This window comes from Ambystoma mexicanum, chromosome 1p (genome assembly GCF_040938575.1).
Source record: "Ambystoma mexicanum isolate Mex_15411 chromosome 1p, UKY_AmexF1_1, whole genome shotgun sequence".
Classification (NCBI taxonomy): domain Eukaryota; kingdom Metazoa; phylum Chordata; class Amphibia; order Caudata; family Ambystomatidae; genus Ambystoma; species Ambystoma mexicanum.
The window spans coordinates 1,080,152,837-1,080,224,925 of record NC_090921.1 but is presented as its reverse complement, the minus strand read 5'-3'; positions in this window follow the sequence as shown (position 1 = coordinate 1,080,224,925).

Here is a 72,089-nt window from a genome sequence, read left to right as displayed (position 1 = left end):
TGCCGTAGACCTGGTGGTCGTCAGGCATCCCAAAAAGGCTGGTCCTAGGGTGAAAGATCTGGGCCCTGCCCATCCTCCTCCTGCGGTGTCCCAGGATGACTGCTGCAACAAATGGTGCATTCATCGTGGCTGTATCCGTGTGTTTGTTGATCGCGCATGCTTTTTATGCATTTGTTAGTGTGCGCATTGACGTGTACGCCTGCTATCGCGTGGCATCGGTGTATCTGGATTTGCACATGCTTTTTCGCGTGCCAGCATTTTCTGTTCGATTCCATGAATACGTTTGTTTTGCACACATATGGGCGGTGTGACTGTTTGGCAGTGGAACGTCCCTTATAACGCCAACGTTTTTGCTTGTTCTTCCTCATTCCACATGTTCCGCCTCCTTTTTAGGCAGGCCCGGTCGGCCCTTCTCTTGGAGTCTTGCGCAAGGCGTTTGTCGGTTCGCAATGACGTGGTGGACTGGTGTGGATTGCTCGCTAGTCCCGGCTAAGCCCTGTGCATTGTGTTCCATGAATCGACGAACGGCGTGCATGTGCTGTTTTTTCTGTGCAGATTATTCCATGAATCGGGCCCATGGTATTCTTTCTCTTACAGTTGTATACCAACCTACTCTCCCTCAGCCTTAGTGGGGTATGTTCAAGCACATCCTATCTTCCCTCTCCCCATTATCCCTCTGAAACCCCTTCTTCAGCGTTCATGGGACACTTAGAATCCCATTCCATATCCCCCTCCCCATTTCCAACTAATACTGGGAAGAAGAAGAGGCAACCAGGAGTAGTGAGGATTATCTGCTGGAAACACCTTAAGAAACGGGTGGAAGTCTGCCACCCACTAACATCAAGTTGTCCTACTAATAGAGTCAGGCAGCATCAGGCATTTACCAATGACTATTCACACCTGACTCCACTTGACTCTGTTTAAGGCTGAAGGACAGGCAGGTCTTGCTAAGAGGAAGATTGGAGGACAGGCAGACCCAGCCCTGACCACCCACCTGCAGCCAATTGACACACCTCCCCAGTATAAAAGGAGGCTGCTGAGAGAGCGCAGTCAGAAGCAGTTGGGAGGCTACATGGCTGAGTCCAGTAGGGGAATCCCTTCTCAGTCCCAAGCCAATTTGCCAGGAGCAGAGTGGACCAGGAGAGCCAGAGAGCAGGAAGAAGAAGCAGAAGCGGGCTGGAGAATCTGGAAGAGAGCAAAGTGCCAAGACGCTATCCCAGTGTTTGTAAGGAGTTGCAGCGTGGATAGGGAGTTGTGTCTCCATAGAGCTGGAGAAATGCATACTGCAACCAGCTGGCCGTGTCCCATGGAATGCTTGTTCCCTTGGGACCTGTGCCAGTACCCAGGTTGTCAGTGGCTGGTGGGGAGGCCCTGACCTCGACCCAAGAATCTCGAAGACCGCTTACCAGCGCTGTGACCTGTGAGTTTCAAGGAAGAGAGAGAAAGAGAAACTCAGTAGCATGCAGTGGCTGGAGGGAGGGAAACATTGTTTCAAGTGGCACGAAAGCAAAAAGGCAGAAGAGTCCATTATTGTCCATAGAAAGAGGGGCATTGTGGGACTTGCAGTGCAGAGACAAATCATATGGAAAAGCCAAAGGGGTCTAGGACCCACGCATAAGAAAAAGCCAAAGAGATCTGGGGCCCATGTTACAGAAGAAGTTCTTGAAACACCAGCATTGCCTCAGCCAACAGGGAGACAAGAGTGTTTCAAGGGAGGACAGACAAGAGGGTAAGAGCAACCCGAATAAGGAGGGTAAGAGCAACCCGAACCAAGAGGGTGAGAGTGTCCCGAACAGGCAGAAACAAAGCGTGCAAGAGGCATCAAACTAAGAAAGGAAAAGAAAGAAACAGAACGTGCAAGCCAAACATAAAATTACATACAGAAGTGAAGGACAGATCACAGTAGTCGCGCAGAGGAGAAAGTCAAAAACCTTGCGTTCTCGAAGGTCTCTGATCTGCAACAACACAGAGGGACAGATATAAGGAAAAAGTGTGGGGGGGTGGAATTACACTCGGAAAAGAAGTGGGTGGGAAAACCCCCAATATGTTTGTGAAAGACTGTCTTGAATTGGATAAAGAAAGTCAATTTGTGAAACCCATTTGAAGGTGACATTTGTGGAACTATTGAAGAGAGAACTTTGTGTAAATCAGTTAAAATCAAACTGATGAAGTTGAATCTTGAAGAACCAAAAAGGCTATGACTCTGGGATGGAGGGAACCCCCAGCAAAGCCTAAAGAAAGATATTGTGAACTGGCTATTGTGAAAGTTTTAAGCCCCGCTGAACTTTACTTTGAACTTTGCTAAACTTTAATTTGAACTCTACAGAACTTTGGTTGAACTTTTGCAGAACTGTGAACAGCCGGAGTGTCTTCATCTTGGCGAAGGGAACCGCCAAAAGATTCCACTACCATCCCAACTTTACTTCCATGCACCCTTTTTGTTTTTGAACATTATCCTGAGCACATGGTTGTATTTAGAGTAGATGAGACCTTTCTTTCATTTTGACTGACAGAGTGTGGACTAGTTTTCTTTTCTTTTCATGGTCGAGGTTACTCCCATGTAGCATAGGGCAAGTTAGGAATTATTCCAACTCCTATCTTGAAATAAAGGTTTTCAAAGTATATCTTTGTGTCTGTGTCTACCTCTTGTCACCATGCCAATCTCACAACACCCATAGGTCTCAAACTGTTAAACTAACAAAAGGCATTATTATCCCAGTGGTACTCAATTTATCGACCTCAGAAGGATGAAGGGCTGAGTTGACCCTGCCGGGATTCGAGCGCTTAGCTCGCTGTGCTATCTAACTAGATCTTGGGAGGATGAGTGACAGAGAATGGGACCATTTCAGAATGTCTGCTAGTTAGGAAGTCCTGCCTGCCTCAGAGTAAAGTCAAGGGGCCCGATTTATGAAATCTTTTGCGTGGAAAATAGGGAACTTGGGGGGCAAACTGCATGCAAAACCCTGTTAATTGATTCATGGAACAACTGTACAGGACTTTTCTGGGGTTTGTGTGGATTTTGCGAGGGCTCGCAATGTCTCTGTGAGCGCCTGAGTGTCTTGCGCGAGACACCACACAGAGCGTGGGCGAGGCCTGCATGGAGGGCGGAGTAGGGGGCTTAACTTGGAAAATGAGGACGAACAAGGGGAAAAGTGGGCGTTACGGGGGATGGGCCACAGGCAGCCCATAGCACACCCACAAATGCGCACGACAATGTGTATTCATGGATGTGACCGCGCAACCTCTCACTTGCGAAATGTCCACGCAAATCGCTCTACCTCTCCTCCACCTGAAAGCAGGCGTAAAGACACTTGGGCATGGGAAACGCAGCGCGCAGGTGAGTTTGCATGTCGGATTCAGGGGTGTGTATACGCAGACGGGGTTCCAATTGGACGCAGGGATGTGTGTACACTGCGTAATGGGGTGCTGGGCTGGTTTATGGGGTTTGCACACAGTTTTCCCGAGCGTTAGCCGAGTTATGAAAAATCATACGCATGCTGTCGGGGTGCAGTTGACAGTTGCGGGGGACCCTGCGCAGAGTCCCCTAGGTGCAGGCCTTCTTGCGGGGGACCCCAGGCACTACGCGGTTGCATGTCTGGGGCGTTCCAGGCATGACTAGCGAATACGGTTGATTTGCACAAATAATGCCATGAATATGCGTGGCGCGCAGAAAAACGTCTGCGCGCAGGCTCACACAGAGTCGGCCTCGGCTCGCAGGCTTTGCGGGATAAATGCACCCTTTCCCATGAATCGGGCCCAAGATCTTTAGACTAAGGGCCTCATCACGAGTTTGGTGGTAATGCAGCATTTTTCCCATCGAATGCAAATAGCGCTAACGCCAAGCCCCCCGGCAGATAATCTGTCAGATCACGAGTTTTCGTGCACATGCACAGGGACATGGCGGTAGCGCAAAATGGGTAGAACTCGTAAATCCGGAGCACCGTGCGCTACCGCCAAATTGTGCTAATAGCACCCGCCATGAGCGCTATTAGTGCGCGGGAAACGCGTCACCGCTGGAATGGGAAACAAAGCGGCAGCCATCTTGGAAATCACAATCCATCTGATATCACAGCCCCTGGAAGCCATCCACCCCATTGAACACCAAATCATGTCACAGAAGCGCACTAGGGGCAAGTCTGCCCTGGACAGGGTGAGAAACCCCAAATTTAGCGACCAGGAGCTGGCTGTAATGGTGGAGAAGGCTGAGATCCCTCATGACGAGCTGCAGCAGCGCAAAACCAGTGGCCAGCGCAGAGCACAGATTTGGCGCAACATCAGCCAAAGGGTCACTGCAGTGGGGCGCGTGCCCCGGGATAGGGAGGATTGCTGCAAGTGCCTCAACGACCTGCGCGTGAGAGTCTGCGGCATCCTCTCACAGCACAGGAGTGCAAGCAGGGGCACTGGAGGAGGGCCACCACCACCCCCACCCGAACTCACACCAAACTCACACCTTGGGAGGAGAAGATGAGTGCCCTGATTGACATTGGCACCATCGAGGGAATTGGTGGAGCGGAGGCAGGCACTGGCACTGATCCAACTGCAGGTGAGTCCCACCCCAAATGCATGCAGCTGAAAGTACCACACATGCAGACCCTGAGTGAATGAATGTGAAGAAATGCGTGTGAGGCACTGCAGACACCCATAAGTGACCCCTTGATCCATTGAACCGTATTGCTGCCTAGACTACCCTGCACGTGCAGTGCATTAATAGAAGGGGCAGGGGATAGACATCATAGCCATGGGACAGCTACCTGTGAGTGTGCAAGAATACACCCCCAGGACCCTGAGCGCAGTGCACCCCAACTCCGCATGTAATCTTGTCACACAAACATTCCCATGCAGTGTACCTCCACACTCACACAAAGCACCACATTGTGACTGAACAAAATGCAAGTTGAATGCATGATTGATACTGTCACCAATCCCACTTGATGGCTTGAACTGCTTGATACTAATGTAGGTTGCCTTGAACTCAAACCACACCCTATGTACCCCACAGGCACACAGCAAACCCCACGGGATGAAGATGATGGGGAGGAGGCCACACCATCATGGCGCCCGATGCAGCGAGCCTCCACCAGCACCACCACCCCACAAAGGGGCCGCAAGGAAGGGAACCGACGCAGGCCACCTCCCACTTCACCACAACGGAGCCCTACCAGACCGCTGCAAAACCCACATGCCCGCAGGGAGTCCACAGCCAGCTCGCCCCGAGCCACCACACATAGCCCCGATGCAGAGGGACTCACCTGTGGATCGAAACCCAACGTGGGAGTGACACCTCCACGTGCGCATCAGGCAGGACGTCTGCATTCACCCAGAAGCAGTGACGCAGGGGACCCCGGGGCCAGGCACAAAGCTAGCACAAACCCCACCCATGCATGTGCGTCGTGTCCGCACACCACAGCCAGACCAAGACACACCATCATATGGCAGCCCTGAAGACCGGCACTCAGAGCCCGGCAGCCCAATCCCAGCCGGCAACATGTCCCCATTCAGCCCCCCCAACTGCGTGGCAGGCCAGCACCTGCCACACCAGGGGTACCCTTTATCACGGGGGCAGCAGTGATGGGCCAACTAGACGTGATCAAGGCCAAACATGCCAAAGTTGAATCTCTGGCGAAGGTGCACAGCCGGCACATCAAGGCCATCAGTGCATCCATACGCCATGGATGCAAGTACATAGCGCGTGACAATGCACGCACACGCAGAGTGGTACAGCAATGCACCGCAGCCCTGACAGGGTTTGGACAAAGGGTGAGGGAGTTGTGCGAGGCAGTGTCAGCACTTGCCGAGCAGGCATGAGAGGGGAACAACCTTCTCCGACAGCACATGCAGGCCACCTGAGGTCACACACACACCAGAGGGGCCTGGACAAGGAAAGCGCCTACGACCATCCTAGTCAGACATGGCATCGCTGTGGGTGCCCTGATAACAAACATGCACCTACCTGCACTGTTGTGGGGAGTTCACTGGGGGAGGGGGGACTGTGTGCTGGGTGTTCACTGGGGGGAGGGGGGATTGTTACACTGAAAATAAATCACGTTTCAAAAATCACAAAGCATGGACAGTGATTGTGAAAAAGTGTTATTTAATGTTGAAGTGACATTTGATAAATGTAGCCGTCACCCGTTTAAAAAAAAACATCAATCAATCCCTGTCTGTCCAACCTCCCCTCCCTCAGCCCAACCCTTTGTGCACATGCAACACCTTCAGACACGTCATCAACTTCACTCCTATCCTCAGGTGGCTGTACATGAGCATCAGGGGGCAGTGGCACATTCCTGCGACAGCAGATGTTGTGCAGCATGGCACATGTCAGTACAATTTTTCCAACTTTTTCTGGTGCATACATCAATCCCCATCCCGTACGGTCTAGGCACCAGAAGCGTGCCTTCAGCAGTCCAAACGCCCTCTCTACGCAGATCTATGTACGAGCATGGGCATGGCTGTATGCCCGCTCCGCTGCAGTGTGTGGATGACGCACAGGGGTCATGAGCCTTATGTACTGGGGTTATCCAAAATCACCTGCAGAGGAGAGAAAGCAGGTTTGGGGACAAGGTAAGTTCAGTGGGCGTACAGAGCTCAGTCATCAGTGTCATTTTTCCATACTTGTCATTTGGTCAATAACATTGTGGAGTGTGCTGTGCTACAAGCAGCATAGAATCAATGAGGTACTCACAACTTGGCAGCCTCTGTTTCAGTATGTAACAGTACTCATTCACTTGTCACTGGGTAAGGGGGCCCATCCATCTGCTTGTGCATGCGAGAAGTGACTACCTCATGTGTCATTGGCATTCCCTTTGGCTGCAGTTGCATTTGCTGGTTGTCACTATTCTTTACTGTGCTCCATGCATTTCCTTGGCCATTCAGAGGACAGGGTTTGTGGGATGTACATTGCCATTACTCAGGCTACTTATGTGTGGTCTATACTATATTTCTAGATGTGGTGACTTTTGTGTTACATTTGCATGACTGTCTTTGTCTGTACTGTGTCAGTGTGGGAAGCCATAATGTTACTCACACAGGAGGCTTTGTGGTGGTAGGCCGTCCATATGTCACTGTGCTGCCACATGTCTTTTACAACCTGAGCGGGTGTCTTCTGCTGTGTTGGACATGTCCAAGGTTTCTCGTGCAAGGTGCTTGATTGGAAATGCTGCACTAATGGTGCTGCCTATTGACATTCAGGGATTTCATTGTGTGTGACCAGCCCCATCAGTTATGGATTAACATGCATTATGGTATACATTTGTACTCACCCAGCAGCCATGTGTTTTGCCCTCGGTGCCTTTCCATGTACGCTGGCAGGGAACTGTTGCGCAGGACCATGGAGTCGTGGGTGGATCCTGGGTAGAGGGCACAGCAGTGGCTGAAGGTGAGGTCAGGGCCACATGTCATCTGCACATTCAGGGAATGATAATTGTTCTGGTTTCTGTAGGCTGCCTCATGTGCCTGGGGTGGTATGAGTGCTACATGTATGCAGTCCAGGGCTGCTATTACATTCGGGACTTGGGCAATGGCATGGAATTGACCCTTCAGCTGGTTCACCTGTGCCTGTGTGGCAGGCAATGTGATGTGCTCATTCACATGATTCAACAGTGCATCCAGCACCTGTCCCAGCATGGCACTGAATGTGGACTGGGCCATGCCATGCATCATGGCAACGGTGTGGTGGTAGCTGCCAGTCCCGAGGAATTGTAGCGCAGACACGAGCTTCACTAGCAGAGGTACTGCTGTGGTGATGGCTATGCGGCTGCCGATGTCAGCCTGGATGTGTCCAGCAACTGGGTGATGGTTGCCCTGTCCAGCCAATATTCAGTCATCAACTGGCCATCAGTCAGGGCCCAGGGTGTTGGCCTGACCCTGTTGACCCTGGGGATGGCTGGCCGCCTTGCTGGTGCTGCTCTCCTCCTCCTTCTCCTCATCCCCACCACCCCCTGCACTCCCAGGGCCATAGCCTGGTTGGCTGGCCTCTGTAGCTCCAGGCGCAGCAGGTAGAAGTCCACATCAAGGCTCCCAGCTCCAAATGGCAGCATGGTGTTTGGAAGTGTGTGTTGTGCATGGGTGGGTCCTTTGTAGGCCTCTGATTTGCATTGGTTTCACCTGGGCCCTTATTGCTGTCTCCTCCCTGCTCCTCCTGGTGGAATGGTGTTGGGGAGGGTGTGTTGTGCATGGTTGGGTCCTTTGTAGGCCTCTGATTTGCATTGGTTTCACCTGGGCCCTTATTACTGTCTCCTCCATGCTCCTGCTAGTGTAATGGTGTTGGGGAGGGTGTGTTGGGCATGGGTGGGTCCTTTGTAGGCCTCTGATTTGCATTGGTTTCACCTGGGCCCTTATTGCTGTCTCCTCCCTGCTCCTCCTGGTGTAGTGGTGTTGGGGAGGGTGTGTTGTGCATGGGTGGGTCCTTTGTAGGCTTCTGATTTGCATTGGTTTCACATGGGCCCTTAATGCTGTCTCCTCCCTGGTCCTGCTGGTGAAATGGTGTTGAGGAGGGTGTGTTGTGCAGGGGTGGGTCCTTTGTAGGCCTCTGATTTGCATTGGTTTCACCTGAGCCCGAAATGGTGTTGGGGAGGGTGTGTTGTGCATGGGTGGATCCTTTGTAGGCCTCTGATTTGCATTGGTTTCACCTGGGCCCTTATTGCTATCTCCTCCCTGCTCCTGCTGGTGTAATGGCGTTGGGGAGGGTGTTTTGTGCATGGGTGGGTCCTTTGTAGGCCTCTGATTTGCATTGGTTTCACCTGGGCCCTTATTGCTGTGGCCTGTGTTCTTTTACCTCCAGCTTTCTGCTGGGGGTATTTTCGGTGGATTATCCGCCGCTTTTCTGGCGCTAATTGCGCCTACGCCGGACTCGTGATTGCAATGTTTTAGCGCAAATGGTTACTGGCGCTTTTACAGCCGACACTTGTACAGCCGGCTGTACTTGCGCCGGCTATAATGGCGCCGGCGGTATTTGGACACGTGATCCGACGGACCCTTAAAATCGGCGCTGATAGCGTTACCGCCGATTTTAAGGGTTACCGCCGAACTCGTGATGAAGCCCTAAGTATAAACATATGACTTGTGAATTGATGCGTGGACCCCTAGTAAAGCTAATTAAACATGCTACAATGAAGCATTGGAGTATTTGGCGCTGATTATCCAAGTAATGCCTTTAAGACAATGATAAATTTGCGATCTGACACTATTTCACATATTAAGACTCAGTTATTTCCGATGACACAAAAAAAAGGATACATTTTCATGTTCGAGTTGTATAAATATCACCAAAGGTTAATATGTGACACATCTCAGATCAGGAGTTAAGATAGTCTTCAAGGATTGTTGTACACGTCCTACGGATCACGTCATTTATTGTTCGAGGTGCATCAGTTCATGGTTCATGATGGGCAAACAAGTAGGCAATTTAAAGAGCGATTAATTGAACACAAATGCGTCATTCGGAACAAGAAAGTACACAATGATAGCCAATTGGAGACACTTGCCTTAGACGCAGAGGAAGAACATCCACGTAGACATGATAGATTAAACGCTTTGAATACCGTGACGTATACTGGAGCTATTTTTCACAGAGTAACAAATATGGAATGAATGAATGTGCTGACTGGATGGCTGGTTTTTGCATTGATTGTCATCGTTGCATTGCTCTTTTTGTTTGTTTGTCTTTGTTGAAATGCGTATATATTATGTTTTCTATGCGCACAAACTCAGCCTTAGGTAGGAGAGACAGGGTCAGTCAGTTCATCAGGTGACCCACACAGCGGTAGTCCATTAACTCATGCAAGGGGGGATCTTTCAGTAGCTGGCTTTTAGACAGTGGAAAGCGGCCTTACTCTAGCCACAGTGCAGGGGAACGTCATCGTTAAAATCTAGGAGTTGTTTTTGTTTGCTATCAGGTAAGGTACAATTTATTTGGAGCAATCTTTGTCGTTTTTGAGTGTGTTGTACTTAGATGACACATATTCGTTGCCTTTTGTGCATCATTTCTTTTGTTTTTTCTAGTGCTTGATGAAGAGACACGAGGGAGCCTTGAAAAATGTTGCACATTTATTAAGCAGCTGTTTGTTCCAGTGATGATTAAAAGATGAAAAGCTGTTAGAATAAAAGATTACACATATAATTGTTTCAGTCATCTGGACAGCCTATTCGTCCTTCCGAGTGGATTGTGCACGCCTTGCCCATTGTCTCCGTGCGGAATTCACCTGGTCTCGAGGTGTAGTAGACACAGCACTAGGGCCTTCGAGAGCAGCGCATTTCATATTCATAGCCATAGCGGGCCCTGAGGCTGAAAGCATTTAGCATTTGACCTAATCGCAGGCAATGAACACTCATGCCAGCATGGCCCTGGACACATGTTCTAGGATATTGTGTAGCTGGAAGAGGTTTGGTGGATCACTTTAGCTCCTCTCAAATCATTGCTTACATTGGGGAACAGTACCCGAATGAGGAGCTACTGGGTGGCTTTCTTCTGCTTGCCTTTACTTCAGAGCATGGTCATTATCCATGAAGCAGCCGCTGGGCCAGGCAGATCCCCTCACACTCTCCTGCAACAGAGTGACGTGAAGAGACCTTATGCCTTCCAGCCCCCCATAATGATCCACGGAAGATGGGGTTGCACAAGCAGAGACGTTGCAGTCCCTACGAAAACAGGAAGCAAAACAGTGAGGCTTCTTGGAATAGGTGGGCTGCTGAAGATCATGACCCCCCCTTCGAATGTAAGTTCCACTCTCAACATTTAAACACGGGAGACCACCCTCCCTACAAAATGATCAATCATTAGCCTTGGGATAAAGGGCCCCCTATTCCCTTACCCAGGTTTCTTAGGACTTTTGGCCATGTAGACTGGGTAGCTATGGTCCAGGGCTTTGTGAGTGCTGCATTGGAGCTAGACATAAATCTTTACATGCAAGAGTGCCCGGTCATGCTTGAGAAGTTTATTATTGTATAACGCTGTAAGGGAGCTGGGACCAAAGTCAGCCAGTTTCCTGATAAGAGATTGTCAAACTCTAGGAATTAGAGAGCGATTCTTTGATGAGTTATTTTTGCTAGAGATTTGTGTTTGGCTAGTTTTGCAGGGGTCTGCGGCCTTGGGCTCTTCCAAGGTTTTGGACCACATCTCCCATCAGTGCCAGCCAGTATAGTCAATGGTGAGGGGTCATAGGAATAGTAGTCCAAAACATCTGGAGAACTACAGGTTACTACAGGTTGAATAACCCTGAAGTATTGGGTCCTTAAATACTTACTTATCAAGCAGTAATACACGGTTTGCTTCCATGTTAGGTTTTTGTTTAAAGATGTTTGATTTAGCCCAAAGCTGCATGGTGTCTTCTTATTGGTGGACAGAGATGCTGGGCTTTACCAGAAGCTAGCCCAAGGGCTTTACCTGCAGGCTCAAGAGGAAATGGCAAGAGGTCAGAATCATGAGGAGGCTGCAGAAATGGCAGGCGTATAGTAGATCGCCCATCCCTTTTGCACATGTTGGCTTCCATCGCATAAGGAGTTCAGCAAGTCTGGGACCAGTCCACTGGTTACAAGACCCCTGATTTTTCATTCTTGCATCAAGATACACACGAACACATTGGGGCTAACGGTATCAAAACGTGCTCCTGCGCAGAGGACTATACCGAGGAAGTAAAACTAAGCTGTGCACATCCCGTTCCGTAGAGATTAAATGCTGCTGCAGTTTACTAGGAAGTGGTGCTGGCCCATGTGCCTTTGCGACTGGGTGCCGGGCTACTATATTTTGCCCCCTGCCCCTCTCAATAAATTCTGTCACATCTCTCACCTCCCGTCACTGCAACCGTTACACATTATGGAAGCCAGAATTCATTTTAGAAGACATGACCCCCAAGCTGCGGCATCTTCTCCATCTGCCGATCGAATTTGAATCTGTTCTCAAGTTATTTTGCTCTATCCACCAAACACAGTATAAAGGGCAACCCTCGCTAGTTTGTACATTTCACTGTATTATGCACAGTCTAACATGACTGATTATCCGCCCGCGGTTTTCCAGGGCCTTTATGAGCAATGTGACCATATTTAGGTTGATCAGCAAAATACGTCGCCATGCTTCGTAGCAATCATGAGGAGGGTGTAGCCCTGCTTTCCCCGTATTATAAAGGGCTGTACCAGCCACTTGATGGATGGCACACACAGCTCTGAACTGTGACTGATTCACCCCTGAACCCGGCCTGCCCATCAAGCTGTGGGGGGCTGTGTGACAAGACCCTATTCAACTCGCCAGGACCCTGTCTCCTGCCATTACTCACTGGCCCCTCGGAAGGGGAGGGGGGGCAATGACCATCGTTCTTTTTCTCTCCTTTGCGAATTGTCATAGAACTTAAGCAAAACTTCCTACAAAGGGAAACCAGGTCTGAGAGAAAGGAGAGAAACAGAGAAAGGACAACAAAGGAAAGAAAAGGAAGGGAAATGCTGGAAACAATGACTGAAGTTGTTTGGCCTTTCATGGGTTGCCTAATATGAAGCCACCGCTGCCACACCACCGCACACCGAGAAAATACTATCCGAGCTAATGTGATGCAAAGCTGTTCAAACATTGCAATTGCATTTAATTTCACAGTTCAAAATCTTGGATGACCCATCACTAGCAACATCTTCAGACTGTCATGCAGCTGTGCTTTTATGAACCACAGGTTCTCAATTTCCTCTCACTCCCATCTGAAAGAGCAGCCCCAGCCATCATCATGTGATCAGCCATTTTGTCCATCAGACTGAGTCTATTTTAAGGCTGGCCAGAAGAGGAGATGGCTTATTCAAGTTTTGCTCACCAATTTACGTATGTACAACAGCATTTCTGATTGCATTATTAAAGGTTTTACTGAGTAGGTACTTTGCACCATTTTATGATCTTTCCTGTGTTTTTAAAGTGAAGCCCTCTGTTTTGCCAGAAGGTCTTGCATGTGCAATATGTCATTTGCCATGCCATGTTTGTGTAATGCATGCAACACCATTGTTATGACCTCACAGCTCTGTCCATAGTGAATATCGCCCATTGGTATGGCATTTTAGCTGTCTAGGTTTGCCTGGGCTGCATTGCTCCTCAGTTGTGGAGAGCCAACATAAATGTGTGGAATGGTGTGTGGTTGTAGTTTGTTCTATGAGGTCCAGATAATGTCATGAGTGAGGTTGTGATTTTGCATTCTTGCTGCAGGTCTTACGTGCATACGTGCTGCAGCAAAATGTAGAAAGCACCGAAACAGGACAAGCAGGCTTTATTGAAGTCATGCAGATGGGTAGGCATTGCCAGTATGTGCATGGGTGTAATGTTTTTTATATTCTGTAAATATTACTTATATAGTGGTAAGGAAGGACCAACCAAGAACCAGTCGAAGTGGGATACAGGCTCACATGAAGACATGAAACTGACATGATGAGGTTCTGGTCGCTTAATAGCTAGGGGTATTTTTCAGATGAAAGCTCCTTGTACCGAGAAATCTTTACCACCCCCAGCTGCACTGAGATCAAACTTGGAGTAATGCAAAAGATTTTTTCGAAGGATTTTAGCTTTCTAGAGGTCTGAAAACTAGCCAAGCCAGACCTTAATTGACATTGAGACTTACAGCCCATGGTTTTATGGGTGAAAGCATATGTCTTAAAAGAAATGGGGAGGTTGACTTGTAACCAGTGAAGGGGGCGATGGATGTGGGTAGCTCTCATAAAACTCTGGGAATTTGTACCAGAGTGCGCAACATTGTTCTGACTGGCTTGCAGAAGAAATGGTCTGCTTAGGGGTGCCCGGATATGATCCGTTGCAACAGTCGGGTTTGCATCCCACTGTGGCTCTAGCATTTGAGGCCAAGCTTGGTTGTTGTGCGAATGTGTAGATTCTCTTTGACAGTCGATCTAACAGGTGGTTGAGGTGTGAGCTGCCATATGGAGATGTTACTGTTGAGATGTTACTTTTGGTGAGATTAGAAGTACAGATGCCTGTGATAGAAAGGATGCAGTGACTGATAACTAACTCAGACTAGGAGATGCTTCCACCCAGCCAGTGGTCATCCATCCAAGCTTTTATGTGCTCTATAGTGGAATGAAGTTTGGTATTGCCAAGCTACTTATTGTCGATCAATTTGAAGCATAAAGGGGTATCGTCAGCTTGACAACGATCACCAACGGCATCCAGTGTTTGAAGGAGATCGTGCAGTGCTTTGGTGTAGATTTTAAAAACGTGGGGTCACATGGCTGAGCCCTGAATTACCCCACAGGCCACTTGAGAAAAGTCAGTATTAAAAACATTTTAACGCAGACAGCTATGTCTCTTGGCTGATAAAGATACAAACCATTTTAGTGTTTTCATTGGCCCTCTGGCCACCAAAGCCAACCTTTCCAAAATGGTTGGGTTGCCCAGGATTCAGACATATCAAGAATACTCAGCAAAGTAGCTTCATGACCATCCATCCTCCAAAGCAGCTCCTTGCAAATCTTTAGTAGAGTCATCTCTCTACCCAGATCAAGAAGAAAGCTAGACTGCCTATCATCCAGACATGCCTACACTTCCACACACTCCTGAGGCTGTTGGCTGACAAGTTTAAGTATGAACTTAATAAGAAAAGGGGAGTTGTGTGGTTGAAGTACGTCCAAGGAAGTCGGATAGCATGAGGTGTAACTTGGGAGGATCAGAGAGGTGCCCCCTCCATGGTGCTGAGTTCATGTCACTGCATCTTATGTGTGCATGAGTAGAGGAACAGAATGGCAAACACTAATTCTTTGCAAAGTAGAGGGCATGCGAAGATAGTCAGTGATTACCAGTAACAATGATTTTTCTCCTGTTTTCGGTTTGTTTGAGATAGTGCTTTGTACTTTACAGGGGTGTGAAGTTGACAGGAATTGGTACCAAAAGAAGGCATTTTAGGCTTACTCATGGGCTACGGAAGGGGACTATCCATTATTCTTGGAAGTAGAGTCAATAAAAGGAATTTGCCATTATAATCTCTAGAACTACACCTTGCCCCCTCAATGTCAGCATGGTGAGACACCAAACCCCTGTTGCTCTGATGGAAAATGTGCCCCATAGGGTGCAGTGCACTTAGGCAGTGTGGGAACTCTATGGGCTGGAGGCCAAGGAATCCAGGTTCCTGGATGACATAGCGGCATGTTGACAGCTTCTGGTGGTGATGGAAGTCGCCAGAGAACCATGGGTGTGGCTTCGGGGGTGATTGGCAGCCAAGGACATGTAGGCTTTAAGTAACACCAGCAGCAGGAGCTCAATAATTTGTGTCCAAGGAACCCTGCCACTAAGTGTCTTCTGATTTTACCCCACTTTCCTCAACGTTTTATACTTGACAATAGTTTGTTCATGCAGCACCGGCCCAGAAATGGGACCAACAAGTCTGATTTGCATCAGGTCTTTCCCCTTTCTGCAATGACCTGCAGTGCTGAAGAACGATGGTCATGAATAGAGCCAGAGGTCAAGATTAATTCTAAACCTTTCAGCCATCACCTCTTTTGTTACACTGGTGGTACCCAAGGAGGCTGAAACATGTCTTGTGTTGCTTGTCGTCTCTTGCAGAAGGATTGTGACCAAGCAGTTCAGATTGGATTGCCCCTTTTTGGGGTGGGAACAAGCCTGATTTGCATCTGGTCTTTCGCCTTTCTGTAATGGCTTGACAGGCTCAAGAATAATGGTCTGGAGGGTTGACCAGAGCAATCCCAGAGGTTAAGGCTAATTCTAAACCTTACAGCCATCACCTCTTTTGTTTCACAAGTTAAGTTTCACCAGGAATGTCACTGTGATCAAAATCATTTCATATCAAACTTTGATGAGGAAAATTCTTAGAACGCCAACAGTTCATAGGCAAACATCCAATTCGTGGTCCACGTTGAATCCAAATGTCATATTGGTATGAAAAATGTATTTGGCATCCTTTTATCTTAATAAAAGTTCTCTGTTGCCTCCTCTCATGTGTGGATGTAGTTTCTAAATCCCCCAAAAATGTGTATCATTTATGTTCTGTGGTGAACCAGAAGAAGGACTCGGGCTACATCTGCTCATAGTAAATAATGTTTATTTAAATAAAAACACCTAACTCGCCCTATCGGTATAAGGAAAGTTCCCTACCTAGCAACACTAAAGGTAAGGGTGCATATCAAGTCCAAAATAAAAAAGCCTTCCATCCGAATTCTAAGCAACTTACTGGCCCTACCACTTTAGAATACACCTAACTAAAAGGGAAAAGGGAGGCTTGCACAATAGTCTCGGTATGGGCTTCTTTCTGGCCCAACATTTAATTGACTTGCTCTCAGTCTCAAAGTTACTTTTGAACATTATGGTATAGTCTTCACAATCTTCGTATCGAGTCCTTTGGTGAAAATTATAATTATCCCCTGAATGGGTTTCTCTCTCCCCTTGATAAAGAAAACTGTTTCTTATTTTACTTTTCTCAGGATTTATTTCAAATATTCAAATACCTTAACTATTACTTGGAAAGACATTTCCTTCTTTCCCACCTTCATGTGCTGGGACTACCCTAAATCCTGCGGCTCTGTGGTGAATATCTTGTTTCTCAATCACAAAATGTTATCTTCGGGTTTCTGTCTGCTCAGGTAATATACTTTCCTGTGGCCTCACGTACTTTGCTAGCCTTGCTGCAGATCATTCACCTTCCTTTCACTCTGTATTACTTATGACTTGTGTCTGTCCTTCTTTATTGGTTTTTTCAGCTATTCCAGCCTTGATATTCACTGTTTGTATCTCTTTCACTGTGTTTCAGCAGGCTGTGTGCTCGTTAGCATCTCTTACATTCTTGTGCCTTTGACGGCTATTCCAGCCTTGATTTACAGTGTTCGTTTCTCTTTCACTCTGTTTTAGCGAGGCGCGTGCATGTAAGCTTTTCTTACCTTCTTATATCTGCATCGGTTTCAGTACTCCTGGAACCCAGCAGTCACAGGCCTCCTTCACTTCCTTAAGTCGGTAGCGCCTGTTTCGCCGTCGATACCTATCTCGGCTGAAAAGGTGCTTGCCAGGTGGAGCTCGGAAACCCAGAATCCTTTCCTTTCTCTGTTCTCGACCCTGGTTGCTGGGCACCAGGCCCACCACTGCTCTTCTATGGTCATACCACCAGGGAAGATGGTTGTCTTCCCATCATCTCTGTGCCCTTGACCGGAGTCTCTTGCTCAATCAAGGCACCCAGTGTCCAGCCTCGAGCTAGCAAGTATTGCTTCCTTCATGCTAGCGCTGGCTCTGTGGCTTCACATGGCTCTGCTCCACCAGGATGTCGATGCTGCAAAGGCTCGCCTCTGCATAGCAGTAGCTCTCCTCCATCCGTAGGAGTCTCTCCTCCATTCATAGTCTGCTCTCTCCTTATACATGTCATTGGAACAAAAGGAATAACTTTGTCTTCCTTGATCATGGCATTCAGATGAAATTCAGCATTTCCTGAAGCCAATACAAAGAACGATCTTTGGTGAATATAGTTATAACTGGAGATGCCAAAGTCTTTCCAACATACAGGGTGGGTTGACTGGGAGTTCTGTATTGGAATGGGAGTCCTTGTCCCCAAGAGGGGAGTCACTCCCAGTGTGAGGACCCACATGCCCAGACCCCTAGTGAGGGTCTTGCTTAGCAGGCGCACCTCCCTGGCCTCAAAGGGGGTGGCTCGTCTCTGGGGAGAAGGGAAGAATTGTCCAGATTCATCACTGTTCGCAAATGGATGCTCTTTATGTACTGCCAATGGATATTTGCTTTCAATGCTCCTAATTGCACTTTGATGTTCAGTAATCTGCAATGTCAGCTCTCTTTTTGTACTGCCTAAATAATATTTTTCACAAATGCATCTCTATGCTCTTATCTCACCATCTCTATGCTGACAATACTCAGCTCTTTCTATCCTTCTCTGCTTTCTCCCCTTCTATTCATACCACTCTGACCTCTTGCCTTCTGGCTATCCAAGCTTGCATGTAAAACCACTACTTTTTCCTTAGCTCTTCGAAAACTGAGGTAATATTCTTTCTGCCTCATCACCCCCCTCCAATGCCCCTTACCTTTGTTTCTTTTCCACCTTCCTTCCTTACTTCCTATTTCTCTATGTGCACGCCACCTTGGCATGTACCTTGACTCCTCTCTCGCCTTCTTGCCCCATATTTAACCTGTTTTTCATTCCTGTAGGTTTAATATTCACAAAGTCGACCTTTTCTCACCTTCCTTGCCTCTAAATAGTTAATCTCGTCTCTTATCTTTTCCTATGCTTTCTATTTCGCTTGCCTCCTTTTTGGACTTCCTAATTCTCTCATGAGCCATCTCAGATCTATTTATAACGCTTCTATTCATCTTCTTCTCTCACTTGCCCCATATGACTCTATCGCTTTAGCTCTTTCTTTCCTTTATTGGCTTCCATTCATTCTCGCCTTAAGTTCAACTTCCTCTTTCTTGTCTTTAAGTCTCTTCACAATCTTGCTCCGCCATATCTTTCGTTTCTTCTATCATGGTACTCCACTGCTCGGTCTTTTCTTTCCCAGTCTCGATTCCTTCTATTAGTTCCACGTCCTCCTTGTGTCCAATTCACTTTCGTTCCTTCTCTCTTCTGTTCCCTCTTCACTGAAACACACTTTCTCTATATGCACTCTTTTCTCCTATTCTCTCTTTTGCTCTGACCTTATGGCCCATTTACTTTCACAGTAACATTTTGGTTCCCTAGTTGTTTTATAATTATTATTGTACTGCTCTGTGACCTCGTTGTTAATCTGTAACTCTCACCTGGTATCCATGGGGAAGTCACTCAGCCTATTCTGACCTCTTACGACCTCAAACCCTTCCCTGGAGTCTACTCGACTGGAGACTGGGCCTGAAACACAGGATTGGTAGAGTTTAACTCCCTATTGTCTCTGTGTGCTTGAACCCCTTCTTCCCCGGGGTCCAACCCTTCCCTTTGATCCACAGCTCACCTTGTTTACTTGGAAAGTGTGCTCTCCATCCTGCTTTCAGCGCAGGGGCGCGTTGATTGATGTGGGCTCGTTGCTGCCTAGTTACTTCACTGGCAAGAGTCCGACAGGTAAGTATAATGAGTCTTTTGAACAGTTCTCTAACTTTGTTCCTTTCCTTCCTTAGATGATGGCTGGCGTCCGGGGATGGCGACGTGGTGCTGAGATGAGTAGCGCTGAAGGTGATTGAGAGCGCGATGCGCGATGCGACCCTTTCGTATTTGTATTGAACAGAGTTATTTTTCTGTGTCTTTTAGGTGCTGAGACGTTTTCAGCGTGGATGCCAGTTATGAAGAAGAAATGCAGTGAGTAAGCGCAGTATGCGGTGCCTCTAGATGTTTCCACGCTAACCTGGAGTGTCTTTTCCCTCTTGCAGATGGATGAGAAGTTCCGGAGACAGAGTTCCCTCAAAGCGGCTGGGATTCAGGTAAGCATTTGAAGCATATTAAAAATAAGCGAATATTTGCTGAATGCTTACTAATGCCTTTTTTGTGTTCTTTTCCCTTTTCCTTAGGAAGCGGCGTGCCGGGAAGGGATTGACACCGCCGAAGATGCCCGCAGAACAGAAGAAGCGATGAATGATGGGCAGAAGCGCCGTAAGGTAAGGCTGTTCCTAACGGTGTTCTTGTTCTTGCAGGAGCTGAGCGCAGAAGAAAGATGCAGGCCTACTGGAGACCGATCCGAACACGGTGAGTGTCACGCTGCAGGTGCAGAAAACACAAAGCATGTTTCTCAGCCTGGACGTGGCTTAAATAGTCTCTGGGTATCCCAGGTGTCTCTGGGCTGAACCACACCCAAAAGACTGGACTGCACATGCAGTTCTGGGAACTGAAATATGTGGGGGCATCCATCTTGTCCCCATCAATGCACTACAAGTCCAATCCCTAATGTTATCCTATGGGAGTGAGTGAGTCTGGTGCCACAAGCACCAAGTCTGACTCCAAGTGGGTCTTTGGAGGGATGGAGAGACCCTTGAGGGCCATGTAGGTGATTGTGGCCTGGCTCCAGCCTGACATCTTGGAGGGCTGGGGACATGAGGGGCAGGAATCATGACAGCATTCCCCCCCCAAGGCCCCTCTCAAGGTGGCTCTTCTGTCTGGTCCTGGTTTGTTTGGATGGTTTTGATGAAATCGTCTAAGCAAGCGAGGTGCATGGATGTACTCACAAGGCTCCCATGTCCTGTCTTGTGGACCATACCCCTTCCAGTCTACTAAGTAGTATAATTTGGATCTGACGTACTTTGAATCCAGGATGTCCTTGACTTCGAATTCTGGCTCCCCAGTGACTACTACTGGCTGCGGTGGCGTTGCTACCCGAGCCCCAGGTTGAACAGGTTTAAGGAGAGACACGTGGAACACAGGATGAATCTGCATGTTTGACGGCAAAGCTAGTCTGACCGCCACAGGATTTATCACGGAGGTGACGGTGAATGGACCCAGGTATCTTGGACGGAAAGTTTGGGTTCCTTTAATGGACACGTGTTTAGACGCCAGCCAGACTTTGTCTCCCACTTGGTAGTTGGGGGCCTTTGCTCGGTGTTGATCAGCAAACTTCTTTTGGCGATTCTTAGCTTGAAGTAGGTGTTCAGCTGCCCTTTTAAAGGTTTGAGAAATGGTCGTGTGCAAGGTTTTGACTGCTGGTATTTCCAGGGTTGTAGGAACGTCCAACTCAGAAGTACGTGGGTGCCTGCCATACATGGTATAAAAGGGTGTCTGCCCAGTGCTGGTGTGTAGGGAATGGTGTCCAGTCATTTGATCGAAAATAAAAGATCGAATGACCATTTGGTCGAATACCAATTGGTCGGAAAAAAAAAGGTTGAATTTATTTATTTATTTATTTATTTATTTATTTATTTCGTTTCGTTTGGTAAAAAAAATAATAATAAAGAAAAAGGGGGGTTGGGAACCCCCGCCATTAAAAAAATCAACCATTTTTTCGACCATTTGGCATTCGACCAAATGTCATTCGATCATTTGGTTTTCGACCAAATGACTGGTAACCGTAGGGAATTATTATAAGCATATTCAGCTATCCATAATAGGTCGAACCAGCTTCCTTCAGCTTGGTGTAACATGCAACGCAGATACTGCTCGAGTGTCTGTTTGTCCTTTCAGTTTGACCATCCGTTTGGGGATGGTGACTGGTGGATAGCTGGATGTCGATCTGGGCCATAGAGCAGCATTTTCTACAGAAGTTAGATACGAATTGAGTACCTCGGTCTGAGACTAAAACTGAAGGAAACCCATGGAGCCGTACGATGCCTTCAAGAAATACCTTTGCCAGAGTGGAAGCATTTGGGAGCCCCTTAAGAGGAATGCAATGTGCCATTTTTGAAAATAGGTCCTCAAGAATAGTGTTAAACCCTTGACTGGGTGGTAAGTAAGTAATAAAATCGAGGGACAACGTGTGCCAGGGTGCTGGTGGGATTTCCAATGGTTGTAATAGCCCAGCCGGTTTCTGTTTGGATGACTTGTTTTGAGCACACACTCCACAAGATAGGATGAATTGGATAATGTCTTTACGCCATGTGGGCCACCAATAATTTCGTTTTACATTGGCTAGGGTTTTAGCGATTCTGGTGTGGCCCCCGATCAAGGAATCATGATAACCGGACATGACTTGTTCTCGTAGCTCTTGGTTTGGTAAGAATAAACGATTCCTGAAGTAGGGCAACTGATCTTTTATCATGTAATGTTCTCCTTGTGCACTCCATGCTTGTAATTGCTCCGGACTCATCAGGTTTTGGATTTCTTCATGTAATTCTTTCTGAGTTATGGTTGCTGTGATTCCTAGGAGCTTGTCACTCGGGATGATTGCTATTGGGTCAGGGGTCAGATACCCTTGCTCTTCCACCCCCATACGGGAAAGGGCCCTGGTCGAAATGTAATCACGTAGTCATATTCAGCAAAAAAAAGAGCCCAACGTAGTTATTGTGAGGATTGGGTACTGGAGGTTCTGGTGGTCAGTTATTACGGTGATTGTGTGTCTGGCGCCCAAGAGGTAGTGCCGCCATGCCTTAAAGGCTGACTTAATGTCCAGGTGTTCTTTGTCTGTGATTGCGTAATTGAGTTCAGGGGGTGTGAATTTACGTGACCAGAAGACAACAGGGTGTAATTGGCCCGTTTCGGGGTCCTTTTGTGAGAGGACGGCTCCCATAGCCATACTTGAGGCGTCCGTTTCCACCAGGTATGGGAGATCAGGGCGAGGGTGGTGTAAGATTGGTGCAGATGTGAATCTTGCTTTGAGTTCCTGGAAAGCTTCCTCGGCTTCTGTTGTCCACTGGAACTTTTTGTTGCTTTTCCTTAGCAATGACGTGATGGGATGCACGATTTGCGTAAATCCTGGGATGAACCGGCGGTGGAAGTTTGTAAAACCCAGCATACTTTGAATCCCCTTGAATGAATTTGGGGATGGCCAGTTCAGGATAGCATCTAACTTGTGTACACCCATTCGGATTCCATTCGGGCTGAGAATAAAGTCCAGGAATTCCACCTCAGAGACGTGGAATGAGCACTTTTCGAGCTTGGCATAGAGCTGGTGTTGACGGAGTTTATTCAATGCGGATCGGACGTATTTAACGTGGTCCTGCTTTGATGCGGAATATACTAGAATATTGTCGATGTACACTAGAGCACAGACATCAATCAATTCCTGTAGGACATCGTTCATGAAGTATTGAAATGCTGCAGGCGCGTTGCAAAGGCCAAAGGGCATTACTTGATATTCGTACAAGCCGTATTTGGTGCGAAAAGCGGTTTTCCATTCGTCCCTCTGTTTTACGCGAACAAGGTGATATGCCCCCCTCAGGTCTAGTTTTGTGTAGATTTGGGCATGTTTGACTTGATCAAGCAATTCAGGGATCAGTGGCAGGGGATAGCGTTTTTTTACGGTAATCTGGTTCAGTGCGCGATAGTCGATGCACGTTCTCAAGTCCCCCTCCTTTTTCGTTACGAAGAATAGAGGACTGGCTGCTGGAGACTTTGAGGGACGGATGAACCCGTTGGACAGGTATTGGTCAAGATAGGCCTTCAGGTGCTGGTTTTCTGGTTCTGTGAGTGCGTAAATTCGCCCACAAGGGATTTGTGCGCCGGGTAACAGGTCGATTTGGCAATCGTATGGTCTATGCGGTGGCAGGGTATGAGCCTGTTCTTTCTGAAAGACATCTTGAAAGTCCTGGGATTCACTTGGTAGGGTGCCGATTGCCACAGTCGCAAGCGTGGAGGTTCTGGTGTCTATTGGTTGTTTCTCTTGGCGATAACATGTGTGGCCGCAAGTCTCGGGAAAGGCCAATTCTTTTGCTCGCCAATCGATTCGAGGATTGTGAGCTACCAACCATGGCATTCCCAAAATCAACCGGAACTGTGGTGCCTTAATGAGGTCGAAAACGATAGATTCTTGGTGTCCATCCTGGCACAGAAGGGTTAAAGCTGCAGTGCATTGGGATACTGGACCAGAAGCTATTTCCGTGCCGTCGATAGTGGTAACAGTGTCGGTGGTTGATTTAGGGCGTAACGGAAGCCCCATCTTTGCCGCAAGATCCTGGTCGATGTAATTCCCAACGGCTCCACTGTCAACGTACGCTCTTACTGCATGCTTGTTGGTGATTGATCAAGACCACAGATAGTGCAAAATGGGAGGTCTGTAGTTCTCTTTCTTCGCTCGACAAGTGAACCCCTACACTTGCCGGGCTGGGGAGTTTCCCGATTCCTTGATGCTATCTTCCTTGTCCGTGGCCCCTACCGTCCTCCTCGGTGGCTTCACAGGGCACTCTTTAAGGAAATGACCTGACCTTCCACAGTACAGACATAACTGCTGCTGTCCTTTTATCCCTTTCCGCTTTAGTCAAGGGGGATCTGACCCCCCCGATTTGCATTGGTTCTCCTGAACCTTCCGTTGTGCGGGCAATATTGTCCTTTGAACGCACATACATAGGGCGAGGGTCCGGTCTGGTTCGTTCTGCTCTTCGGTCCTGCTACCTATGATCCAGTTGAACAACTAAGTCAATGAATTCTGAGCAGTCTTTCGGGGGGTTCACTACTTGTGCGAGAACATCCTTGAGCTCCCACCGCAACCCCTGATGAAATAACGTGGTTCTCTTCTCCACTGGCCACTCTGCTTCAACTACGAGTCTATTGAACGTGGCTATGTATGTTAATAGGTCTTGATTCCCTTGGCTTAGGGACAGAAGTTCGTTGTCTAATGCCTGCCCATGAGAACGACGGGCGAACAGCTTTTCCATCTCCTGTTGAAGTCATCCAGCAAAGGATCGTCTTGGGCCACAAAGGGTACAGACCAGTCCGCGGCACCACCACTCAGGTAGGATAGCACAAAAGCGACCCGTGATTGGTCATTCGGAAAGGCCCCTGGTCTACAAAGGAAGTGCAGGCGGCACTGGTTCATGAACGTTGCAAACCTCTTGGGATCCCCCGTAAATCGTTTGGGCAGGGCCAAGGGAACTGCCCCAGGAAGGCTTATCTGAACGGGATTGGCTGATGGTGCTGGCATGGAGGGCATGCTTCCCGGCAATGGTGCATGCCCTGCTTATGACTGGAGAAGTTGCCGGCTAAAATCATCAGTGCGTTCTTTGGCTACTATCAGTTCTCTCCTCAGGGTGTTGGTCTCCTGCCTGGCTGCATGTACTTCGGAACGTAGCTGCCCCATCATGTGGGCTAACTGGTTGGTTTCTGACGCCCAGGTGGATTTTGATGTGAGGCTTTGTGTTCTGTAACGGTCACCTGGTATCCACGGGTACATCACTCAGCCTGTTCTGACCTCTTACGACCTCGAACCCTTCCCTGGAGTCTACTCGACTGGAGACTGGGCCTGAAACACAGGATTGGTAGAGTTTAACTCCCTATTGTCTCTGCATGCTTGAACCTCTTCTTCCCCGGGGTCCAACCCTTCCCTTTGATCCACAGCTCACCTTGTTTTCTTGGAAAGTGTGCTCTCCATCCTGCTTTCAGCGCAGAGGCACATTTATTGATGCAGGCTCGTTGCTGCCTAGTTACTTCACTGGCAAGAGTCCGACAGGTAAGTATAATGAGTCTTTTGAACAGTTCTCTAATTCGTTCCTTTCCTTCCTTAGATGATGGCCGGCGTCAGGGGATGGCGACGTGCTGCGGAGATGAGTAGCGCTGAAGGTGAGTGAGAGCGCGATGTGCGATGCGACCCTTTCGTACTTGTATTGAACTGAGTTCTTTTTCTTTGTCTTTTAGGTGCCGCAACATTTTCAGCGTGGATGCTGGTTATGAAGAAGAAATGCGGTGAGTAAGCTCAGTATGCGGCACCTCTAGATGTTTCCATGCTAACCTGGAGTGTCTTTTCCCTCTTGCAGATGGATGAGAAGTTCCGGAGACAGAGTTCCCTCAGAGCGGCTGGGATTCAGGTAAGCGTTTGAAGGTCTTTAAAAATAAGCGAAGATTTGCTGAATGCTTACTAATACCGTTTTTTTGTTCCTTTCCCTTTTCCTTAGGAAGCGGCGTGCCGGGAAGGGAATGACACCGCCGAAGATGCCCGCAGAACAGAAGAATCGATGTATGATGGACAGATGCACGGCAAGGTAAGGCTGTTCCTAACGGTGTTCTTGTTCTTGCAGGAGCTGAGCGCAGAAGAAAGATGCAAGCCTACTGGAGACCGGTCCGAACACGGTGAGTGTCACGCTGCAGGTGCAGAAATCACAAAGCATGTTTCTCAGCCTGGGCATGGCTTAAATAGTCTGTGGGTATCCTTGGTGTCTCTGGGCTGAACCACACCCAAAAGACTACACTGCACATGCAGTTCTGGAAACCGAAATATGTGGGGGCATCCATCTTGTCCCCATCAATGCACTACAAGTCCAATCCCCAATGTTATCCTATGGGAGTGAGTGAGTCTGGTGCCACAAGCGCCAAGTGTGACTTCAAGTGGGTCTTTGGAGGGATGGAGAGGCCCTTGAGGGCCATGTAGGTGATCGTGGCCTGGCTCCAGCCTGACATCTTGGAGGGCTGGGGACATGAGGGGCAGGAATCATGACATAAGCGCTTTGCCGTAAAGCACTCTCTAAATCAAAATAAAATACAAACAAATAAAATAAAATTATAGCATGAATCACAAAATTGCGCTTACAATTAATGAATAGTTTGATCTTGATTACAGACAGATTAATCTTTAACTCTGGAACATTGTCAGTGGTTTAATCACATCATTTGCAACCTCCACATTTGAAAAAACCTTTCAACTTTGAGGTTAACCAACACTTGGATGTGTCAGCAATTGTGTAAGTGGTGTAAGGAACTCATAGTGGCAAAAGTAAAGACAGACACAAGTGATCACAGTTCAAGGGTGTTTATTAAACTGTGTAAATGGGTGAGAAAAACGCCTCATCGAAACCTAAATCTAAGATGGGAGCAAGCTACGACCAACAAATAATAATAACGCAGTCCTATAGGCGTCTTTTCAAATAAAAAGGGCCTATACTAAAAAGAATACATTGCCAATCCTTACCACTAAGTTACAAAATAGTGTGCGATAATGTTCATCAGAAAAGAAAGGAGTGTTCCCAAAATGATAAGTCAGGATGGTATGGCTGGGGTCTCCCTTCCCCATGTTTTTAGCATGGGACGAGGCAGCACTCCTGGGCACAGCACACTCCTGGGCCTCGCCAACACGAGGTTACAGTATGTTTCCAAAATATCAGGGCCCTCTGTGGCCAAGTCTCTTTCACACAAAGTCTCTTGCCTCAGAGGACCTGATGTGTTACAATCAACAAAAACAAAAGTTCCTTCAATAAATCTTCATGGGGCAATGACTCTTCACCTTAGGATCTCCCTCTGCAGGGCTCCGATCCCTCGCACAACGTGGGCCTCCCTCTGTCGGTTCACTACGGCCTTTCATTCACAATGTAACATTCAAGAGTCTCAATGTTTTTTTGAACAACCATTCATTCTGGACAACCCTCAGCCGGGTTCACTCTTGTCGACACAATGTTCATGTGTGTATTATGCTTCCTCCTAATTCACAGGCATCCATCAGCCTGGGTCACATTTGTCAAATACACAGTTCACTTTTCTTTCTCACAATGCAGGATTCACTTCCCTTTGCTCCCCTTCTTGTCAACGTGTCAGAGACTTTCGATTGTTCAAGGGGTTTGACTCAACCGTTGTTTGACCTCTCTGACTCCTCATGCCGGCCTCTCCTAGGGCCTCCTGGTACTTGTAGTTTCAACCAAGGGGACCAGCCAGAGTCCTTTGAATGAGTGCCCACGTGGCACCTGACCACTCTGCGGCTGGTCCTTCACTGGACTTTCTTTCAAGCTTTCACACGCAAGTTCTTTGTTCAAAAGTTCATACAATGTTGGCGTTCGCAACCTTGGGCTCAACACAGTCTGGTTTTCTATCAGCTCTCTCTCCGACTCACTGGCTGTGCTGAACCCGTTGGTCTATCGTGCCTCTGGAGTCAAGGACGGTGCCACGGTAGCAAGCGCATCTCCCTACCTTGGTTATCAGTGCAGGAGTGCTCCGGGTACCGTTGACATCTGATACACTGTATTCCAGCTGGACTCCCCGGTCTTATGATTTCTCTTTCAGATTCTTTGTGGGTCTTAGTTGAAAAGGGCAATAGCAATTCCCTTGTTGTCGTCCCTTAAGGTCTTGCCACCTCTCTCCTCTGTTTGAAATACTAGTCCAGGATAGCTGTGTCCTCGTGCATTCGGCCTTGCTCGTAGTGTGCCCTCGTGCTCTAAATTTTATTCCTGTGGGGAAGGGAAAGGGCCGTCAGGTGGGTGTAATTATTGTCAATTGCCTGACTTTGCCTGACCCTTGTGTTGAGACATGTCAGGTAAACAGCTCTGGTGTTAGTCCGATGTCTTTCATGGTGTAAGAAAGTGTTCATGTCGGAAAAGGGGGGTAGAGCTTCTACATATCCTACGGGGTAGGATAGGGAACAGATGTTAATGGAATGGTGGTACCGAGTCTCAACCTTCCGTGCCCCATTTCCACTCACTGAAGATCCCCCATCTAGGTGATCCTCCCCCACTGGTCCACCCCCAGGAACTGGATCCAATAGCGATGGCCTTTTCCTGGCCACCTGGACGACAGATCTCGGGGAACTGGTGGTGAGACACCTTGAGGTTTCTCACAGTGGCTAGGGGTTAGTCTGTTTTTGATGGTTGGGGCCTTTTTGCACGTGAATGTGGGGAATGTATCAATGTAGAGTGCTATTGTAAGATCCACTTGGAGTAGATTCCTCCGTTTCTCCAGAATTCTGTTAATAAAAGTTATCAGGGAAATGTAGGCTCATGAATTTGCCTTTATCCATCCTCTCCAAATGTTCTCTCTTGTCTAGAGTTTCTGAACCAATAAAGTACTATTTCAAATTTCTACTTTTTTTATCGATGGTTGTATTTTCTTGTTTGTAATAGTGTCTTTCCTGAAATCTTTTGGAGATTTCACTTTGTGCATTGTCACATTTTGATGGATCGCTTCAAATTCTGTTTTCCCTGATCAATTCCCAAGTGGAAATATTGTTAATACCATTTTTCGGGTGACTGCCGTTAGCTGCTAAAATTTAATTAAATTCTATGGATTTTCTGAATAGTCTGGATTCCATCCTCATATTTTGGAAGTATGTTTCTAAATCCAGGAATACAGTATTTGTCTGGCTGCTGGTACAAGTTAGAGTGATTCCAAAGTTGGTATTGTTCAAATAGCCCACAAACTCATTTAAATGACTCTCTCCTCCTTGTCATCTCATCAAAATGGCCTCTATGTATCTGAAGCACAACACTATGTTTGCTATGTGTGGATTATAAGTGGTCAAAACCTTGCTGTGTACATTTGTTCAAAGTGCCATACATGTTTCTTGCTAAAATAGTACTTATTGGCCGTCGTGGCTAAAATATGACTGATTGAGGTATATGTTTCATTAAAATCATGTGTGACCAAGGGGGTGGTCATTTGTCCGAATAGTGTAATTTTTGTATTATCTTGGTGGAATATCTGATGTATGATTCTAATTTGACTACGGTGATTGTAAAAAGGCATCTATGAACTCAAGTAAGTGTTCTGTTAGAAATCAATTTCTACTTACATTGGGTCTTGCTTGTGGCAGGTTCTCAAAGTGTTTGTGGATCTTGCATAAGAAATACGTGTTGGTGTTCTCAGATTGTTCTATATTAGATATTTTCCTTTGTCTTAATTCAATATGTCTTTATGATGCAAATTGTTAATGAATAGGTTCAGGCGGTCTTTGACTTTGGTCAGTGTGTCTAATTTGACTTTTGTATAACATCCAGGCATTGAGAGATGTTGTTCTACTATGATGATATAGGGCCTCATCACAAGTTTGGCGGTAGCCCTTAAATCCGGAGGTAGCGCTGTTACTGCCGGATTTAAGGGTCCGCCAAATCACGGCTTCGGCTGATTTCCCCCCAGCTCTGAGCCGGTGGTAAAAGTGTGAAATTTCCCCATTGAGCCCAATGGGGAATGGGGAATTCCCGAATGGGCTCAATGGAGAATGGGGATTTCCCGTTCCGCCAAACCTGTGATCCGACGCTAATAGCGCCGGTGGGTTTGGCGGTAGGGCTAATAACGGCAGCGCTATTAGTGCCGGCGTTACCGCCCAACTCGTGATGAGGCCCATAGTCTGCTCTAGACATGCTGATCACATTCCCTTCCTTATCCACTTGCTTGTTGTATGTCCTTTTGTCGGAGAGCTTCTTAAGTGACTGTCTTTCTTTGTAAGTGAGAGTTTCCTTACATAGAGAGGTTTTATTTATTCTTGTGATCATTCGGGTTGTAACATCTGTCATGACCATTTCAAAAACTAAATCTATGTGGTTTTCTGGTGAAAAATATGGCGTGCATTTCAAAGTGGGCTTGAAGACCATTTCTGTTGGTTTGCTGATTTGCAGTTCCAATTCTTAAGCTAGTGTATCTTCTAATTCCAGTTGCATGACTAGACTTGTAGTTTTAAAGTCTTGTATTGTTAGATTAGAAGTATCCTTATCATGAAAGAATGTGTTTCATTTAAATTTGCGTGTAAATTTGAACTAATCAATGCATGCCTCCATAGGATTGTACTTTGAGCATGGTGCAAATGACATTCACTTATTGAGTATTGCTATATCTGTGACTGTCCAATTGTAGTTAGACACATTCTGACCTAAATTTAATTGTAGTGGTTTACTGGTGTCTGACCTTTTCTCAATGTGGACCTTGTTATAATGCCTGGTTCTCTTTATTTTCTTGCTTCTTGCTGGTCTCTCCCTCTCTTGTCTCTGGGCTAGAGAGGCAGAGGAGAAGCACAAATCTTAAAGATCCCATGTTCATTTACTAGGCAGGGGATCAGGCCATAGCAGTGAGAACCCTACGCTCATTTTCTAGGTGCAAGAGAAAGCCAAATAAATCACTGAGAACCCTACTTCTATATACTAGGCATAAGAGAAGGCCAAAGCAGTGAGAAACCCACGCACAATTTCTACGGTGCAGGGGAAGGCCAAAGTAACTCTTGTTCATTTACTAGGTGGAGGAGAAAGTCAAAGCACTGAAAACCTGACTTCTATATATTAAGCATAAGAAAGGGGCAAACCACAGAGAACCTCGTGAGCATTGTGTAGAGGAAGGAGAAGCCAGAGCACTGACAACCCCACATGCATTATTGAAGGGAAGTGTGAATTAAATGTACATGTCTATGTCTAAGTCTACAGCAGGACCCAAATAGTGTATGAGGTATAGGTCGGGAGTGGAATGTATCTGTTGGGCATTTATCACCAGCTACAGCAGCAGCTGTTTGCATTGGAGAAGCCCAGATAGTATGCAGGTCTCTGTGACGGGCACTCTTGGCAATTGGTACCTGCAAACCTTTTCTTCTGCAAAGAACAGGGATATCTGTCTTAAATGAATTTGATACACTGAGAAGACACATAACTATACATGCAATGCCTTGGGATGCATCAGGTGTCAGAGGATGGAGCTCAGGAGCAGGGGGTGGAGGAAATGCAGCCACCGCCAACCGAGGTGCCAGAGGCAGAAGTGACATCAGCGCAACAACTCAACTCAAGCAATTCCCAACCGCTTATTTCCCTGGGAACGGATGACAATGAAGTCCATGGCAAAAGGTATCATACCTCGCCCTATTCTACATCGATACTCAACACTTCTTCTTTGATGATACCACAGGTAGTGAGGGGGTCCAGGAGACAGAATAAGAGTGTGCAAGCATTGACAAACCCATGCAAGTGACAAGTGCAAGCACTGCACACAGGAAGCAAGCGACAGATGCTCCCTGTGAACCAGCATACTGACTTTTCACAAAAAACGATCTGAAAAAAGCATGTTAGTGGCAGTACTACTTTGCATTCAGTTACATCAACAGCACAGGCTTCTTAGTCAAGAGCACCTACACAGGAGAGGTAAGGGCTCAAATCAGCCGTCCAGCAAATCAGGAGTGTGGAGTTATTTTATATCAGATAGGCAACCAGCTACCTAAAGCCTCTGTTGTGACGAACGGCCGCACCGGTGACCCGTTATCCCTGCATACTGGCACCCGCTGTTGCTTGTTTTGTATGCCCTCACGATAGAGCCATTAGTTATTAAACTCTGCAATGATCCAGGGATGTCAGATATTGTAACAGAATGGAGGAGCACCGGATCTCCCTTTCTATAGACAACCTTTTATTGTACATGAGTGTCTCTACCACATATACAGCATCTGCTGCAAGAATACGGTCCCAAAACAGGGAATATGGTTAACTGGGACAAATCAGAGGCCAAGCCCTCGGAGACCAGATGTCTCCTTGGGATGTTGGCGCCGTTGCACCGTTTAAGCTGCAACGACACCGCATTAAATACCTAGGAATAAATGTGAGTGCGAATTTCGATAAATTGCTCAAATTGAACTATCCGCCAATACTTCATAAAATCTAATTGGACTTATCCAACTTTAACTCGATGGCATTCTTGCTTTCGGGCAGAATGAATGCCTTTAAGATGAACTCCCTCCCGAAATTAATTTATTTGGCGTCTATGATACCAACTACACATAAGGTGTTCACAGACTTAGACGCTCTCATCGCAAAACTGATATGGCGGGGGAAATAATCGGGCCTCAATCAAAAGATACTACAGGCCTCCAAAGCCGATGGCGGACTAGCGCAGCCATCATGTAGAGTCTACTACCTAGCAGCCCAGGTGTGTTGGATCAAAAGATGGATGAACTCGGAAGACGTATAAGTCTGGCGGTAGTTGGAACTAACATTATTACACCAACATTCACCAGTAGACATCCTGGCCATTCCACTGGCAAAACGTCCCGAATGTATTAAGGGGCATCCCATATTGGGTTTGGCGATTGGGCAGTGGCACAAAATGAGATCCCTGGTGGGCTTCGATACACATGTAGTCCCTGCATGGATCAGTATAAGAGCAATACTATAATATGGGCTGGGACATAAACTGCACTCCAATCCGGACTCAGTTTGGCAACATATCAGGGTAATGGACCTATACAAAGACTCATAACCTATAAAGTTCCAAGAGGTTTAACAGGTCCATGGCTAAGTGTGGGAACAGATTGGCTCTAGTTTAGGACCCTGCACGCAGCGATCTCAGCACACACCTCCACAGAATCCCGGAAAGTTGAACCATCTGCCTGTGACGACCGAGACGTGGAGATGTTCCTGCGCCTACGTACCTTTTACTGTGTGTGCATCTCGAATAACTTGGGTAGGAACAATACATTGGCCAATAGATGATCTGACGACCTTGGGCTTACATTTGATTTGGGGGACATTTACGAATATTTTGCTGGAATTCCGGCAGTATCTTTCAACTTCAAAAATAGGGAAATGCAGTTCAAGATCATTCAACGTGCTTATTATACCCCCACCAAATGATATAGTATGGGGCTAGTTCAATCGCCAGCGTGCTGGATATAGTGTGAAGGTGTGGGCAGCATGGAGCATACACTATAGGCCTGAAGCCAAATTGGAAGTCAAAACTACACAGTGGGGATGTACAGCAAATTCACTACAGGACAACGAATACATATTAATTCAATATGCTTCTGGTGCAGAGGGGTAATGCCCCAGGCCTATCGGGCAAAGGAGCAACAAAATAAAAAAAGACCCATGACACACAATGGTGAGCCTAATGCACTCCAATAGGGTAAGCCCCTGAAAAATTTACAAATATGTAAATCTAGATAAACTGGCATAAATAAAAAGACATACACATATCTTGATAAACGAAAATGTATATTAGTGTTTGAACAACACAAAACTTCACAAGTGTGTATTTCTAATCGGCCTGGTCTATAAGGCCACATGTGTTCTTGAAGAAACTACAGGACATCCTCTTCACAATGGATGACTCCGGTCTTTACACAAACATAGTTCATGAAGCAGGGCTGGAAGCAATGGAGTGGCTTTTACTCTCAACAGATGCCTGCACCATTGAACCACGCATTAAGTTCACATCAACATATTGCCATACTGACATTGATTTTTTTAGATGTGAGGGTGTATAATGTTAATGATATCCTTAAAACAAGCATTTTCACCAAATCTAGGGACAGGAATAGTTTACTCTTAGCCACAAACTTGCACCCGAAACCACACTCTGTAGAGTATAGAGTTCAATCTGAAGCACTGAAGAACACATTCTTGGATAGACAGTACAGTCCTGAGTTAATAGAGACATTGGCACGACAGGTTGACCAGACATCGAGGGAATCCTAGTTGTCAGAAAGACCTGCTAAGGTACATCTGTCGTTAGTATATGTGACCACATTCTCAGTACAAAGTCCAAGAATCAAGCGAATTGTTTTTTTTTTTTTTAATAATTTTATTGATTTTACAACAAACAAAACATAACTTACACTCCCGACATTTCCAGTTACAAGTGTCATAGCATACATTACATGTTTTCTCCTTAATGTCTTCCCCCCTCCACTCCCCTTAAACTCAACCTCTTCCCCCTGTACCTCTGGCTCCCATTGCTCAGGATTAGTTCTCCTCCTGGTTCTCGGGCAGGTCGTCATCACTGGGGTCACTTTGGGTGTACCCATGCAACGAGGCTATCAATTGTCTCCATTCCATCAGTGGCCGCACTTCTTCACCCTCCCCTCTGTTTGCTGCCTCATACCATGCCACTGTCTCCGCGTCTGCCCACTTTAGGAGGTCCTTCCACCATATCTCTAGTCTGGATCTATGAGCGGCCTTCCAGCTCATGGCAATTCATCTCTTGCCCAGGATGTATGCTAGGTCTCTGAGTTTACATACGTGTCTCAAGTTACGTTGCCTGGTGAATCCCCCAGCATACATGCCCATACGGATTCCACGTCTAATTTAATTCCCTTTTCAGATAGCTTGTGTTTAATTTCTCCCCAAAACTTCCCAACCTCCGGGCACGCCCAGAACATGTGGATCATCCCTGCTCCCTCCTCTCCAAACTTGGGGCATTTTTGTACCTCTGGGTTTCCAAATTTTGCTATCATTTGGGGGGTCATGTATGCTCTGTGGGTGACATAGTTGGATCTGTTTTAACTAAGCATTTCTGGACACCTTTTTGCGGTATCTTTGGGCCCTCTCCCATTGCCCATCTTGCATGGCCTCTACCGCCTCCTCCTCCTAGCCCTGCCGCAATTTGAGCAGCTCTTTTCCCACTCTTGACATTGTTAATTCGTATATCCTGGATATTTCATGCCCTCCCTCCGAGATGTCATACATTGTTTCAATGGTAGTATCCGGTTGCTCTGCTAGCGGTATTTCGGACCACGTTTCTTTCACCCTTTTGACTATTCTACTATATGTGATATGCTGTCCCGCCTGTACCCCGGTTCCGTCCATTATTGTTTGGAAATCCATAGCCTCCCCCTCTTGCCAGATATCCCCTAGGGTAGCTAAACCCACTGGCTCCCAATATTTCTGGATCGCTTTTCTTAGTTGGTCATCTGCTCCACATAGCGCCACGAGTGGCGCCTGCGGGGAGCACGGGGTCGGGCCTCCCATGGTCCGGCACGCTTTGTGCCAGACCTCCCAGTCCAGTGTTAATAATCTCGGCCTACCCTGCATCTCTGCCTTGGGTAGCCATATTAATTCTCGTAGGAAGTATGGGGCACTCTCATCCTGCATCAGCCTGGATTCTGCTGTCTCATCCTCTGCCAGCCACCTGGCTACGTATTGTAATTGCGCCGCTAGGTGGTATATCTCAAAATTCGTATCCCCCTCTGTCGTACGCAGTCTGTAATTTCCACAGGGCCACCCTGTTTCTTGTGTTATGCCACAAGAAAACTCTGCACAGGCTGTGTAATTTAGTGAAGAAGCGCCTGGGCACCATGTGTGGGATGTTTGTAAAGAAATGCAATAGCCTAGGCAGGACTACCATTTTCAGCAGGGCCACCCTCCCTACCATGGCCAGGGGGAGCTTTGCCCAAAATGCCAAGCTATTCTTGATGCCCTCCACTGCTTTCTCTGTATTGTACTTGTGCTCAACCGCCACCGTATGGTAAATGTTGATCCCCAGGTATCTGAACGTTTTGGTCTGCCAAGCTATCTGCAGGGTGGGTAGGTTTGTCTGTGGTATACCTTTATATCTACCCAGGGGGAACATGCACAATTTTTTGGGATTGACTGTTATCCCGGATAGAGCCACGTAGCGCTCCATCACTTCTAGGATGTATTGCAGGTTCTCCTCCGGGTAACGCAGGTACAGGAGCATATCGTCTGCATATAGTGATATCAGGTACCGTCCCCCTTTGGTATGCACCCCTACCTCACTGTATTGCTGCCTTAGATAGATTGCTAATGGCTCGAGTGCGAGAATGTACAGTATCGGAGACCATGGACAACCTTGTCTCGTGCCTCTACTTAGTTGCCACCTCTCTGAGATGATCGCTCCTGTTTTTACTCTGGCTGTGGGGGAGCATTTTCACCCACTGCAGGTACCCAGTTCCCATCCCGTATTCCTTTAAGGCGGCCATCAGCCATGGCCACCGAACTGAGTCAGAGGCCTTGACTGCATCTTGCGAAACTACTGCTATTTCGTTTGGGTCGCCCTCTGTCTGCTCTACAATGTGGTGGAGCCTCCTATAGTTATCTGCTATGCTCCTGCCCGGGACGTACCCAGTTTGGTTGGGGTGTATTAGTTTGTTTATCACCGGTTTAAGTCTATTCGCGAGTACTGCCGTAAGGATTTTGCTGTCTTGGTTCAGCATGGATAATGGTCTATATGACCCGCAAACTACGCTGGGCTTGTCTGGTTTAAGGAGAGGGATGATTTGCGCCTCTCTCAGAGATTCCGGAAGTCTCCCTTTCTCATATGCCTCGTTCAGCATGGCCAGTAGAGGGGGAAGGCTCTCTTGTCTGTATGTTTATAAAACTCGTTGGGGGCCCCTCCGTGCCTGGGCTTTGCACGTGGGTAGATAGAATCAAGCAAATTGTTAAGTGAAATTGGCAAATTATGCGTTTGGATCCCACATTAGACAGGCTATTATCTGCCCCACCGGTATTTCCATACAGGAAAAGTATGGCTTTGAGAAATGTTTTGGTTAAAGCAGAATATGACTTGGGTACTGAGCTGAAGTTTCAGTTCAAGGGCACACAACCATGCCACAATTGTCAACATTGTTGCAACATTCTTAGAGGGACTGTGGTAACTCATCCATATTCTGGAAAGAAGATACCCTTGAGGCACTCTTGCATTTGTGACTCAATATATATGGTGTATGGCCTAAAGTGCCCTTGCAGCCAGTACTATATAGGGATGACAATGCATAAGGCAGAATTCTGGTGGGCTGAACAAAAGTCAAACATCATAGTAAGGGCCTTGTCACGAGTTGGGTGGTATCCCGGCAGTAAATGCGCTGGGATACCTCCCAAAGCTATTAGTGTTACCGCAACTCGTTCCAGGGCAATTTGTGCCAGATCCCGAGCTGTGGTGGTGCTGTTAATCCGCATTTATGTTGAGTCCATAGGTCTCTATGGGGCTTTTCAGTGCTATTACCGCTGGCGGTAATATCGCTTGTGGTAATAGCGTCAAAAATGGGCAGAAATCTCCAACTTTCCCCCCAAACTTGGTAATGGGCAGAGCTGTAATGCGGCGGTAATACCGTTACTGCTGCACTTTTACCACTTTGTCCAACCCGTGATGAGGCCCTAAGTAACTTAAAATCCCTTGTAGCTTCAAATGTTGTTGAAGCGTGACACAATGTTGCACAGTTACAGTGCGTCATTCTGGAACAGGTTGAGCTGTCCAAAAGAGGTGGTGATCTCCAGCGACGACTGAACAGTGAATGGGATTTATCGAGTTTCCTTTAGGCACCCTATTATCTGTTCCATAAAGGCAGACGAAGCTAGTTGACTTTGCCATACATTACTTGACATTTGATAGAGGCCATGTCCGGCCAAGTAATACTTGTCAGATTGTGGGTAGGTTGAACATTAATCCATCACCACATGAGGCATGAGCTAAAGAGTGCAACTTGTGTATGGATGACTTTTGTGAGGGGTTTAGTTATCTCCAATTCTTGGGTGTAATACTGTTACTGTTCAGAAGACTGCTTTATTAGCGGGTAGGGATTGTTACACATGGCAACGTATTGACTGATATATTTTGAATGTGTATACCTAAGATTGGTTGACAACACTCTTTAGTGGTTATTGTGAGTTAAGTTGCTTAATGGCCCTGAGACTGTGAGCGGTGTCAGTTCATCATGAGGGACATCAGAGTAACACTCATTGCTCAAGCTAGTTTGTTCTTTTAATGCAGCTACTTCAGTGGCATACTTACAGAGGCAGGTCCTGAACTTTTCTGTGCTGTTGTGGGAACATACTCTTAGATTATGGGCATGTGTATTTCTAGTAGATATCCTGTGAGAGGAGACAGCACCATAATGTAATCGGTGTTGGGGGGGCTGCTCCGGATCACCGGGCAGCCCCATGCACATGTCAGGAGCACCCGACGTGGACCGTTGAGGTGGCGATCACGCCACAGACAATGGAGTGGGGGTCACCCCACTCGCCCCCAGATCACTGGAGACGCACACGTGGCCGGGGGCACCCAGCACACGAAGGCCCCGGCTCTGGGCGCACCCAGGACGGGGTCACCACAGGAGCCATGATCACATGGCCTCGGGATCACCCTGGGACGGGGTTGCCCAGCAGGGGCACCGTCCTTGAGCTGGGCCCCGTCCTTGGGCCCAGCGCATGCGGTGTTGCACCAGCATGGTACACCAAGAACGACACCGGAGCCTTCCTGATGGTCAGACTGACGAGCCAGAAGCAGCTCGTACTTTTTATTAACTTGGTCACATGGAGAACCATGTGACCAAGACACACACACACTGGGAGATACCATGTCTCCCTGCAGGGGTGACATGCAACAATCAGTACTTACTTTATTTCATGTGTTGATTTTTCGTTACTGCATATCGTGCTGGATCCAGTGCGGGTTGCTAGAATTACATCAAAGTTGCAGTAATGTTTACCTTGTTGAAGATGGCCGCTGCGTCATAGTGATTGATGTTACATAAATGATTTTCAGATTGAGCGGTGTTAGTTCACTGTGAGTTACATCAGAGTTTTAGGAGATTATCGAAGACAATCTGTTTTTCGTCTTTAATATGGTTACTCAAAAGGCACACTTGTGTATTCAAGTTCTGAACTTACTGCTGTGTTTGATTTACATTTTGCTTTTGTGTTAAGAGACGTCCATCGAGATTGTGAACGCGTGTACTTTTCTGTTAATATCCTTTGTGAATAGACGGAAATTCAATAAATAAGTGCGTGCAGAATGAGAAGCATTAATAATTATACAAGAAAGCTGTACTGTAAGACGTTTTCACAGAGTTCTGTATGTTTAAAGATGGCCGCCGTACTTGCACTCGCCAGTGGAATACTTCCCGCTGGGTGTGGTTGCATACACTAGCTTCAAAACCAGACACGGGGCATGGCGGTTCACCAAATCTTGCCACCTGCCAATTAAGAAAGAAAAGTGTTTTGTGAGGGAAGTTGTGTACCTATTTGGGCACCTGTTCCCTATGGGCCCGCAAGAAAGCCATTGCTGCATGTTTGGAAAGAGGAAAGGGAGATAGGGCAGGCTCTCAGCACCCCTCAACTGTAGGCAATGGGCCCATTTGCACCACCATCTCACACCACTGCTCTGGATAATCTTGCTGATTCACAGTTTTTCAGAAGCTCAGCCCTAACACCATCTTTACGTGCAGAAACCATGGCAAGCAGACAACTTATTTCTTGCTCAATTAAACAGACCACTTTGCTGAGCCTTTTGAGCAAGTCAGAAAATATTGCAAAAGACACCAAAAGCACTGTCAAGTTAATGGCAAGCTTGGTAGAATATTGGCAACAGATGAACTGCCCTATTCCTTTGTCGGAAGCCATGGATTTAAATAGATCATTGGTCTTGTTAATCCCAGATGTTGCATTTTGATTTGGCACAATTTATTGGGAACCTTAGTATCACACCTCTACGACCATGTTATGGAAGCTGTGGACAAGGCATTAGAATCCTCTGAGTGTAAGAAAGTCCATCTAACAATGGACATCTGGACCAGTGCTCAAGGCACAGATTCCATGGCCATCACCAGACACTGGGTCACCTTCCCCCATAGCTCTCATCAGCAAAGCCTAGGGTAAGAGCTGCCAGATGCCCTTCGCGAGCGGACCAGCATGTGTATGGAAGGGTTTGATAGCAGGTCCCACAGGGGAGTTTAACTCTGGGAGAAGTGAAGGCGATTGTGGCATCTTGTCTCACTTCCCATTGATTACAAGTGTACTTTGTAGCAGCTCACAACTGATCTACTGTTGTATCTGCCCTTAGGCTAGGCAAAGCCATGCACACACTCTGTTTGACCCATGCCCACCATCTTGCGTTAAAACAGATTCATAAACCAGCATCCACTACTACATAAGACGTTTGGAACAGAATCTGCACCCACTTTAGCCCACTGTCCGAATTATGTTAGGAAGGTTGCATTTGTGCCATCATCTCTGTAGTCTCAGGTGAATTCAACCCTCCATATGCAGGAACATCTGCAAGAACAGTGCAGTGGCCGACTACTGCAATAGCTATAGAATGCAATTGCACTGTGCCTACTAAACACATTCACAGTGGCAAATTATGGACAATCCGGCTCCTCGCCTTCTAACCCGGCTCCTGTCTCAAATAAAAGGGCATGTTACATAAGATGCCAATGTATAAAACACAAATGTGTCTTAGGTGCTTAACGTGCCTAAGAAACCTCATGTTGGAATAGAATTTTGTTCGCATCACTTATTAACACAAATCTCACAAAATATGATATATGTGGCTGTCTAAAGCACAAAAGACTATTTCAGTTTATGCATTCTCAATAAACTGAATACGTATTTGTACACACCCTTGATATACCTTTTTTTGAAGCCCTTGAATAGAGATATCCCCCCGCCCCCGAAAACTTAAACTATTGTCATAGTAGTAACACATGGCTGAGTGTTACCCATCCCTGCAATCTGCAGCATCAAGAACCTCCACAACTTAATTATTAGGAAACCAAATACTAAATTAAGATTAGCGCGGCTAAAAGGTCTGTCAACCAACCACCCCAATGTTTCACAACAGCCTACTACTTGTCTCATCATTTTAAAATGTCTATGACACAGTATGTTTTCCCCGGTTAACAGTATTATGTTCTTGATCGATTCTGGCCTCTTTGCACCTTTCGAAATGAAGTTCTGCATCTCCTGTTTTAGCTTGACATTGGTAAAAACCCAGTCTTTGGGTGGAATGTACTCAAATGTCCAATGAGACGACTGCTAACTCTCATGTGCACAGGCACACCCGCAGGTACACCCTTGCTGTGGTAGCTAGTAATTAGTGGAAATCATAACTAAAATGATGCATTTTCATGGTCCCTCTCCCACGGAAACGTTTCTCCATTGGTCTTTGATCCTCCCTACACTGAGTCATCTGCCTCAAACTTAAAAAGGAGCAAAGCAGTTTTTCAGTATCAGTTTGCTTTAGAGAAATAGTCTTGGGTTTTATTTATGTTGATAGTCTTGACTTGTTTTGCTTTTCCCTTCTCACCCCAATACCACCCTTTGCACCTTATTGCAACCCACTACAAAAAACAGTTAATGTAAATTTAATTTGTAATATCGAAATCCTTTAGAACTGGTCGCTGGACCTGCTACAATACAGAAGGTTTCATGGGAACTTGGCCTTTAAAGACAGGTCTTTAATTCTCACCTATATGACAATTTAAATTTCAATGTTCATCAGGGTGTCAATTATCTTAACATAACTCATTAGTTTCATAGGAGATATCACCAGGAACCACAGCGGAATGGAACTCATTGTTATTCAATACTTCATTGGGTCTGGTGGTGGCAATATTTATAGTGTTCCCACCTTTCCTATGCCAACAAAATATATCCACAAACCCACCATAAGAACAGAGAACTGTACCAAATACAAGGCAGGGGTTATTAACGATTTTTCTTTAGCTCTCTTTTTGAGGAAACAGTGTCTCTGAGTGGATGCTCAGGGTGCCATACTGGTGTGCTATCTGAAATGCCTGTTTCTCTCCATCAAAAATAATATCTAATACATATAATTTCCTTTTAATTGCTTTAACAATTCCACAATATTCTCTAGCGTATGAGGGACTACATTTGTCAAATTCTGTTCAAACCCAGGGTCTAAGCGTAACATCCAGGTTCTTTCTACTGGTCAAAATCTGTTTGGTATTCTGGTAATAGTCTTGATGAGGATAGTAATATCTTCAGAAGAAACAAAGCCTTTCCGATGCAACTCTGACTGGCCTGAAACAAAACTGTACCTTGAAGAGTAGTACCTTGTGCAGAGCTCTCCCAACATATCCAATTTCCACTAATAGGACTTGAACTCTCGCTAGCATTCCAAGACATTGCAGCTGTGGAGGATGATGGTCTCAGATGTGCCTAATCCTATCCACAAATCAGGGGTTAGCTGTAAGGAAGGCATGGTATCAACAGCAAGACAGACACAAGGGACCACAGTTCAATGGTGTTTATTGAACTTCAAATACAGTTTGAAAAATGGCTATCTAATCCTAAATCTAAAGATGGGAGCAAGCTACGACCATCAAATAATAATAACTCAGTCCTAGTGGTGTCTTGTCAAAATAAAAGGGCCTATTCTAATAAACCTATTGCCAATCCTTGCCTCTAAATACAAATAGTGTGGGAAACAATGTTATGCAAAAGAAAAGTGTTCAAGAAATCATATGTCAGGATGATCAGGCCGTTGGCGTCCCTTCCCCACATTTTCAGCACGGGACAAGGTGGTACACTCCAGCTTAGCACATTCTCTTATTTCTCTGGCACGAGGGTGCAGTTCAAACTTTAACTTCAGGGCCTTCTGTGCCCAAGTTTTTTTGCCTTTCAAAGTCTCTTTTTTCAGAGGGCCTTATGCGACAAACAAGAAGTTCTTCTCCTCTCAGAATTTCACACATACTCAACTTCTAAGGTGAATTCACTATTCACCTCGGATCCCCCTCAGCCAGGGTTCAGATCCCCTTTAATACAAACTTTGTAGAATTTCCATGTTTTCAATTTTTACCGGGTGATTCACTATTCACCTCGAATCCCCCTAAGCTGGGCTCAAATCCAGTTTAACACAATGTTCATTCAGTCTCCCTCCGCCGGGCTCGGACCAATTTAATTCTCTTTAACACCAAACTTATTTTACCTCAAAAGCTTTCAATTGATCTCCTGCAGTCCAGCTCGGACCAACTTAATTCACTTTTGTCATCAATTTGTTAAATAGTGTCAACATCGAAGACTTTCGATTGTGCACAGGATTTTGCTTGACCCGTTGCAGGACCACTTCGATGCACAGTTCTTTGCCACTCTTTCAACTTTCTCCACTCTTAGTGGGATACCTTACCTTCGAATGACCATGCACGCGGTGCCGGACCACTCTGTCAAAGGTATTGTATCTTGGTTTCAAAGTTCAATCACTCATCTGTTGTTCAACTTCACTCGTGTTGGTTATTGTATGCGTTTTGACACACTGTTGGCTTCAGCACTCACCACACACCATGCTTGCAACCTTGGCTTCAGCACAGATCAGTCTGGTATCAATCTCCCCAACTCACCGGCTGTGTTGATTTCACTGGCACTGCTTTGTTGTATGAGCCAAGGACAATACCACGGTTTAGGCGATTCTCCCCGCCTTGACCATCGGTGCGGGAGGGCCCGGGTACCTCCGACACACAATACAGGATTCTTCAGGCTGGTTTCCGAGTCTTACGTTTTCTATTCTCGAGGGTTTGTGAAAGTAACAGGTCTTCATCGAAAAGGTCAAGGGCACTTCCCTCCTTGCAATCCCCTTCTGTTTTGCCATATTTCTCCTCGTGTTATAATGCCATCTTAGAACTGCTGCTACCTCGTGTGTTTTGCCTTGCTCAGAGTGTGCTCTCGTGCTGCGCCTTTTATCCATATGGGGAAGTGAAATGGAAGTCAGGTGTCTGCGATGGTCAGTAATTGCCTGACCCTGCCTGAGCATTGTATTGGGACATGTCGAGTAGACGGCTCGGGTGTTAGTCCGTTTTCTCTCATAGTGATCTGTCCGTGAGAAAGTGGTTGTGTTGTAAAGGAGGGGGGGGCTGAGTTCCTAAGTATCCTACCTGGTAGAATGGGTTAAAGGTGTTACAGGGAAGGTGATACCGCATCTCGCCATCTGGTGTCCCACTCCCACTCCCCGAAGACCCCTCACCCAGGTGATCCTCCTGCTCTGGTTCACCCCCAGGAACTGGATCCAAAAGCGATGGGCATGTCCTGGCCACCTGGAGGACAGATCCATGGGGACTAGCGGGTGAGACACCTTGAGGTTTCTCACATAGTCCAGGGGCAGTATTCAGATAACAGGCAAACCTTCCAGGTGTACTTAGCTTCCATACTTCTCAATGAGCTAGCCATTCTCAGGTACAGCCTACCCACCAAACTGGTACAATCTGGTCAGGGCCCACCCACCATTGACTGGGTCCCTACCTTGAAAGGTGTACAACAGTCATCAACATCTCCAGGTCTACAGACCCACATCATTATTCTGGAATACCAAATCTTCACCCAGTTGCCAAGTCAAATCGAATGTCTCACATTTTCTTTAATGCTCATATGCTGGCTGTTCAGATGCACATGTGAAATCCCATTCCAATGCTGTTCGAGTTATGTCCGAACTTCAGGGGCTGCTGAGCTTAGGACGTTTATGACACGTAATGCAACCACATTAACATACGCAGGCAGGGCACTAGAATAAGTAGATTGTATATCCTGTTATGTCTTGATCCCTTGTTTGCATGAGTGTATGATGTCATGGTCAGAATCTCATGTGTTGGTTGGAATGTTTGTAAGTTCACACATATGAATGAATGCAGTGTGAATGGTGTACATGAGTGCAGGTGTGAGTGTGAATGCAGTGTGAATGTTCTGGGTGCTTGTGTGAATGACATAGAAGCTGTATGAGTGCATGACTGGTGTTTGTATGAATGTGCATGTATATCTTGGTGTGTGTGTATCTGTGGTGTTTCAGTGGTGTGTGTAACTGTGTGTTTGTGTGTGTCTGTGTGTTTGTGTGTGTCTATGCCTGTGTGTATCTGTGGTGTGTGTATGTGTCGGTGTGTGTTTGTGCTTGTATGTGTCTGTTTTTCTGGGTATGGCTGTGTGTATGCCTGTGCGCAAGTGTGTGTGCCTGTGTATGCGAGGCTGGGTCCTGGGGAGGCGAATAGGAGCATGAACATTTTCATTTTTTACAGGGTCATGACATGTTTTGCTGGTGTTTTTGGGCAAAGCCACCTTGAGTGTTATGCGAAGGAGGGGTTGGGGTGTGGGAGAGTTATTGCTACAGTGGGGCTGGCTGGGTACTACTGTGTCATGGACTTTTGTACTCACATTAAGGGCAGAGCCAACATGATGCATGTTCTTATATAGGGGGGTGGAGGGCATGTGCAGGTTTCCTTATTGTGGCACGACTCTTTTTTAGTGTTGTTAAGGTCAAAGGCAACATAAGTGTTCTTACACAAGGGGTGCACAATGTAGCCCACAGTGCAATGTTTTTTTTACTATGGCATGACATTTTTTATATTGGTCTTAGGTGGCAAATACAACATGGGGAGTGTCCTTATATGGGAGGGGGTTGGGGGAGTTTGTGTAGCCAACAAGGACATCTTATCTTACTGTGGCATAGCTTTTTTTAATGGCATTGAGGCAAAAAAGGCAATAGGAGTATGTTCTTACGTGAACTCCCCTTTTTTTGTTTGTGATCCCTCTCTATTCTCGGTCACTCCTGCGCGTTCGGCTGGGCCACAGCAAGCCCCTTCCATCTGCCAGCTCTCTCAGGGTGGGCCCTATTACATTAGCTTCAGGCCCCACTCAGACAATCCTGGCTACACCTCTGCGCATGGGTGGGGACATTTGGTTCTCTGGTGGATCTGCAGTGGATATGCGCATGCATTGCTCAATGGAGTTGAGGTCCAGTGGACGTGTTTATGCAGTGTTACACTCTTTGTATGTATAGCTGTGATGTAGTGGTGTGCAAGGAAGATGTTTGCCTCCTGCCTCTATCAGCAGTTGGTTGAATTAGGCAATAATCACCATCTGAGTGGACCTTACCGGGTGGTAATGGCCAAGATACTTTGCTGACAGCCCTGAGTGAATCAAGGGTCTGGGACTGTGGTCCATTACTACCCAGTATAGCTCCGTGTGCCAGTGATTATTGCCTTTAACACCCTGGAATAACATCCAGGGAGCTGAAGGTTTTTAGAGAAAAACAGTAATGCCAAAGGGGGCCCGAGCGTTGTCTAACAATAGAAAAAGGACTGCAATCAAGATGGACGTTATGGAAATAGAAAATGGATTCCACAGAGGCCCATTACAATTTCCATGGCTGGGGGGGAGGGGGGAGAGAGAGAGAGAGAGAGGCACTGACAGTGAGTGGGCAGTGAAAGGGGGTACTGGCAATCAGCATTGATCATGTGCTTTTCCTGGTGAGTAAAGCCTGCATTCCCAGACAACTGATTGTCTGGTGCCTCCTCCACGGGTGCCAATGGGAAATAAAGTGCTGTACAGAGCAGAAATGCTGGTCTTTGTCACTGAAATTATGCGAGGCAGTGGTAGCAGAGTGGTCAAGTTGTGGACGCTCCAAGAACCCATTACATGGTGTCAGTGAAGTTTGAAAGGTGGTATAGTCAATACGTAGTGACTCCAGAACATATCAGCCCGGGTGAACTGCTGATCTCTGATATGGGGCCAGCCTGAAATGTGCACTTATGAAGAATTAACATAACTGTTCACCCCTCCGCGGTTGATGGAGTCCTGTTAAATAGGCTAAAAATAACTGCTTTGACTAAGGTACTTAGAATTGGGAGGAATACACCATGAAGCGCTATTTAAGAACCTGAGATGATTATTATTATTATTACGATTATTTATTATAATAATAGTAATAATAGTACATTATAATAATTATATATTTTTTTAAGATTTGCACCATCACCAGAAGTAGATAGATTTAAGCAATCTACAATTAGGAGAGGTGCTATAACAGCTGCTACTAGTCCTTTGCCCAATTTAGGGGCACAAGCCGAACAAAGACCTTAACGTGGAGTCTGGAACATTATCAGCTGAAATGTAAATACCCCGGCCATAGATGTGTGATGCTAATAGGTTTTGTTACCGGAATTTGGCTTTGTACAGACTGCATGTGCCGAAATCCCTATAAAAAAACTACAAAACAACATGATTGTCACCGGCGTAGAAATGAAGTCCCCTTTCCATATCCATGATGGCTGCAGCAGTGACAGATGAGCCAGCGAGGGAAAAGAATGGTAGGATTACTTACTGGTAATTTTCAGTACGGCTAGGGGTACTCTTCCACGTCCCAGTACTTACCTGCAGTTTTAATTGTCTTAGCCGAGTCATGGGACCCTTCCCCCGAAAGGGAGGGCGAGGAGGGACGTCCGTACTTGGACAAGGAAAAGTAGGCCTAGGAGAAAGGAAGATTACCGGTAAGTAATCCTGCCATTACCACCATGGCCCTTTTCCTTGTACCAGAACTTACATTTGAAATACACCAAAGCCACCGAGCGTGGGAAGGCGTCCAGTGACAAATCACTCCAACACATATTGCTTGTACTGCACCCATCACCATACCTTATTTAAGCAGAGGAAAACAAACAGGAAGTGCAGATTCCTTCAGTGGGTTCCTGAACTCAGCACCCCAAACCAAAAAGAAGTGGCCTGCGACTCATCCACATTCAGTCTGTGATGTCTGATGTATCGGGTGAGGCCCAGGTGGCCACCCTGCAGATCTCCTGGAGTGACACTGCCTGTGCACCGGCCCAAGGAGCAGCCATACCCCTAGCCGACCGACACTGCACTGGCCCCAGGGGGCAGAGCGCCCTCAGATCATATGCCAGTAGGATGACCTTCTATGGTCGCCGTGGAGGTCTTTTTTCCCATCCCATCAGGCCCAAAAGTGACCAGCAGGTTATCAGATTTCCAAAAGGGCTCTGTGCCATTCAGATACTCCAAGACCTCTCTCCTGACATCTGAACAGTGCCATTTCCTCTCAATCTGGGATGCCGGGTTCGGGAAGAATACCAGAGCACAATCTCCTGTGGATAGTGGAATTTTGATAGCACCTTCGGCAAGAAAGATGGAGCACAACGCAGAACAATAGCATCTTGCCGAACCTTCAAGAACGGAGGTCTGCACAGGAACGCCCCAATTTCCCCCAGCCATCTTGCGGAGGTGATGGCAACAAGGAAGGTAGCCTTAAGGGTCTGCATCCTTAGATACAAACCACCCAAGGGCTCAAAAGGGGCCTTCTGCAACACATCAAGTACCATGGGGATGCCCGATGAGGGGGTACCCTGAAACAGACAAAGGCCTAGAGATTACAACAGTCTTAAGGAGCCTAGTCGCCAACACCTCCCCTTCATTCTGGAAATTCCAATGCTCCCTAAAAGCCTTGATTGTCGACCACTACTGGACCCTTAAGGAGGAGGCTGATAACCCTTTTCCCTGCCCCTTCCTGGAGAAAACAGTGAATGTCAGGGAGCCCGCACTGCAGGCCTGGGAGATCATTTGGCCCGCACCACGCCATACAATTCTCCATGTGCCCATCATACACCCTTAGAGTAGAGGTCCTTCTGGCACGCTGATCCAAGGAGGCCACTGGTGCAGACAGCCCCACTTTTCAACTCCCACGCCGACCATGGAATCGAGTGGCAGGAGAAGTGGCCCTGAGGGCACAGTAGAGGGGAGAGCCACCTGGGAATCAGACACTGGGGTTCCACAAGGGAGTGAAAACAGCCATGCCATGACCAAAATGGTACTACCAGAATTATCGAGGCCGCTGTGTGCTTTTTTGACATGTTTAATTAAATGGAATGATGGTAGACCAACCTGAGAAAAATGTGTGTGGCTAGTTCCGATGCTCACAGTACGACAAAAACATAGACTGTGTACTCTGGGTGGACACAGCCTAAAGGCACAGTCCCCCTGGTCATATTTAGTTGGGATATGACAGCCAGGGGTACACAATGCATTTCCAAAAGGGGGAGGACCAAATCCTCCCCCGCTATGGCCAGCCTGATTAACTAACAAAGGCTCCATGGATCCACCCTGCTCTTTTGTTGGACCCTGAATCTGGTGGCAATGATTCACATATCAATTAGAGGGTAATTCAAACAGGCATGAATGGGGCGTGGCTGCAGAGGTTAACAAAGGAGACAGGAAACCCCAACCACCTTTCATGTGCAACAGTGTCAACCTGAATCCAGCTCCCAACCTCAGTATTTATGACAGTGAGCTATCAAGTCTGGGACTCCGCGTTTATAGTAGTTCACCCCGCAGGGGGACCCCATTCATAAGGTATAAGAATGCGGTTTGCAGGAACTAGAGTTTGCTGTCGCTGCAGCTTCCTAGGTAGGAAGTGTCAGAAGGTCTCTGAACCCGAAGCCAAGGACAAGGCAGCTGCCTGCAACACAATCCTCAGCTTTGACCCATCCACCTTAAAGGGCGACACAAGCCCAGTGTAGAAGCTGGGAGAAGTATCTCGACAAACATCTACCGACGTCCACCTTAAAGGACAGTCGAGCTGACACTGACTGCAACGCTGATTGTTGTCAAAGCAGCAGTTGCTTAAAGACATCCGAGACGCCTCGACTAGTGCTTCAGAACCGCTAATCAGCATTAAGATAATTCCTGACCCCGAGCTGCTGTGTAGGCCGCCTGCGGCCGTTCACCCAGCTTCGCTCACTAAGACGTCTTTCTGGTCGATACCCGCAGCTGACTCTCATCTTGAACTCTGTCACAGAAGCCTGCAAAGTGCCCTGAAGCCGACTCAACCCTGTCGAGCACCAAGAAAACCTACAGCACAAGGTACATTGTGGTTCTGTCTCCCTGTTCCTTCCTAGAAGGCCCCATGAGACATATTAAGACCCACTGCTCCCTTTGTGCGGAAACCAAGTAACCTTAAACTGTAAGAGGATTCAATTCAACACTACAGCTAAGTCGACGCCTAGTCTAGAATACTGAATGAAAACCCTTATTGATATACCTTTATGTCCAGTTCATGCGTTCTGGATGACTACCCCTATATAACACCCCTCTCTTGGAATCCTCCTGACCCCACTGAGCCAAGAAGTAGTTCTGTTTTGCAAGTTAAAAGGTTTATTTGATAATTTAAACAATAGATATAGATATCACACTTTATAATAAATTAATAATTGAATATCACACTTAATCTGATATGATAAAGATGAACAACGGAGAATCTGGCACTCGCACACTTCTTGATAATCACTAAGGAGTTGACATGAAATGGATAAGATAGCAACAATACTTTTATGGTTTCAAATGGATGCAATGTGGAATGAAATGCAGTAAAGAAAATAACTTGATAGGATCTCAGCAAAGACAATGTAATCACTTTCTTGGACAATTCACCCCCCCTTTTATGCAATGCAAGGAAATGGAGGGAAGCACAGAGTTCTCAGAAATGCAATCAAATGTGATTCAGTTCACCCCAGCAACTTAGACTACAGAAGTTGAAAACACAGGCCCAAATGCTTTTAAATGTGCTGGAAATGAAGAAAAAATATGCTAAAATGCTTTTAATTCCCTCTAGAGGTTCAGGGTGATTGGTATCTAGTTAATATTAGTCCAGGCTCACACTAGCAATGATGCAGGGATGGTTTTTATGAGGCAAACGAATTTCTTTCAGAGGAAAGCAAACGCAGCTATCTTTTTGCAAGAGGAGAAATTTGCAAATCGCTGTAAAATTCGCGAATGCGTCTGGTGCGATTACAGAGGAACTACAAAGACTATCACTATCGTTTTGGGGTCCTATGAAAGCCTAGGATCTCAGCTTCCAGATGAAAGTTACTGCAAGTCTCTAGCACAAACGGTCACGGAGATATGAGCGATTAAATAAAGGTCGTTTTTCAGATTGAAATTTTAAAGTTCAAAAAGACACGTGCAGCTTGCAACTAGAAAATGACAAGTGACAGCTTTACAAATGACAGGTGACAGTTAGGAGGCAGTTCTACTTAGATTGAAATAGGATTGAATTATATTATTTTAACTAGGAGATTGGTTCTGCACAGTTTTCTAGGTACTCACACTATATTCTTGAGTTAATTGGGCCTCGCCACGGATCTGGTCAGGTTTTAGACTCGCCTCTGGTCTCTGCACTTCACAGTGATCTGGGTCAGCTCTCTCTGGTTCTGCTAACAGGTCAGCTCTACTCTGCTGGTCTGGTCTGGGTCTCTGGTTCTGGATAGATTGAAGTCTCTAGGTTGGCTCTCTGAAGGTTGATGGAGGTAAGTATGGATTTTTACGGCAGAGCTTCCATCTGCGGATGGAAATGAAGCTCTCTACCTATGTTTCAGTGGTCCATTTATATGTTCTGCAAGTGGGTGTGTGTGTTGGTCATAACTAAACTTGCCCCTCTCACTTGTCATTGGTCCAGCTTTCATTTCTCCCCTGATTGGGGGAGCTAAGTTGTGTCAGAGTGATGTCAGCCATTTATGATCTCTTGAAAAACTCCCCTGTCATCTGTGCACCCAAATCTTTATATGATCAAAACACATATTTCACAGTTACACAGTTGTTTGAAATTACATACCCATGTCACATATCACATGAGGTATACTCTGTCCCAAATCTGCTGTTTCTAGGAGCTTGCATTCAGAAATGGCACATATTTCACTTTTTAACTGATTTTGCCATTTCTGACATTGACCCCACTTTACATACATGTGCGCAGGGAGTATGGACATTAGTTGATGAAGTGTCAGATTTTTCACATGCGCACATTTTGAGTAATATCCTCTTTTCCGCTAAAACCCCCCTGAACATACTACCGGGTCCTAGCACGTCTTAAAATGTGGGCAGAAAAATCACAAGAATTATGGTATCATTTATAAAATTTTCACATGTCCGCTCTATGAGTTATTCATCTTTTTAGAGTTATGTTCTGGCTATAGAGGTGTGTCTTTTCAGTCCAAATTTACTTAAACTGCTGAAATCCACAGCTCAGCCCGTCTTGTTATAAACCTTCAAGTCACTTCAGAATATAACTTTACATTGGATCCACCTCTCAGTAAGTCTTTCTTTGGCCTGTTTTGGGTTCATTTATTCAGTTTTCTACAAAAAAGTAAGAAAGTCAGCCAGACCTTGCGCGAGGGGACTCTTCTTGTTTTGGCCATATCGTACCTCCACAGGAAAGCATTGTATTGACAGAATCCAGGAAGTAATTCGGGAATTACTCACATTTCCGGCCCGGATTCTGTCACTTTGGAGATATTGCAGAGGCTGGTGTGGAGTCTCCACTATGATGTGTTCCCCCTGGATAAACGGGCGGTAATTCTTCAATGCCCACACCGTTGCCAGGAGTGCCTTCTCACAATCGTTGAATTTTTCCTCCACAGAGGATAAAGTTTTGCTCGCATAGGAGATTACTTTATTGACCTTGTCATGCTTTTGGTATAATACTGCCGTCAAGCACGTATTAGAGAACCCTGTCTCCAGGAAGAACTCCTTGTTTCTGACAGGGTAAGCTAGGCAAGGTGCTTGTGAGAGGCTTCTTTTGAGTTGTTTTACCGCCTCGGCTTGTTCTGGACCCCATTCCCACTTGACCCCCCCCTTCAGGAGATGAATCAGGGGTCTGGTGATCTCTGCGTAGCCCTCAATGAACTTTCTGCTGTAATTAGTCAGTCCAAGGAGGCTCCTTAGTTCCCGCAGAGTTGTGGGGTCTTTCAGTTTCTGAAGTGCTTCCACTTTCTTTTCCTGGGGACAGAGACCCTGAGGAGTAATCTCATGCCCCAAGAAATTAACACGGGTTCTACACCACTGTGCTTTCTGAAAGGAAAGTTTTGCTCCGGCGGCCCTCAACTGTATTAGAACATAACGGATCTCCGCTATGTGTTCCTCCACAGATGAACTTTTGATGAGGACATCATCTACATAAGCCAGGTTACCCCTTGCACCCAAGTCGGGCATGGCCTTGTGTAGAAAAATGTTGAATTCATTGCCGGAGTTGAGGTATCCGAAGGGAGTTCGGGTCCATGTGTACTGCTGGCCCCCAAAGGTAAAAGCCAGTTTGTATTGGTCCTCCCTCCTGACAGGCACGGTCCAGTATCCATTGGTCAGGTCTATTGCAGTGAATACCTGTGACCCCTGAATCTGGGCCAGCCCTTGGTCAATGTAGGGCAGAGGCCATCGGGAAGTATGGACCCGTTTGTTGAGCTCCCTAAGGTCGGCGCAGAGTCTCCACTGGCCGTTTGGCTTCAATATTCCCAGCACCGGATTATTGAAGGTGCTGTGGACTGGACGGATTATTCCCCGGGACTCAAGGTTCTTAATTATTTCAGTAAGGGACTCCATTGATGCGAGAGGCAAGCGATATTGCTTCACAAACACTGGAGTCATGCCAGGGTCCGTGGGGATTGTTGTTGTGTGGATGTCAGTGCGACCACAGTCATATGAGTCTACCGCAAAGAGATCTTGGAAATCCAAGAAAACTTGTTTCAGCTTTTGCTTTTGTTCCAGAGTCACACAGGCATCAGCTAGGTTGACTCTCTCTTCCACCATCTGCCTGAAGCCTGGAAAGACTTCTGGTTTGGCTATCTCCGCGGCCTCCCCCAGCTGGGTGGAGAATTCCCTGGTCAGAGTGCTGATTTGGACCGGAGGCTTCAGGTGGGAAAGGCAGCCCTCATGCACCTGGAAAATCACCTCATCCCTCCTGAAGTCACAATTCACATCTTCCTTACCATAGGGGCAGGAAGTGTACACCAGGAAGTTCCCCCCATGCCGGGTAAAAATCCTGTCTGGTGTTGTATTGTCATCACTGTCACTGTCAAAACAGTCCTTGGGGATTGGTCCTAACAGTTCATTACCTAAATTAATGGAAAAATGTCGGTCATCAACCGCCATTCCAATAATGGTGCCTGCGGCTAGAGTAATACTCTTTAAGTCGCTGTTATCCACCTCTATTGGAATGGTGTCATGTTCTATGTTGACTAATGGTGTTGGGTTTACCCCCAACCCTTGCTGTTGGAGAGAAGCATTTAGATGTATGTAAGCATCAGGGTTTTTCAACTCTTGTCCCCTTTTAACTTTCACTTCCAGGGAGAATTGTCGGGTCCTTTCTGGGATGGTGACTTCCTCTTTAACCTGAATTTCAACTGCATAAGGTAGCAATTGAGCTTACCTAAATGCTTTTTCTGGATCATCAAAGCCCATGGGATTATCCGCTAATCGGGACCAGGCTTTGAAGTTTATTAGGTCCAAACTAATGGCAAAGCGATTGAGAATGTCACTGCCTAAGTAAAAGGCGGCAGTGACGTCTCGCACGACCCAACAATTGTGGACTATGCTCTTGTTGCCAATGGAGATTTTGAGCATACACCTGCTTGGCAGGAGATGTTTGGAATTAGGTGCTTCCAGGTCCATTTCCCATTTGTCTATCAGTTTGAAGGTGGGAACGGCTGGATCTTTTGGGAGTTGGCGAAACATGGCTTCGCTGATGAAGCTCTTACCGTTGTTCACACACACTCGAGCGAGAACAGAGTCCTTCCCATCATTTAACTGAACAGGGATGAACAACTGCTCTCCAATTTGCTGAATATCAGCCGGGCTTTGAGCTGATTTCACATCTTTCTGGACTATAGGAGTGGGAGTTTCTGATTGTGGGTTAGTATAGAATTTCAGAGTGTTTCCTTCCAGTGTGGAATACCACCTTAAACTGGAAGGAAGGTTGATTTTCAGAAATAGAGAGGACCCCCCATCACCAGTCTGTTGTCCTACTGCTATTACTGTCACGTCTGGAATTTGGTTATTCTGGAAGTGAAATTCTACTTGGTCAGATTTTTGTTCAACCATGTGGCAGGTGCCGTTTAAACTAACATGGTTGACACTCTGTTTTAATTTTATTGGTCGGCTAGTCTCGGTCCAGAGGACCTTGTTTACGCAATCTATTAGGGGTGACAACCTTCTCAGGAGGTCATTCCCTAGTAAACAAGGGGTGCCCTCTGGGGTCACAACTATGACCGGGTGTTTCAACTTGTGTCGCCCGATCTTAATGTCCAAGTCTGCAGTCCCCCCAACAGGAATTTCCTTCCCGTCAAAGTTCTGCAGTTGTCCAGGAAGAGAGGTGAGAGGAATTTGGTAATTCTCTCCCCTTCCTGCATTTAGTTCGTCAAAGGCCCTTCTGGACAGAAGGGTAGCTTGAGATCCAGTGTCCACCAGGGCCAAAATTGTACCCTGCCCCTGTACTTGTACCGGGGCATAGTATCTTCCCTCCTTCTCCTCAAGGGGGCACAGATAATGCACATTTTTGGACAACCGGTGGGCTAACTTTCTGGTTTTGGACATCGCTAGCGAAGAGATTTGGGCAGAATTCTGTGGAGAGTCTTGGGAATCTGAAAGAAAAATTTGGCAACTGGAGATCAGAGCCATTGTGGGTTCCCCTGGCTCCGGTTCTGGGCCGCCCCCCCTTTTTGGAGGCAGTCACCAGGATGGGTTTGAACAAGGGGATTTTCTTGCTGTTGGTTCTGGGATGAGATGGTGGGCGGCGGTAGCTCAGTCTCCACATCTCCCCAGTCTGGATTTGCATCCCTAGGGACCCATTTTTCTTTGGGAGGAGTTCCCCCCTCTCTGAAGGAGAAGATCCTTTTCCCAGGATCCTCTGAGGATCCCTCTCCCTCAAATTGGAAGACCTGTACCTCCTCCTCAAACTGAGTCTGTTTGGGTCTTTTGTTTCTCCTACCCCCCCTCTGCTCCTTAGGAGGCAGACTTTCAGGGGCAAGAGATTTTGTTTCCGGTTCCTGGGTTTCCAGGGGCTGTTTACAAGTGAGGAAGGAAGCTTCCTCCAAGGCTTTGCACCCCCCTTCCCTTTGTGCCTCCTCCCTGGGAACCGGTGAGTTATCGGGGTTCTGCCCCCGTCATTGTTCTGGAGCACCAGGTCCAGAGTTGGGTGCATTCTGCGCCGGCACACCCATCTGAGGGTTCTGCTGAGCCCTCAGTATGTGACCCAGATCCCGCGCCATGTTTTGAACCTGGCGCTCTAACTGGGAAACCCGCTCAGGCTGATACGGGGCCCTGTTTTCTCCCCTGGGCTGATCCCGGGAAGGGTAGCTGTCCCTCCTCTGGTAATACCCCGGGTTGGGAAGATTTGGGTACCCCTCCACCCTTGGCCTCCCCTCTCCCGGATTCAGTGGTCTGGGCTCAGGGAATTGGGGAAAGAAGGATGGATGGTTTTGGGGCTGAAAGTCGGGTGGATATCTGGGGAAAAAGTTCTGCCCAGGGTTTGGTAAATTTCTGCCCTCCTGTGGGAAGTTTGGAGGGAAGTTCCCTGGGTTAGGTGCTTGGCTGGATCCCCCCCCCTTGGGCTGGAGGAGTCCACACATAACCCAGGATGGGTCGATTTCCCTTGTAACGGGGACTTACATAATCAGGAGAGCGAGGGACCCCATTTGTGGGGCTGCCTCCTTGGCTCCCTGTCTGTGACTGACCCGAGGACCTCCTGGGCCTAGCATTATTAGGTGCAGGTAGGTTTTTAGGCCCCCCCATCTCCAAATCCAAAACGGGGGTGACCTTTACCTCTGCCACCTTGGCAGCAGCAGGGGTGCTGTTGGCTTTGGGGTTTTTCTGGGCATTACTTTTGCTATCTATCGGTTTCTGCACCTCATAGATCCGGGTAGCCTGTTCAATGACCCAGTCTAAAGATCTTTTCTCGTGAAAATCCCTCACGAGCTGGGTCATGATATATTTGGGCAAGGCATGGAAAAACGTATTAATAAATTCTCTGCTATCCGTGCGCACCCTTCTTGTGGTCTGTGCAAAAGCACGCTTTAACTCCTGCACAAATTCTTGTGGGGCCTGATCCTCCCCACATTGCAAATTGTAGGCTGCCTTGCGAGCCTCTTGAGGATTTCTATGAATGGAAAAATGTTTCAAGATGGCCGCCTTATAGGTGGACCATCTTAAATGATTTTGGTCCTCCAGCCCCGCAAAGAAACTGGAGTATTCCGGGGACAAGGTCCACTTTACATATTGAATACAGCTTTGGCTGTCCTTCAAATGGAAAGTCTCCATCATTTGCTCAAACAACTCTAAGTGCTCCCAAACAGAATACTTAGCGTTCTTATGGTAAGGCGTGATGACGCTCCTGATCGCCTTAATCTGCTTTAAGGGGTCCTTAAGCAAGGCCCTTTTTGCCTTATTGGCCTTTTTGGTTCGGGTAACCCTTGTCCATTCATCCTCTGACTCAGAGGCACTGCTCCCAGAGGTTCCTGTCTGCTCTTCCAGGTTTTCCCGGATTCTGCAAGCCTGGGAATGGCTGGCAGAATGTGGGGACCTGGTCTCCTGTGTCCTGCGCAGTTCAGAGGAGTCTTCAGATTCCTCCTTGCTGCCAGGATTTGATGGGTACCCCCTCCACTGACCTAACTGGGCAGAGGTTTTCAGGATGCCCTTAATGGGCCTACTCTCCTGGGGTTCCCCACTGAACTGTACTGTACTTGGGTGCCCATACCCGGATGCCCACCCCTCCATTCCTGAGTGGTACTGGCCTATGAGCCCCATACTTTTAGCTGGATAGTAATCTGCCATCCCTGTGGCCCTGTGCTCATGTGCGCCAGGGGACATGGGGGTGGTAGAGTCCAGGGACTGGGAGAGATGAAGGCCCCTGGTGTTAGGGCTCCTGAGGTTATGGTCAGGAGTCTCTCTTTCCCAGCGGACCTCATCTCTATCCGCCCCTGCTCCCTGTGGCAATGCAAGAGCCTGCATTTGTGCTTTCAGTTCCTCAGTCAAGGCCTTACTAGACTCTATCAGTCTCTCCTGCATCGCTACCTGTTGTTGGAGCCTATCATTGTGTTGACAGAGGGCCTCATTTTCCCTCTGTGCTTCCTGGTTGGTCCTGGAGAACTGGGCCAGTCTTTGCTGCAGGAGATTTACCTCCTTAGTCCCATCCCTACTGGCCTGCTCCTTTCTTGCCAGAGCATCTTCCACCCTTCTGGTGTGCTCTACCAAGTTCTGGTTTTCTTTTTGGAGGTCACCCAGCCCCTGGAGGGCCAGGTGATTTTCTTCAATTTCCTTTTTTAAGTGGCAGACTTCCTGGCCTAAGGTATCCCTTTCCTGACTAAGAGCCTGCATCTGTGCCGCCAGGTCGTCCCTTTGCCTTTGGAAGGCACCAGCTTTCTGGCGCTCCTGATCAAACTCTGCCTGGGTATCCAGGTCTTTCAGAATCAGCTTGTTGCTCTCTGCCTTTTCCCTATCTAGGTGGCCTTGCAGGGTGACTACCTGCTCAGCACATACCCTGTTGAAGTCCAGTTGCTCCAGCTTTTTCTGGCTTTGCAGTAGGGAGTCCAAACCTTCTTGGTGTTCCTTCTGCAAGGCCCGAAATCTGGTATCCTGTTCTGACTTTTCCTTTTGCAGCACATCCATATCCTCCTTTATTTTAGTGATGTACTGTCTGGTCTCATTTTCTGACTCCTGGCTTCTGTGCAGCCTTTGCTCAGAAGAGTCCAGATCAGATTGGGCCTTCTCTAACGCCATCTGTTGCCTTTTTGCCAGATCATGGCCTTCAGCACATTTATTCTGTATGGCTCCCATATATAAATATAAATATGCCGCTATCCTAACAATCTTGTCGTGTTCATCTTTGGCCTTAGGAGCCATATATAGTTCACTCAGGGCCACATGTAAGGGACCCTGATCTCTATATATATCTGACCCTGTTTCAGTGACCTGTTGTGTGATGGCCTGCAACCACGCATCCTGGCCCTGTTCGGTCCATTCACCTCTCACAAATAGCTTATGCAAGAGGTGCTCTCTGGCTATTTTCATGTCTACTAAGGTCGTCATTCTAGAGATTGGTCTCTGTCCTGACTTACAGAAGTTTGTATTTTATTTTTGCAGAACAGAACCTTTCTTGGAGTGTCCCTTTTGAGGAGTGCTTTACAGCGTAACACAGCGTGGTGATCCGACCGGATATGTGTATCTGGTCAGCTGGCACGCTGTATTAATCTGCACAAATGGTAAATCTAACCCAAACGTCCGGCCCGAGCCCCCAATTTGTAAGAGGATTCAATTCAACACTACAGCTAAGTCGACGCCTAGTCTAGAATACTGAATGAAAACCCTTATTGATATACCTTTATGTCCAGTTCATGCGTTCTGGATGACTACCCCTATATAACACCCCTCTCTTGGAATCCTCCTGACCCCACTGAGCCAAGAAGTAGTTCTGTTTTGCAAGTTAAAAGGTTTATTTGATAATTTAAACAATAGATATAGATATCACACTTTATAATAAATTAATAATTGAATATCACACTTAATCTGATATGATAAAGATGAACAACGGAGAATCTGGCACTCGCACACTTCTTGATAATCACTAAGGAGTTGACATGAAATGGATAAGATAGCAACAATACTTTTATGGTTTCAAATGGATGCAATGTGGAATGAAATGCAGTAAAGAAAATAACTTGATAGGATCTCAGCAAAGACAATGTAATCACTTTCTTGGACAATTCACCCCCCCTTTTATGCAATGCAAGGAAATGGAGGGAAGCACACAGTTCTCAGAAATGCAATCAAATGTGATTCAGTTCACCCCAGCAACTTAGACTACAGAAGTTGAAAACACAGGCCCAAATGCTTTTAAATGTGCTGGAAATGAAGAAAAAATATGCTAAAATGCTTTTAATTCCCTCTAGAGGTTCAGGGTGAGTGGTATCTAGTTAATATTAGTCCAGGCTCACACTAGCAATGATGCAGGGATGGTTTTTATGAGGCAAACGAATTTCTTTCAGAGGAAAGCAAAAGCAGCTATCTTTTTGCAAGTGGAGAAATTTGCAAATCGCGGTAAAATTCGCGAATGCGTCTGGTGCGATTACAGAGGAATTACAAGGACTATCACTATCGTTGTGGGGTCCTATGAAACCCTAGGATCTCAGCTTCCAGATGAAAGTTACTGCAAGTCTCTAGCACAAACGGTCACGGAGATATGAGCGATTAAATAAAGGTCGTTTTTCAGATTGAAATTTTAAAGTTCAAAAAGACACGTGCAGCTTGCAACTAGAAAATGACAAGTGACAGCTTTACAAATGACAGGTGACAGTTAGGAGGCAGTTCTACTTAGATTAAAATAGGATTGAATTATATTATTTTAACTAGGAGATTGGTTCTGCACAGTTTTCTAGGTACTCACACTATATTCTTGAGTTCATTGGGCCTCGCCACGGATCTGGTCAGGTTTTAGACTCGCCTCTGGTCTCTGCACTTCACAGTGATCTGGGTCAGCTCTCTCTGGTTCTGCTAACAGGGCAGCTCTACTCTGCTGGTCTGGTCTGGGTCTCTGGTTCTGGATAGATTGAAGTCTCTAGGTTGGCTCTCTGAAGGTTGATGGAGGTAAGTATGGATTTTTCCGGCAGAGCTTCCAGCTGCGGATGGAAATGAAGCTCTCTACCTAAGTTTCAGTGGTCCATTTATATGTTCTGCAAGTGGGTGTGTGTGTTGGTCATAACTAAACTTGCCCCTCTCACTTGTCATTGGTCCAGCTTTCATTTCTCCCCTGATTGGGGGAGCTAAGTTGTGTCAGAGTGATGTCAGCCATTTATGATCTCTTGAAAAACTCCCCTGTCATCTGTGCACCCAAATCTATATATGATCAAAACACATATTTCACAGTTACACAGTTGTTTGAAATTACATACCCATGTCACATATCACATGAGGTATACTCTGTCCCAAATCTGCTGTTTCTAGGAGCTTGCATTCAGAAATGGCACATATTTCACTTTTTAACTGATTTTGCCATTTCTGACATTGACCCCACTTTACATACATGTGCGCAGGGAGTATGGACATTAGTTGATGAAGTGTCAGATTTTTCACATGCGCACATTTTGAGTAATATCCTCTTTTCCGCTAAAACCCCCCTGAACATACTACCGGGTCCTAGCACGTCTTAAAATGTGGGCAGAAAAATCACAAGAATTATGGTATCATTTATAAAATTTTCACATGTCCGCTCTATGAGTTATTCATCTTTTTAGAGTTATGTTCTGGCTATAGAGGTGTGTCTTTTCAGTCCAAATTTACTTAAACTGCTGAAATTCACAGCTCAGCCCGTCTTGTTATAAACCTTCAAGTCACTTCAGAATATAACTTTACATTGGATCCACCTCTCAGTAAGTCTTTCTTTGGCCTGTTTTGGGTTCATTTATTCAGTTTTCTACAAAAAAGTAAAATCTGGTGGTTTTAAAACGCCGGCTTTCTGATAGTGGTGAGTACTGGTACTGCACCCCTTTTTGGGATTTAAGAAAATGAATTCCCAACAGTTATGGGTTTGCTTTTGGCAATCAGCATTGCCACTCCCAATGGTTTCAGACTACTGTGTGGGTAGTCCAATGGTGGTTTTAGGCAGTTTCCTTCTGTGCCCATAACATCGGCAAAAATGAGTGGCAGCCTATTCTTCATGCATTTCCCTGTGCATTTTCTGGGAAGCTCTGGCCATCATGATGTTTTCATGTCAGTACTGCACAGTTTTGAGGTAGGGCTCGGATGCATGGGTAAATACATCCCACAAAACTGTTGTGGTTATTGACCTTACCAACTACCCTCCTGTCAGTATCCAGAGTGAATCCCTTTTCCTTCTTTGGAACTGTCTGTCATCTGCATTCCTTTATAGGGTGGGCTGTATTTCGTAGTGTTGTTAGAACTGTCTGTTGTGATAAAAAATAAAGTATATTTTTTTTGATACAACCTTGACTGGACAGTACCTTTTATCATTGGGTAATAACTGTATTTTCGCTGTGTTGGAACTAACCAACGATCCACGACCTTTCAGAGATAAGCCTGTCATTCCGGCCACATTACCAAAATTGGACAAGGAGGTTTATAATTTGATTCAATCTGTTTGGATCCCTTCTGGTGTACTAGAGTTGTGGGGTTAACTGATGGTTTAGAACCCGATATTCACCCCTAGACCACCGGATGTTGATTTGTCACACCGAGTATGAGGGAAATGGGAGAAAAGGCATACAGCAACATCTGGGGCCAGTCTGTCAACATTGCATCGGTTCCCAGGGCCCCGGGAGGCTGGAACTGGGAATTTAATCTGGTGACCTGGGCATTCAGGAGGGAGGAAAACAGATCCAGCCCAGGGGCCCCGAATTCTGGCAGATTTCTGAGAAGACTGGACCCTGTAAGGAGCATTCCCCTTTTCCCTGGGAATCTCCTTCTGAGCTGTTCCACCACCACATTGCCCACCCCTCTGATATGGACCACCTCTAGGGACAATAGGGACCTCTCCATCCACAGACGAATGTCCGTCGCCAGAACCTGCAGGGCCAATGCCTTAGTACCCCCCTGCCAGTTAATGTAGGAAATGGCTATGGTATTGTCCCTGTGCACCACCACCGCATGGCCCTTCAGCAGGTCCTTGATGACCTTCAGGGCCCACCCAAGAGCCACCAGCTCCTTCCAGCTGGAAGACCTGTGCCACTGCAATGGGGACCATCATTCCTGGTGGCGTAGGTCACAGTGGGCTCCCATTCTTTGCCGCTGGTCATCTGTACTAAGGATGGTCTTTCGAGATTGAGTAAAGATTACACCCTCTCTGAGGTGAGACAAGTACCTCCACCACCTTAGGTCCTCCGTCAGGGCAGGGGAGACCAGGATGGCCTGCTGGAAGCATTGGGAGGATGAGACCCAATGTCTGAGTATATGAATCAGAAGGGGTTTCAGGTGCAGGTATGCCCAAGGAACCACGCAAATGCAGGAGTCCATGTGGCCCTGGAGTGTCAGCAGCTCCCTGGCTGCCCTGGAGTCCTTTGCCAAGACTTGCTTCAGTAGGCACTGCAGGCGCGCAGCCCTGCCTAGGGGGAGTTGAGCCTTCCTTTCCACAGTGCAGAACTGCGACTGAGGAATTGTAGAGTCCTGGACAAGGACAGATGAGATGTGCCATTGTTGATCAGAAAGCTCCATTTCATGAGGGCCCAACAGACCCTGCAGAGGTGCTTTGATGCCAGCTGCTATGATGCAGCTTTGACCAACCAGTCGTCCAGATAAGGGAAAACTTGTATACCTTCCAGATGCAGGGCCCCCACCAGAGGAGCGAGGAGCTTGGTAAAGACCTTGGGGGCCGACTTGAGTCCAAATGGCAGGCCCCTGAATTGGAAATGGTCTGGACCCATTGTGAATCTCAGAAATCTCTGGTCAAACCTGTAGATGGGACGGTGATAATAGGCATCCGGGAAGTCGGCAGATGCCAACCAATCCCCCCTCTGGATAGACAGAATGATCTTCTGGTTCAAGGCCCTCAGATTTATGATTAACCAACACTTTTGGTTGGGTTTAGGAACCAGGAACACCCTGCTGCGCCCTGGCGACCCGGTCAATTGCCTTCTTCATACGGGGGAACCAGGACTGCCTCTTCCATCGTCTCACGCTTCATCCTGGCCTTGGGAACCAGCGTCTGAACTGTGCTATAGTCCCAGGGAATGGAGGAGAACTCGAGCATGTACACCAGTCGGACTGTCCTTTTGACCAAGACGGTTGCCTAGCAATCAACCGGGAAGGGCTATGTCTTATGTAGGGAGAGAAGTGCTTTTTTTGGTAAACTTTATTCCACCAATGTCCCCGGCACAGAGCCCTCACCCAATATGGCTCCATGCCCAGAACCATGAAGAACCGACGAGCCTCAGGAGGGTCACCCCCCACCCCCGGAAACCCTGCTCCTTACCCGACTACCGGGAATAGGCACGGAACCTGTCCAAGGAGAAATTTGTCAGCGGAGGAGCATTTCTGCATCTGTCCGCCTCAGTTTAGAGCCTGCGTGATCATGCCCCCTGCCATGTATCTTCTATGTAGGCCAATAACCATGCAAATATTCCTCAATGTCCGGTCCCCGGGAGCCGAGTCCCGAGTGTTAGGCAAAGTGTGAATGCAGTACCCTCTGGGAACACTACAAACAACTTGACTACAGGTTTAGGCAACCCAACCTTTGGTATAAGCTTGTACTACACAGTTTTGGTAGGGTGTTGAGCAGCCAGGGTTATCTCAAGAGGGGAAATGTGAGCTATAGTGGAGTAACACAAAGATTCACAGTTACAGGTATTCAAATCAACTCTTACACTCAAGGTTTCTTGCATGAACAATTAATAATGTATTTATCAGTCAGTTATAAAGCCTTCTTTAGAAGGGAGCAATAGAATAGTAACACACAAATATACTTCAATACTGTACACTTTGAGTTTCTGAATCAGACAAGACCCTTTTGGGATGGCCCACAGACACAACCTACACCCACAGGTGACTTCAGTAACAAAGGTGCTGGGGACATTAATATCTTACTGTTGGCATTCAAAACACACTTAAAAGGTTGGTAAAAGGCAAAGGTTATTAGAACACAAGAAATTACAGATATTCATAAGCAGGGTAAATACTTTTAGAGTTCACTAGAAGAGTCATTCAATTCAATAGGCTAAGCCAAAGTCAATGGGCAAAAGTCTTGGATAGGATAAAACACTTCTATTAAGTAATGGAAAAGTCTTTGCACAAGTTCTTAGGAGTATTTGAAGAAAGGAAGAATCAATTGTAGGGCCACAAGCTGATTAGATGTGTGAGTTGTGGAAGTTACAAGCACTTCTACAGTAAGAGGTAAGATCTCTTACACTTGTTTTACAGTACCTTGGTAAAGAAGAAAAGATGCAGCTGAAGACTTCTGTTCCTGTGCAGCTCTGCAGGTCCCACTGTTCCTGGGCCTCAGTCGTGGGGACAAGAGGGAGGACATTGGGGGACTCCTGCACTGCACTCCCACTGTCAAATCTGCCAACCGGCAAACTTTACTTTCAGTGGCTGTTTTGCGTTTCAGCTCCTTGCGGTACAACAAATAGCAATAAGCGCGGTTCCTGGCTGTCAAGGTGGACTTTCCTCACATCTGAGGTCCCGCACTCGACTGAGGGCGGACAGGCTTGGTCAGTCCTGCTTCGTGGGAGTCCGGAGGATCTTCCAAAAGCCTTTAGCCCAGCTTACAAGCAACGCACACAATCTGGTGTCCCTCTCCCTGGCACTACGGTTTCCTGCAGCAACCGTGAGGAAATTCAACCAGTTTCGAGATGGGTGTCCAGGTGGCTTACTTGGGAGTTGATTGGTCCCCACCAACTCAAAGGGAGAAGACGTCCTTGCAGGGCTTCTCTGTCGATGCAAACTTGTCAAGTAGTCACGGCAGCAGGGTTTCACCGGGCAAACCAACGGTCTAGGAGTTGCAGCAGGCGTCCTCTTCAAGTTCTTCTTCAGTTCCTTCGTCCAGTGGTCAACTCTGCCTTCCAAGCCAAAAGATTTGCCTTTTATTCAGTTCTCTCCCATTCATTCCAGCCTAGCTGTCACTCACCCAGCAGGGTAGCTGTCCTTGCCAGACAGTCAGCCAGCCAATCCCCACAGAGTGCATTTGGGTCTCCTAGGACTAAGCACATGGGGTTTCGGGCACCTCCCTCACTTCCTGCCTATCCCAGACACTCGGGCGCCAGAGGCGAGTTTCTCTCAGAAACCCTGCCAAAGGCGAAATGAACAAAGAGACCAAACCTGGTTTGGTGCGCAGAGAAACTCTCTAGGAGGACCTTTCCCCAAAGACCTCGCGAAAAAAGAAGACTGGGCATATTTTAGCAAAGATGGCTGGATGCCATTTTGAAAAAAATGGCTCGCGCTGTTAACTAAACGGGTCCATGAATGGTCGCGGTAAATGCAAACCTAGGTAGTTCAAAACGAAACCACTGCCACCAGCCAGTCTATTGAGAAAAGGGTAACATAAACATTTTTACATGAGCATTTCGACACAGGGGATACTAAGTAACCCCTCCAGCGCTTACTTGTAAGATAGGGTGTGCTGGGTCTAGCAAGTACAATGCTAAGTAAAGCCAATTTCACTTTACTGCTCTGGGAAAAAGTAGTTGATCCCAGAGAATGTATTAAACCTCGGAAAATCTGGAAGACTTCCATGTGGCACTGCACTGAAGGTGCTTTGTGACACAATTGTAAAAGATGATGCCTATGGAGTTGGTTATACTCCATAACCAAAAAGAAACAAACACAGAAAACAAATAGAATTAAAAGTACAAAGTCCCAAAGTTTTGCAAAAAGAGCTGGAGGGTTCTAAGGTGGGAGGAATTGGCACATTTTTGAGAATTCTCACTAACACCTAGGCACCAGAAACGGGACCCGGTGTACTGCATACACTGTTCCACCCTCCCCCCACAGGGGGGCAGGCATGGTATCCTTCAGCCCCCTTTCTACCAGGCCCTGCAGGGTAGGAGGACTGACAAAAGACAGGAGCTGTTGCCCCCCTGTGCCCCACACGGGAGAGAGACCGGAGAAGACTGCCAACCGGAGAAGCAAGAAAAAACTGGTGTCTGTGGGTAGGTTGGGTGAGTATACTACCCATGGAGGGGCAGGGCCTAGATAAAAGCTTAGGGAATAGAGTTCCTGGTGAGAGGACAAGCCTCAAAGGTAAGTACTGACGAGGAAGAGGGTCATGGAGATAATGTCAGTTAAGAGTGAGTGTGGGTGAAGGTGATGCCATGGAGATGCGCCACTCTGGGGTAGGGATAAGGAAAGTGTGTTTGGGGCATGAAGAACCGTTGACAATGCAGGTGCCACAACATGCGAAAAAAATGTTATCCTGAAGGAGACATGATAGCAGCCTGCATGGACCACTGTGCTGTCCACTTCCCCCTTTATCTGCCCACTTTTGTAATATTCTGAGGTTCAATGGGCTGAAATACCATGCTTATGAATACAATTAAAAGCTCTTCTTTGGCCTCTTGATGGACCACAGAGGGATTTTTGGGAGATGTGCTGATCCTGCTGATCAGAGTAAATACTGCAAGAGACAATTAAGTTATGTATAAAATTAGCACTGGTGATTGGGCTGGCTCTCGCCGGATCTGAGATCCGGCAGTAGATGTGTAACTGGATCTTGGGATCCGGCCAGAGTCAGCGCTCGGGGGGAAAAAAAAAACAAGAAAAAGCACCCACGAGCAAACTGTTACTTCCTCTGGTGACCCCATGGAAGGGATCACAAGAGGAAGTTACAGTCCTCAGCCACGACTTTATTTATTTATGCAATGTTTGTCGGATATATGGACCCGGATTATTTATTTATTTATGCAATGTTTGTCGGATATATGGACCAGGATGATTTATTTATTTATGCGATGTTTGTCGGATATCCGACAAACATTGCATAAATAAATAAATACCCCTATTAACATTGAAACTCTCACACACGATGCAACCACCCAACTGCTTTCAGAGGGGAGCTGCAGGAGCTGTGCCAGGTGTGGTTCAAGTAAAAGAAAACGTTGCTTATGGGGAACAGAAATCACCCTGTTTGAATAGTACCCAAGGGGGAGTTTTTTAATAAAATAGGGTGCAAATTGTGCATTTTAAAGAATAGTTACTCAGCAGCACTTGTCAAAACTATTATCCGCATAGTGAAGTAACTCATCACCAGTGCCATGGAAGTGGTTTAAAGTGGAATTGATATATAGTTTGGAAAAGAAGCAGCATGAAAGAAATAGCGCTGTTTTAAACTATTATTTTGGTCATTTGCTTTGATCGGAGGTCAACTGCCAGCTCTGCCCCCCTAAACACTGCCTCCTGCAGCAGCACCCCCCCAAATTCTGCCCCCACCCCGGGCTTTGTGGGATCCCCCACCAATTATTTTCCATTTCCACCACTGTTTAAAATATTATAAAAGGAGTTCTACAAAGTTCTTTCTTTGTGTTTAATGAATGACCATAAGGAGCTTTCCACTACCTGCCCTACAGAAATGTTCAAGCATAAACCACATGGCCACAAATATCTTCCTCAGCTTCTAGAGTAATCTTTAAAATTCTGGTTTAGATTTCGAAGAGCTGAATGAGATGGGCTCCCAATACTTAAAGGGGCTCCTTCCACAATGTGTGCCCACTGGAGATCTGTGGTCAGTTTTTGCCAAGCCACTGACTCTGTTTAGGGTTTGCTTCGCTTCTTCGTCAAGACGATCCTTCCAGGTGATGCGGGATGAGTTCCCAGCTCACGTCCAATCCGTTAAAGAGCTGCTCGATCTTGTTTTCAAACAACCAAGGAGTTGCTGCTCCAGAACGCATTTCCGATAAAACACTTGTCCAAGCCAACCTCATTTCCTTCCAACTCTGCAAGGACATCATGTTCTGGTGCTTTGGGGCGTCAGCAACCCACGTTAGCTTTAGAAGGTTTGCGTTGTAAGTGCCCAATATGAAATGCAAAATGAATGTACAATAAGGCCAGGGAGAGGCGGAGGTAGTGGAAGGCCTGTGTGGATGGAAGGGTTTTTACTCTACTTTGAATGCGTAAGTCCTTTGCGTTTCTAAGGGATGGGGTAATCATTGGGTCGATGATGTTTGTGACAAATGCTTTGAATGATCGTCCTCGGTCTGCGGCGTGAGCCAACTTGTGTTGGGGTGTGGGAGGTGTGGCGGCCTGCTCCCGGCACTCCAGAGCGTGTCCCACCAGGCACCGGGGTCTCCTGGTGTAACCCTACAGCTGCGGGCACCAGGGGCAGGCATCACCCTGCGAGGCCTGGATCACCGTACAGATAGACAGCTACTCGGGGCACCCAGCACCATAGCAGCGTCGTCACTGGGGGCACCCAGTGCAGGTTGCAACCCAGAGCAGTGATCACACGGCAAACAGTCACACAAAGAACACGCAGACATGAGTTGCCGCTTCCTGGGGCTCTGCTGCACTGGCTCTCACGTCACGTGCCAGCAGAGCCCCAGTCATGACTTGCTTTCTTAAAGGGGCAACGGGCCTGTTGGAGGTGACTGGCGCCCCCTGCGCGCATCGCCGCAAGCCCCGGCACCAAGGACTGAGGCACACACGTCCGTCTTGGTTCGGGCTTCCCGGTCACTCTGCCGCGGCCGGGAATCGCCCCGTTTATTTGTACTGCACACGACAGCGTGCAACGTCACGCCGTCGCGTGCGCGCCCATCATCGGGCAACGCCACACTCCTCCTTTTTCGGGGAGAACCAACGATCACAATTCAACTATACACTGCAAACCAAACAACACTGCAAATAGAATAATTCACAAACCCCGATGCCATGAACACCCCTTTATTAGCATCCACCCGGGTCCCCCTAGTTAACAGTTGTCACCCTTCTGATCATCAGCCAAATGTCCCAGCACGTTCCCTCGCCCAGCCCTCTGGGGGTACCTCCGGCTCGCCTCCGGCACGGGTGATCTGTCCACCGACGGGCCCCGGGCTGGGGACTCCGGCATGCAGGGTGGGTCTCTCTCGTCCTCCGGGACTCCTCCAAGCTCCGGATCAGGAGGTGGGTCAGTTCTGGGATCCCTAAGCTTTTTGAAGAAGCTTACATTGCGAGTCACTTCCGACCGGCCATCTGACGCAGTTACCATGGAGCCCCGGACCGCCACGACGTCCAGTGGCTCAGGCTCGTACTTCAGGGAGAGCTTCCCATGCGGATGTCGATTGCGAATGAGGACCTCATCGCCCGGCTCCAGCTGTTGTGGGCGAAGCCCCCTCCGCACGTTCTCTTGCTCAATTCTCACTCGCCAGTCCATTTCGACTCGTTGGTCATCGATCACCGCAGGCTCTCGTTCTCCGACCTCTGGCAACAACCCTCGAGGACACCTCCTGAACATCGCCGCCGCCGGGGCCACCCCCGTGGACGCATGGGGCGTGGTGCGGTATACCCTCAAGAATTGGTAAAGGGCTCTCTGTAGGGACTGCCCCTGTCCTTGGGCAATCCTAAAGGTCTTATTGAGAGTCCTCATCAAACGCTCTGCTTCCCCATTTGCTCGAGGCCAGAGAGGCGTGATCTTCCGGTGCACCACCCCACAGCTCACCATTAGTTCTGCACACCGTTCACCCTGGAATGGCGCACCATTGTCCGAGCACAGCGTGTGTGGAAACCCATGAGCCGCAAACAACTTTTCCACAGCCACAACCACGTGCTCAAACGCCACGGACTCCACGAACTCCACCTCGGGGTACCTGGAGTACTCGTCAACCAAGACCAGGAAGTGGGTGCCCATGGTGGTGGACCCGAAATCGGCATGAACCACCTCCCATGGATGGGTCCCCCTCGGCATTACCTCGATGACTGGCTCCCGCTGTACAGGCGATGCTGCCTGGCACCAGACACAAGCCGCCACAAAGTCATCCACCTTGCGTTCCAGCTCGGGGAACCACACCTTCATCCAGAGGCGGGCCTTGGTCTTGGCGGCCCCTTGATGACCCCGGTGCGCCAGTGCAATCACCTCGCCCACCTTTGACTGGGGAACTACAATCCGATCACCCCGAAGTAACAGGCCCGATGTTGAGAAGGACAGTTCTTCGTGGACCTTCCATAGTTGCTCCAATCCAGTCCGGGCCTCCTGAGTGCGCCCCGCCAGGGCCTCGAGCGCTGACTTCCAGGAGCCTTGCTGCATGGACTGCCTCAGCACCTTGAAACACTCATCCTGTGCCGCCGCAGCCTCCAGCTCCTGAAGAGGCATGGCATTCGGCGTGGCTGCTTCCACCACGACTCGGACATGCTCTTCAGCTTCTTCTTCACAGGTGTCTCGGTCCCCTCCTCCAGGCACCCTGGGGTGTCTGGAGAGGTAGTCAGCTGCGTTATTTGCCCCTGGTCGGTATACCAGAGTCACCCCATACTCCAAAAGAGCCAGCATCCACCTTTCAATGCGTGCTGGCGGCTTGGATGACGACCCTGCTAGGATGGGCAGCAGTGGCTTGTGGTCAGTTACCACCGTCACCGGGCGTCCGAGTACATAGAGCCGGAAGTGGCGGCATCCCCACAGCACTGCCAGCGCCTCGCGCTCAATCTGCGAGTATCGTTGTTCGGCGTCCGACAGTGCTTTGCTGGCATACGCAACTGGCCGGACGCCGCCGTCACGGTCAATCTGTGTCAATACAGCTGTTAGGAAAGATTTCGTAATTGTAGGTAATTTTCCTTCCATATGGCAACCCCTAAACTTTTTGCTGTTGTTTTTCACCTTGTAATTGACTTTGCCAGAGAAGTGCAGCCTTCTGCCACACTCCTCTGGGCTTTCGCTCCTTTCTTACGGGGAAACTGAGACATGCCCTTAAGACAGTCAGTACCGGGGAACGCTGTTTCCCGTAGTTTCTTTTATCATGTTGCGGCTTTCGTGCAACATGACACAAGAGGGCACTGTAAGCTAAGTTACAGCTCTCTTGGGTCTCTAGCCTTCTACAGGCCCTAGATACTCGTTTAGGATTGTATCTGATCGATGCAAGTAATTCAGGGACGGGAATGGTGGCAGCGATCGTTTCTTTGTATTTTGAGCTCCTTTTGGCGTTCTAAGCGCGTTTTCCGCGCTTCACCCAAAATGGTGGCCTGGCTCCCAAAATGGCCAGACCACGAGGCTCCTTTGTCCTGTCCGCTGACTGTCTTGCTCCCTTCACCTTCCCCAGATCGAGCCGACCCGGGGCCTTCCTTATTTGGGCATGTACTTTCCCGCGAAACACGGATGCTTTCGCGGGCTTCTACATGTCTTGTGTGTGCCTCCAGGATTTGGGCTGGGATGTCTGGTCCCAATACACATCCTGGGTGCCAGAGAGTGTAGGGTGGTGTGAATGCCTGGGACCACCGTGGTCCGTGATTGGTCCACGAATGGTGTGAGTGTTGATGAGCGGATCTCCCATTGGGTCCCCTCCGTTTTGGCGCGAAGGGAACCGTGGATAAGAGGGGGCTGGAAACACCACTACCATGTCGATCTCCTGAGTTCTCACGAACAAAGGAATACAGGAGCCAAGTATCCTGCAACCACGAGGCTGGACCGAGGAATCGCTGGTGACCCGCTGAAGGACTTCTCCTCTGCACTGCTGTCGCCTTGTGAAACCCTTTTCACCTTTGATCGAACCAGAAGGCCTGTACTGGTACTTCGACCCTTGGAATAGCGGGAACAGCTATTCTCGGCATCTTCACCATCTCCTGCCAGTAAGCCTTCGGAAGCGTCTCTGGGCCATCCAGCTGACTGACCAGCTTACACGGGATCTTGCTCTGTAACCGCCATCAGGTTGTGTAGTATTTCGAGTCCTGGGCACTCTCACACGCTTCGTACACTTGGCGTTCCCAAGTCTGAAGTGAGTAGTGTACATTTGGCTCAGATACACACGGCCGCTCCGTTGCCCTGCTGTGGTAACAAACTGTGCAGGTTTCTTCGATTGGGACGTCTTTTTACTCAACACGACGACGAGGCGTTCCCTGTTCTTCTGAACCTGCCAGCTGCTGAAACTGACGCGGAGAAGCCTGGGTCTGCTTGCATCGGGGACCGGTGAGTAGCATAGCTAGGATCTGGTCGCCCTCCTGCAGGAGGCCATTGCTTTTCCCCGCTGTGTCAAACAGCACCCTTTTTCGTACTCGCGCTCTGCTTCTGCCCACTGTGGAGGCTGCGCTTGAGTCGCGGAACTTGTTCTTCTTCTTTTGTGCACTAAACTGAACTGCCTGATTTCCCCCGAAGAGCTTCTCCTTTTGCCCGTTGGCACCAGCGCGTGCAGGTAGTACTTTGAGCACAAGGCTCCACTCTTCGCAGGGCTCGGACTTCCATCTAGTTAGG